The 72,089-nt window shown below is 46.4% G+C and overlaps 2 protein-coding genes across 2 annotated transcripts; one reads left to right on the forward strand and one right to left on the reverse strand.

Annotated features, from left to right (window-relative positions):
* Positions 1–23,928: 23,928 nt before the first annotated feature.
* LOC125505973 (transcription factor-like protein DPB) lies at positions 23,929–34,283 on the reverse strand. Its single transcript, XM_048670871.2, has 9 exons — positions 33,900–34,283; positions 32,915–32,991; positions 32,610–32,653; positions 28,005–28,082; positions 27,785–27,931; positions 27,488–27,556; positions 26,846–26,944; positions 25,583–25,653; positions 23,929–24,533 (listed from the first exon to the last, which is right to left on the reverse strand). The coding sequence occupies exons 1-9, from the start codon at positions 34,127–34,129 to the stop codon at positions 24,302–24,304; spliced, it is 1,047 nt and encodes a 348-aa protein (XP_048526828.1). The 5' UTR covers positions 34,130–34,283; the 3' UTR covers positions 23,929–24,301.
* LOC147990721 (uncharacterized) lies at positions 28,456–31,428 on the forward strand. Its single transcript, XM_087542873.1, has one exon. It carries the CDS (start codon positions 28,456–28,458, stop codon positions 31,426–31,428), a length of 2,973 nt encoding a protein of 990 aa, XP_087398999.1.
* Positions 34,284–72,089: the final 37,806 nt, after the last annotated feature.

Here is a 72,089-nt window from a genome sequence, read left to right on the forward strand (position 1 = left end):
GATCCATCTAGTAGCTTTTTTCCTTCGGTTTTGTTCAGATTAAAAGTTCGCCATAGCTGCAACTTCGCGTACTGCGTTTGTGTTCAACGAGAAGACCAAGACGTCACAGAACCCCACCTTGATCAATAAAGTTTTCCTCTTATATTCGCAATATCTAGATTGCAATCTTAGTTTCTTGCTTGTTCTTCATTTGCCTACAGGAAACAGACCTTCGTGGTGAGGTTGATCGTGCTCCGGTGTGGTCAATAACCTCTCGGAGTTGGTTTAGCGATTGCTAAGGCGCGATGTCCTCGCATGTTCGCAGTCGGATCGTCAAAGTCAACTTCCTCCAAAACGATAGACACAATCTCATCGAAAGACGGGACACCTTTGCCTCTATCAAGTGGTATCGGTTTTCAGGTTGCTCGGTGAGAATTTCCAGTTTTTCCTAGATTAGATTTATTTTCTTACCTATTGTCCAAGAAAAAGCCACACAAAAAAGTTAGATCTCTTGTAGCGACCCAACCACAAACGGTCAAGTCTGTGTGCTTTAGTGTCATCCCTGGATCGGTAATGCTGACACACACAGTACTTGAAGGATTTATAACAGAGTGGCAATCACACACTTATTATATCAAATGTCGAGAGAGAGAACTTATTACAATAAATATGGCTTAAGGCCATCTAATACGATAACAGCGGAAGACTTGGAAGATAAAGTGAGTCCATCAACTCCAATGGCATAGCTGAGTGGATGACAAACGACCTATCGCACCTTACTCCTCGTCTGAAAAGTCTGCAACATGATATGTTGCAGCCTGAAAATGGGTCAGCACATGGAATATGCCGGCAATGTAACACAGGAGAGTAATGAACAGATAAATACTATCACTACATGCATATATGGCTGGTGGAGGCTGTATGGTTCATATGTTTTGCGAAAAGCCAATTTTTCCCTACAACAAAGGAATATATTTTATTTAACTATCATGGTAGTTGAACAATATTGAGAAGGTTCCTCCAACTCAATCCCAATTAAAAGTAATTATCAACCCAACAAATTACTTTTAGAGTGATGAGATCCATATGATAAACCAAGAGCCAGATACTCAAGATGTCCATAACCGGGGACACTGCTAACCATGATTAGTTTATACACTCTGCAGAGGTTTGCGCACTTTTCCCCACAAGACTCGATCTCCTCCGTTGGATTTCTCGCACTACAGGGTGTTTGAGAAACGGATGAACGAGACACAGTCTTTCAGAAGCATTTGCTCTCCACTCCGGGCGGACTGGTACACCTACAATCCCCTACATCTGCTAGTCCACCTCTTCAAGAGCTCACGCAACTTACTCAACTATGCTAGAGCCCATAATGGCTTGTGGATGCACACTGAAGTTTCCAGCATGAATAGTTTTATGATCCCTTTGAGCTTGGGTGGCGGGCCGTAGGATGATCACACGGGTACTCTGGGATATCCTAGGACAACACTGGATTCTCCAGGTGCCCACAAGCAATCCACCCAGATGTGTATTAAAGTTGCCACCTTAAGTTGAACCATTAATTAACAACTCACATCTGTCATGGATACACTCAAACCCAAACCATGTCTACGAGCATAGCATGGCAATAAGCATAACGTAGAAGTAACTCCCAAGGGATTGATAATAAAATAGGTAATAGGTTCTACCTCATTATCTACTTCCCAGACCCACATGTTAAGAGATCCTACTCATGCAATGTGTGAAGGTTGAAACTAATGCATAAAAACTGGGTGATAAAGGGGTATGATCAAAGTGTTACTTGCCTTGCTGACGATCTGCAAATCCTAAAGACTCATAGTAGAACGCTTCACACTCCGAGTGTTCTATCGCAAACAAACAATAGCATACATAAGCAATCAAGCAAAGATGCACGGGTAAATCTTGAATAAGAAGATCTAACCGGAAAGTTCAACTGAAGAACTCCGGTCTGCAAAAAGAATCAAACCAAACGGAGCAACGAAACTCAAACTGCGAAAGAAACAAGATCTGATTACTATTCTGGCCTAAAGTCAAATTTTACAATACCAAAATCTTGTTCAAGTTGAGTAAACATAAAGAGGGCTTCGAGACGAAGATCTAGGCGCTTGAATCGCCTGATTTTGATAAACGAGCGAAAAGATAAACTAAAACGAAAAACAGGGCAGAAAGCGCGATCGAAAATAATCATGGGAAAACCCTGGAAAAAGAAAACTGACGAACAGGCTAATGAACGTTCGCTGTCTGCGGTTAACGGGTGAAAACCGTTCGTTAAAATGAACGTACGAACGGGCGTTCGCTAAATAACTAAACCAGAAGAAAAAAACAATCTAAAAGAAAATAACGGCGGGTTCTAAAAAAACAACCGTACGGTTTTCTGGCAAAAACCGGCGGCGGCGGCTACCTCGGGACGGGACGGCGGAGGCTCCGGCGGAAGTCTGGCGGCGGCGGCGAGCAACTCCGGCGGGTGGCGGAATCGGCGGCGAGGCGGCGGGCGGCGGTGCGGGCGGTGGCGAAGTCCGGCGGCACTGGCGGCGGCGGGTTAGGGTTAGGGTTTCGGCAGCGGGACGGGCTGGTGGGCTGCGGTGGTCGGGGGCGCTGGTTATAAAGGCCGGTCGGGCGAGTCCTAGTCGGGCATGGCCCTGCTAGGTCGGTTAACTTTAAAAAAAATCCACGCAGAAAAACGAAGAAAAGAAATACTAAACGGACTCCAAAAATGCTGAAATAAATTTTACCCGTCCTCTAAAAATCTAGCGGACAAAGTGAACATTTATTTAGGACTCTAATGCAATTTTGAAAAACGCATATTTTTCCTAATTCAAATAAAATAGCGATAAAACCCCAAATAAAAATACGAATTGATTTTAATATTTTTCCTCCAACATTTCATTTATTTTGGAGAAGTCATATTATCTCCTCTCATATATTTCGATGTGAAATATTTTCGGAGAGAAAAATATTTAAAACCCAAAGTGATCCTTGTTTCAATATTTGATAAAATTCAAATATGAGAAGGAGGGAAAATCCCCAACTCTCTCCGAGGGTCCTTGAGTTGCTTAGGATTTCGAGGATCACAAAACGAAATGCAATTTAAAATATGATATGCATGAATGACCTATGTATAACATTCCAAATTGAAAATTTGGGATGTTACAAACCTATCCCTCTTAAGATGAATCTCGCCCTCGAGATTTGGGTTGGCTAGAAAATAGGTGTGGGTGGTCCTTGCGTAGATCATCCTCTCTTTCCCAAGTGGCTTCGACCTCAGTATGGTGGCTCCACTGAACTTTGCAAAACTTGATAACCTTGCTGCGGGTAACTCGACTGGCAAACTCGAGAATCTTGACTGGTTTTTCCTCATGTGTCAAATCATTGTCCAACTATATTGCTTCCAGGGGCACTGTATCTCTTAGAGGAATATCGGCCATCTCCGCATAGCACTTCTTCAACTAGGAAACGTGAAACACATCATGAACTCCTGACAGTCCTTCAGGTAACTCCAACTTGTAGGCAACCTCTCCCATACGCTCCAGAACACGGTACGGTCCTACAAATCTCGGAGATACAAACTCCAAAACGCTTAACTCCTCACAGAGGTGACACTCGCAGATATGCTCTGTCTCCGATTTCATAGACTACCTCTTTGCATTTCGAGTCTGCATAACTCTTTTGTCTGGACTGAGCTACCTTCAGTCTATCTCGAATCAGCTTAACCTTCTCCTCAGACTCCTTAATCAAATCCGGTCCAAACAACTGGCGGTCTCCAACTTCATCCCACATCAACGGGGTTCGGCATCTTCTTCCGTACAGTGCTTCGAAAGGTGCCATCTTCAAACTGGCCTGGTAGCTATTGTTGTACGAGAATTCTGCGTAGGGTAAATTATCATCCCAACTAGACCCGTAGTCTAGTGCACAAGCTCTCAACATGTCCTCCAGAATCTGATTGACTCTCTCAGTCTGTCCACCTGTCCGCGGGTGAAACGTTGTACTGAACTCTAGCCTGGTTCCCAAAGTCTGGTGCAGTTGATGCCAAAACTTTGAAGTAAACTCCGTTCCTCTGTCTGATACGATGGTCCTCGGAACTCCATGCAGACATACGATCCTGGTCATATATATCTTGGCCAACTTTGCACTTGTATATGTGGTTTTCCCTGGGATAAAGTGAGCTACTTTGGTCAAGTGGTCCACTACTACCCAGATAGAATCATATCCCGATCGGGTCCTGGGTAATCCGGTGATAAAATCCATGTCATGTTTATCCCACTTCCATTCGGGTATTGGCATAGGTTGTAGTAATCCTGCTGACTTCTGATGTTCTGCCTTCACTCTCTGGCATACATCACATACGGCTACATACTCGGCAATATCCTTCTTCATTCCAGTCCACCAGAAATGCTCCTTCAAATCCAAGTACATCTTAGTGTTTCCGGGGTGTATCGAGTATGGTGAGTCGTGAGCTTCCTCAAATATCAACTTCCTGATCTCGGCATTATTGGGCACAAAAATACGGTCTTCAAACCACAAGGTGTCATGCTCATCCTCACGAAAACCTTTGGCTTCGCCTTCACTCATGTTCTCCTTTATCTCAACAATTTCTTTGTCATCCTTCTGGGCTTCTCAAATCTTTCCCAACAAGGTCGACTGAACTTCCATAGTTGTAACAAAACCTTTGGGAATAATCTCTAAACGTAGATCCCTGAAATCTTCTGCTAACCCCTTTGGCAATCCTCCTGTTACTAAGGTATTGGCATAACTCTTTCGGCTCAAAGCATCTGCTATGACATTGGCCTTTCCTGGATGATAGTGCAGTTTCATATCATAATCATTTATAATCTCCAACCATCTCCTTTGCCTGAGGTTCAACTCCTTCTGTGTAAAGATGTACTTCAAACTCTTATGATCTGTGTACACATCACAATGGTTTCCAATAAGAAAGTGTCTCCAGGTCTTGAGTGCATGTACAACGGCTGCCAACTCCAAGTCATGTGTGGCATAATTCAACTCATGCGGGCGAAGTTGTCATGAGGCATATGAAACAACTCTTCTGTCTTGCATAAGTACTCCTCCAAGTCCTAGGCGAGAGGCGTCGCAATACACTTGGAAATCCTTGCGTATATTCGGCAGAATCAGCACTGGGGTTGTAGTCAAACGTTTCTTCAACTCCTGGAAACTTGCTTCACATTCCTCAGTCCAATGGAACTTGGTGTCCTTCTTCAACAACGTCGTCATAGGCTTCGCAATCTTAGAGAAATTTTCAATGAATCTCCGATAGTATCCCGTGAGTCCGAGGAAACTGTGGATCTCTCCAACTGAGGTGGGTGCCAACCACTCAGTGACTGACTGAACTTTGGTGGGGTCTACTGTTATACCTTCCCCTGATATAACATGTCCAAGAAATCCAACTTCCTTCAACCAAAACTCACATTTGCTGAACTTGGCATACAACTGGTCCTCCCTAAGTTTCTCGAGAACTGAGCACAAATGCTCCTTGTGTTCCTCTTCATTCTTTGAGTATACTAAAATATCATCAATGAACACCCCGACAAACTTATCCAAGAACTCCATGAACACCTTATTCATCATACTCATGAAATAGGCAGGGGCGTTAATCAATCCAAATGACATAATTGTATACTCATAAAGCCCATACCTTGTGGTAAAATCTGTCTTAGGTATATCCTTTTCTCGAATCTTCAGTTGGTGGTAACCTGACCGCATGTTGATCTTTGAAAACACTTTAGCTCCTTGTAGCTGGTCAAACAAATCATTGATCATCGGCAGTGGGTACTTGATTGTCACTTCATTCAATGCCCGATAATCAACAACCATTCTTAGAGATTTATCCTTCTCAACCAATAGCACTGGGGCTCCCCATGGTGATGAACTCCATCGTATGTAGCCTTTCTCCAATAACTCTTTAATCTGTTTCTCGATCTCCTCCAGATCATTCGCGGGCATCCGGTATGGTCACTTTGATATTGGCCTGGTGCCTGGCAACAGCTCTCTCAAAAACTCTATGTCTCGATCTGGCGGCATGCCTGGTAACTCCTCTAGAAATACATCCGGGTAATCCTTCACAACAGGCACTTCCTCCTGAACAACTCCCGTGAGAGAATGTACTTGGGTTCTCCTTGGCGCATGCCTGGATACATACTTGATCCTTTTTCCCTCCGGGGTAGTAAGCAGAATTGACTTACTGGCGCAATCGATGTTTCCTCCATACATCGACAACAAATCCATTCCTAGTATCACATCCAATCCTTGCAACTCCAGAATTATCAAGTCAGTGGGGAAAACATGACTACCTATGGTTAATGGCAACTGAAAACATCCACTGCTTGCCATATACTCGGCTCCGGGTGAGGTTACTAGCATAGGTGTCTTAAGAGCTCTAGTGGGAAACTTATACTTATCCACAAATCCCCTTGATATGTATGAATGCGATGCACCAGTATCAAAAAGAACGATTGTAGTAATGACTTAACTAAAAACTTACTGATAACTGCATCTGGTTGCTCTTCAATGTCCTACACGTTCACGTGGTTCACTTGTCCTTTGTTAAATGGATTGGGCTTCTTCCCAGAGCTCCCATTACCATTTCCGTTCTTTGCTTCAGGGCACTCCGTGGCATAATTCCAGTTTTCCCGCACTTGAAACAAGTAACGTGGCTTAGGTCCCTCTTGGCGGGTGTGGCTGGATTGGAACGATTCTGATTGCTGCTTGCTCCATTCCCATTCCCATTCCTTGGGCCAGTATGATTATGGGTACTTCCTCCATTGTGAGTGTGCCCTCCATGGTTATGGGTAAGCCCTCCCGAGTTCGGGGTAAAGCGAGGCTTCTGCTGAGCTCCTGAATTGTACTTCCCTTGTCCATATTTCCTCTTGCGGCTCTCTATCTGATGTTGCTTCCCTTCGATCATGAGAGCTTTATCTACCAACTCCTGGTAGTTGTTAAATGTTGCCACCATTAACTGCATATTCATCTCATCATTTAGTCCTTCCATAAACTTCTCCTGCTTCGCGGCATCTGTTGCCACATCATCTGGAGCATAGCGGGATAACTTACTAAACTCCTCCACGCACTGGCCTACAGTCCAGTTCCCTTGGCGTAAGTTGTGAAACTCACGCTTCTTCATGCTCATAGCTCTAGTGGATATGTAGGCTGTGTGGAATGCTTGTTGAAATTGCTCCCAGGTGACATTGGCTATAGGAAAAGTGGTTGTGTAATTCTCCCACCATGCGGTTGTTGGTCCATCCAATTAGTGTGCGGCAAAACGCACCTTCTCAGCATTTGTGCACCTGCGGTGGTCAACTCCCTTCCAATCCTACGCAGCCAATCATCAGTAACTATTGGATCGGTGCTACTAGAAAACATCGGCGGCTGCAGCCTTAGAAAACGAGCTAAGTTGTCAACTGGTGGTGGTGGCGGTGGGTTGTTGTTGTTGTTGTTGTTGCCTTGGTTCTGAACTAACAACTGCATCAAGGCATTCTGCTGCTGGATCAACTGAGTGAGCTCCGGTGGGAAAGCAAAACTGGGGTCATGTCTCGGAGGCATCGGATGGGTTTAGAGGAAAGAGATTAGAATAGAATAAGGTCTAATGAGAAGGCACTACCCATATGCACATGAGACAAACACAATCATATCATATCACTCAATCAATCAAGCAAGGGCATACAATCGGTCTAACCATCGTTACAGTGCTCGGACTACTAATATTTACATGGGGGTACTACTAATAGTATTGGTGGTCTACTAGAAATTTTGATCGGTGAAAGACTCCATGATATCCGCTCCAGCTTCGTCTTCATAGTCATCATCGCTACTATCCGGGTTGGAGTCGGTGTCGTCTACGATGATGTAGTCTTTAGAACGAATCTCCTTAGGTTCGTCGTCTTCCCCTCCTGGCGCGGGGTCTCCCATAAAAACTCCTAGCTTCCTGGTCATGTCGTCATTCCTCTCCACAAGTATCATCATTTCCTCCTCATATCCATCGCGTGTAGACTTAAGCTCCTCTTCTAGCTCCGTGATCCTGATCATCGCCTTCTTCAAATCTATCATGCTTGCGCACATCTGGTTCTCCTGGCGATGAATGTGGTGGTTTAATTTCTGGATGAATGCTGCAATGGACATGTTCTTCCTGGTGTTGATCATCTCCCATTGCTCATCTCGGCGCCCACATATCTGGTAGATAGTGTCCTTCAGCTCATGTTTGTAGACTTCTCCAATATGTCCTATAGCAATGTGGGTTGCCATACTCTTGCCTAGACTCCAGGTGGGTGCATCAAAGGAAAACTCTATGGGTTTAGCGACTGGCGTGAACGTCCTTCCTGGAACTTGAACTCGAATCATCCATTGCTCCTCTTCTGGTAAAGTGGCAGTATAGGTCCCGATGAAGCTTGGTATTCCAATGTTCAGGTACTTAGTGACCTCCTTCAAGTGTCGTCCAAAAGGTGTGTCTTCATCCGGTTGTGCAAACTTGTTCCTCGTATCCGCCATCCTAAAGAGTAGAAAATAGAGAGGAGTCAGAAATGAGTAGAGAAGAGTGGCCTATGGATTTTCTTAGTGGTCGTGTCCTACATTCAGCGTGTGCTTTGATACAATCTTGTAGCGACCCGACCTCAAACGGTCAAGTCTGTGTGCTTTAGTGTCATCCCTGGATCGGTAATGCTGACACACACAGTACTTGAAGGATTTATAACAGAGTGGCAATCACACACTTATTACATCGAATGTCTCGAGAGAGAACTTATTACAATAAATATGGCTTAAGGCCATCTAATACAATAACAGCGGAAGACTTGGAAGATAAAGTGAGTCCATCAACTCCAACGGCATAGCTGAGTGCATGACAAACGACCTATCGCACCTTACTCCTTGTCTGAAAAGTCTACAACATGATATGTTGCAGCCCGAAAACGGGTCAGCACATGGAATATACCGGCAATGTAACACAGGAGAGTAATGAACAGATAAATACTATCACTACATGCATATATGGCTGGTGGAGGCTGTATGGTTAATATGTTTTGCGAAAAGCCAACTTTTCCCTACAACAAAGGAATATATTTTATTTAACTATCATGGTAGTTGAACAATATTGAGAAGGTTCCTCCAACTCAATCCCAATTAAAAGTAATTATCAACCCAACAAATTAATTTTAGAGTGATGAGATCCATATGATAATCCAAGAGCCAGATACTCAAGATGTCCATAACCGGGGACACGGCTAACCATGATTAGTTTATACACTCTGCAGAGGTTAGCGCACTTTTCCCCACAAGACTCGATCTCCTTCGTTGGATTTCTCGCACTACAGGGTGTTTGAGAAACGGATGACCGAGACAGTCTTTCAGAAGCATTTGCTCTCTACTCCGGGCGGACCGGTACACCTACAATCCCCTACATATGCTAGTCCACCTCTTCAAGAGCTCACGCAACTTACTCAACTACGCCAGAGCCCATAATGGCTTGTGGCTGCACACGGAAGTTTCCAGCATGAATAGTCTTATGATCCCTTTGAGCCTAGGTGGCGGACCGTAGGATGATCACACAGGTACTCCGGGATATCCTAGGACAACACTGGATTCTCCAGGTGCCCACAAGCAATCCACCCAGATGTGTATTAAAGTTGCCACCTTAAGTTGAACCATTAATTAACAACTCACATCTGTCATGGATACACTCAAACCCAAACCACGTCTACGATCATAGCATGGCAATAAGCATAACGTAGAAGTAACTCCCAAGGGTTTGGTAATAAAACAGGTAATAGGTTCTACCTCATTATCTACTTGCTAGACCCACATGTTAAGAGATCCTACTCATGCAATGTGTGAAGGTTGAAACTAATGCATAAAAACTAGGTGATAAAGGGGTATGATCAAAGTGTTACTTGCCTTGCTGACGATCTGCAAATCCTAAAGACTCGTAGTAGCACGCTTCGCACTCCGGGTGTTCTGTCGTAAACAAACAATAGCATACATAAGCAATCAAGCAAAGATGCACGGATAAATCTCGAATAAGAAGATCGAACCGGAAAGTTCAACTAAAGAACTCCGGTCTGCAAAAAGAATCAAACCAAACGGAGCAACGAAACTCAAACTGCGAAAAAAAACAAGATCCGATTACTATTCTAGACTAAAGTCAAATTTTACAGTACCAAAATCTTGTTCAAGTTGATTAAACATAAAGAGGGGTTCGAGACGAAGATCTAGGCACTTGAATCACCTGATTCCGATAAACGAGCGAAAAGATAAACTAAAACGAAAAACAGGGCAAAAATCGCGATCGAAAATAATCGCGGGAAAACCCTGGAAAAAGAAAACTAACGAACAAGCTAACGAACGAACGTTCGCTGTCTGCGGTTAACGGGTGAAAACCGTTCGTTAAAATGAACGTACGAACGGGCGTTGCTAAATAACTAAACTGGAAAGAAAAAAATAAATCGATCTAAAAGAAAGTAACCACGGGTTCTAAAAAAACCGTACGATTTTCCAGCAAAAAACAGCGGCAGCGGCGAGCAACTCCGGCGAGCGGCGGAATCGGCGGCAACGGCGTCCGGCGGCAGGGCGGTGGCGAAGTCCCATGGCGGCGGCGTCCGGCGGCGCTGGCGGCGGCGTCCGGCGGCGCTGGCGGCGGCGACGGGTTAGGGTTAGGGATTCGGCGGCGGGATGGGCTGGTCGGCTGCGGGGGTCGGGGGCGCCGATTATAAAGGCCGGCCGGGCAAGTCCTAGTCGGGCAAGGCCCGGCTAGGTCGGTTAATTTTTTTTTCTTTTTTTAAATAATTCCGTGCAGAAAAACAAAGAAAAGAAATACTAAACGGGCTCCAAAAATCCTGAAATAATTTTTTCCCGTCCTCTAAAAATCTACCGAACAAGGTGAACATTTATTTAGGACTCTAATGCAATTTTGAAAAACGCATATTTTTCCTAATTCAAATAATATAGCGATAAAACTCCAAATAAAAATACGAATTGATTTTAATTTTTCCTTCAACATTTCATTTATTTTGGAGAAGTCATATTATCTCCTCTCATATATTTCGATGTGAAATATTTTCGGAGAGAAAAATAATTAAAACCCAAAGTGATTATTGTTTCAATATTTGATAAAACTCAAATATTATATGCTTCTCACAAACCAAAGCTTCTCACAACAAGCATGATGTTTTTGGTACGGAACGTCTCACCTATGGGGACGAAACTATATCCATTGCCTCTTATTGCTTCCAAAAAAATTCTCGTGTCAACATAGAACAATAGGAGTGTTGTGTTATTTTTTGTGATTTTTCGGGGTTTGTTTGGACATTTTTATGCATTAACTGAGTTTTGAATGCATTTATGTGCATGATTCAAATTTGAACTATATGCACATGCTCCGGTGCATATAAATTGGTTGAAAAAACAAATATGTGTCCTTGGGTGCATGCTTAGGTCCCACATAAGAAATGGGAATGAATTTCAAAGACCAGGGCACCGTTGATTGCCGGCAAAACATTGAGATGTCTAGTTTTTAAATTCTAGTAAATCCAAAACCCGTCTGAAATTCATGAAACTTGGCATGCTATCATGGAGCAGCATCAACATGCCATGGTAATTTTTTTGTCCCATTTGGGGCAGGTTTGGGTATATGCTTCTCACAAACCGGAGCTTCTCACAACAAGCATGATGGTTTCGGTATGGAACGTCCCACCTTTGGGGACGAAACTATATCCATTGCCTCTTATTGCTTCCAAAAAAATTCTCGTGTCAACATAGAACAATAGGAGTGTTGTGTTATTTTTTGTGATTTTTCGGGGTTTGTTTTGGACATTTTTATGCATTAACTGAGTTTTCAATGCATTTATGTGCATAATTCAAATTTGAATTACATGCACATGCTCCGGTGCATATAAATTGGTTGAAAAATCAAATATGTGTCCTTGGGTTCATGCTTAGGTCCCATACAAGAAATGGGAATAAATTTCAAACACCAGGGCACCGTTGATTGCCGGCAAAACATTGAGATGCCTGGCTTTTAATTCTAGTAAATCCAAAACCCGTCTGAAATTCATGAAACTTGGCATGCTATGATGGAGCGGCATCAACATACCATGGTAAAAATTTTGTCCCATTTGGGACAGGTTTGGGTATATGCTTCTCACAAACCGGAGCTTCTCACAACAAGCATGATGGTTTTCGGTAGGGAACGTCCAACCTTTGGGGACGAAACAATATCCATTGCCTCTTATTGCTTCCAAAAACTTTCTCGTGTCAACATAGAACAACAGGAGTGTTGTGTGATTTTTTGTGATTTTTCGGGGTTCATTTGGACATTTTTATGCATTAACTGAGTTTTCAATGCATTTATGTGCATAATTCAAATTTGAACTACATGCACATGCTCCAATGCATATAAATTGGTTGAAAAATCAAATCTTTGTCCTTGGGTGCATGCTTAGGGCCCATGCAAGAAATGGGAATGAATTTCAAACACCGGGGCATCGTTGATTGCCGGCAAAACATTGAGATGTCTGGTTTTCAAATTCTAGTAAATCCAAAACCCGTCTGAAATTCATGAAACTTGGCATGCTATCATGGAATGGCACCCAACATGCTGTGGTATTTTTCGTGTCCATTTTGAAAGAAGGCGCACTCGAATAATGACAGCCAACAAAGGCATTTTGAAAAAATAGCTGCCACTTTAATATCTCAAACGTTTGTATAATTCAAACAATGTGCATTCTGTTAACCATTCACGTGACGCCACGTGTCTTGGTTTTAATGGTTGTAGGAGGTGTCGTGCGGACAGCTGCTTGACCTTGACTGAACGGGAGGCGTGCGAGCGCCGTCCAGTGCGCAGGCTAACCGAGAGGCGTGCAAGCTGTCCTCGAATGCGCAGGCTCACCGAGAAGCGTGCGAGCTGTATGCTGCATAGGCTCACTGGGAAGCGAGCCCTTTGACTTCCATGGCCGCCCGCCTTACTCGCATCCTCTCCATTAATGATGCCCAAGCCGCAGTTTAATTCACTTTTTAAATATAAAACAATCATCGCAAACATTTTAGTTAGAACACCCGTATGCAAACCGACACCTTCCCCAGGAAGCGAAATGAAAATGTGCCGAGCAGGATTTCTGCTGCTCCTGATCGCAATAGATAGAACACTCGTACGCAAAGTGAGAGCAGCGCGGGATTTGTGCATCCCTTCAACGCAAACGGTTGTTTTGGATGACCCGTGTGCAACCACGTACAAACAATTTGGTAAGATTTGTCAATCCTTGTAACACTGCGATTTGTCAAAATATGAAGCTAAAAATCACTAGCAGTATCCAATTTTTGCAACTAAAATTCAATAATTAAGCATAGATTTCATTCATAGATTAAGCAGTTGTTCTTAATTTATACAAACAGTTCAACTCGACAGCTGAACCGACCAAACTTTTCCCTAATTGTTGCCAACCACTTACTGAAATAGCTAGTTCGACTATATATACTATCTAATTTTAAGCACGTTGTATAGTTCCACCACATCTATAGTCAGATGAACTGAACAAAATAGCCCCTAAATACTACTACTACTGTGGAGGGGCTTTGTACTACTTCCGGCTGCCTCTCCTCTTCCGAGCGCGCTCAGTAAGAGGCAGAGAAGGAGGAGCCTACCGACGAGCTAGGCAACCGCAATACGGTGCATGCCGCTGTTGCGGCTTCAGCGACGCTCACCTCGAACGCCCTCTGCCGCTCCAGATGACCCCTCTCGAAGCGGTGGTTCTCCTCGTAGATCTCCTGATTCCTTGCCTCTGAGGCGGATTGTGCCGCGGCCACAGCGATGGTAAGGCTCTTTGCGTGCTCGACGAGGCGCTCCTCCTCCTCCCGCAGGAACTCGGTGTAGCGCACAAGGTCGTTGACGCACCTGCGGGCATCCATCTCCACCTCCCGCCTTCGGGCGGCGGTGGCGGAGTGGGTGATTACCCTGGCAGTCGACGGTGGGCTGGCGGCCACGGCGGCCGACGACAGGGTGGCGTCCACGGCCACCACCTCCCGCCTTCGGGCCACGGTGGCGAAGCGGGTGATGGCCACAGTGGCCGGCAGTGGCGTGGAGGCCATGACGGCCACCTCCTGCCTTCGGGCAGTGGCGACGGAGCGCGTGATGGCCCTGGCTTTCGACGGTGGTGTGGCGGCAACAGCGGCCGACAACAACTGCCAACGGGCACCGGCGGCGGAGCATGTGGTGGGTGTTCCACGCACATCCAACAGGGACGCCACGCGCACTACACTACGCCGGGGACTGCGTCGCCGCCGCGGTGTAGCCTCCCGGTTGAAGCTGTCCTCTGATGACGGTGGAGTGGCTGAGCGACGACGACGGACCGGTGCCATTGGCGATTGTGGGAGAAGCAGACGAGATAAGCTACAGGAAGGGATGGGAAAATGCGACACAGGACTCGCCGGCCATGAGGGTTTATATAGCAGGCCAGTAAGCATTGGAATTTTGGGGGATTTCACCGAGTCGGGCGGGAAGCTTGCGCAGGAACCTGCGAGGTTGCGCGGGAACGGGCTCATCGACGATTCATTGGCGCCGCCATTTGGCCAAAAGAATGCCCCTGTGATACGTCTCCAACGTATCTATAATTTTTGATTGTTCCATGCTATTATATTACCCGTTTTGGATGTTTATGGGCTTTATTATACATTTTTATATTATTTTTGGGACTAACCTATTAACCGGAGGCCCAGCCCAAATTGTTGTTTTCTTGCCTATTTTAGTGTTTCGAAGAAAAGGAATATCTAACGGAGTCCAAACGGAATGAAACCTTCGGGAGAGTTATTTTTGGAACGGAAGCAATCCAGGAGACTTGGAGTAGACGTCAGGGAAGCTTCGAGGGGGCCACGAGGCAGGGAGGCGCACCTGCCCCCTGGGCGCGCCCCCCACCCTCGTGGGCCCCTCGTGGCTCCCCTGACCGACTTCTTTCGCCTATATATGTCCATATACCCTAAAAACATCGAGGAACAGAATAGATCGGGAGTTCCGCCGCCAGAAGCCTCTGTAGCCACTGAAAACCAATCTAGACCCGTTTCGGCACCCTGTCGGAGGGGGGAATCCCTCTCCGGTGGCCATCTTCATCATCCCGGCGCTCTCCATGACAAGGAGGGAGCAGTTCCCCCTCGGGGCTGAGGGTATGTACCAGTAGCTATGTGTTTGATCTCTCTCTCTCTCGTGTTCTTGAGTCGGCACAATTTTGATGTATCGTGAGCTTTGCTATTATATTTGGATCTTATGATGTTTCTCCCCCTCTACTCTCTTGTGATGAATTGAGTTTTCCCTCTGAAGTTATCTTATCGGATTGAGTCTTTAAGGATTTGAGAACACTTGATGTATGCCTTGCATGTGCTTATCTGTGGTGACAATGGGATATCACGTGATCCACTTGATGTATGTTTTGGTGATCAACTTGCGAGTTCTGTGACCTCGTGAACTTATGCATAGGGGTTGGCACACGTTTTCGTTTTGACTCTCTGGTAGAAACTTTGGGGCACTCTTTGAAGTTCTTTGTGTTGGTTGAATAGATGAATCTGAGATTGTGTGATGCATATCGTATAATCATACCCACGGATACTTGAGGTGACATTGGAGTATCTAGGTGACATTAGGGTTTTGGTTGATTTGTGTCTTAAGGTGTTATTCTAGTACGAACTCTTGAATATATCGATCAGAAAGAATAACTTTGAGGTGGTTTCGTACCCTACCATAATCTCTTCGTTTGTTCTCCGCTATTAGTGACTTTGGAGTGACTCTTTGTTGCATGTTGAGGGATAGTTATATGATCCAATTATGTTATTGTTGTTGAGAGAACTTGCACTAGTGAAAGTATGAACCCTAGGCCTTGTTTCAAAGCATTTCAATACCGTTTACGCTCACTTTTATTATTAGTTACCTTACTATTTTTATATTTTCAGATTACAAAAACCTATATCTACCATCCATATTACACTTGTATCACCATCTCTTCGCCGAACTAGTGCACCTATACAATTTACCATTGTATTGGGTGTGTTGGGGACACAAGAGACTCTTTGTTATTTGGTTGCAGGGTTTTTTGAGAGAGACCATCTTCATCCTACGCCTCCCACGGATTGATAAACCTTAGGTCATCCATTTGAGGGAAATTTGCTACTGTCCTACAAACCTCTGCACTTGGAAGCCCAACAACGTCTACAAGAAGAAGGTTGTGTAGTAGACATCACCCCGCACGCTGCGGAAGCTTGCGCTGTAAGCCGTCTGCGGCAGCGGGGTGACAAGACGTGCGAGAGGAGGACGAAAGGCCACATACACATACGGTTAATAAAAAAAACATTTGCAATTTAATTACCTACTATACCACCGTACTGGTTTATAAGTATGATTTAACTAATAAAATGCGAATGCATGTCGCCAAAGATTATATAGTTGGATTTGTATTTGAACATAGTTTCCAATTATAGAATTTTTAAAACATGCATTAACATTTTGTTGGTTAAATTTGAGGGAAAAGTATGGTACAGAATATAAAGGAGACTATAGACTAGACGGAGGTGGTAGCACATGGCCGCTCTCTACATAGCGACGCAACTATCGGCCGGCTTGTAGGCGACCATTTCCTACCTGTTCAACTGCTCTATGTGTGTGGTTGCTTGCGGTTCAGGCGGCCGCAGCGCGCTCTATTCTCGTGTCCCTCCGGGTGCTCTGCCCTCGTTCCTCCACGCGCGCTGCCAGTGTTTGGGGCCGACGCACGATCACGGACGTTCGTGTGCAAGCGGTTGCGCCGGGCCCGGCGCAACGATGCAGTTACCCGCTGCAAAAACTGCCATGCAGACGCGCCGAGAATCCACGCCGCCCGGCCCCCTTCTATTCCTGCGGCCATTTACCTTCATCTCTCGTCTCACACGACACAATAAGCACACCCACGAGGACACATATGGAGAGGACATCCAGCGGTTCCAATGGCGCTCCCAGCGGCCGACAACGACAATGGCAGGCAGTTCACCACACATCACGTAGTGGACACCCACGTGAGGGGGGAGGTCATCTCGGTGGTGTACACGAACGATCCTGTCTCGGTGTAGAGCTCCATCCAAACTATGGAGCAGTTCCTTGCCGAGGACAAGTACCGAGTGGTCGACTTCGACCTCGAATACACCAGCGGTCGTGCCGGGCACGATCAGAAGGTTGTCGTTGCCCAGTTGTGTGTGCGACATGACGTCCTCGTCTACCACTACCACCTTGCCACAAGACCTTGTGAGCGTTTCTCCAGGCTTATCAACAGCTCCAACTACAGTTTCGCTACGGTGGACACCACCAACGATCTAAAAGCGCTCAAGGTTTCGGACTTGAAATGTCTGAATCTTGTCCAACATCCAAAGCCACTACAAGGTTTGGGGCAGTGACAAAAACAAACTGAACTCCTTGGTTGACCTCGCCTCGGCCTCATCGACCCCTACTACATGAAGATGAAGAATGAGAGCAATAAGGACAGGAACGCCTGGCACAGTGTGTGGCATAAGAGACTGGATGAACAACATGTCAAGTACGCGGCCATGGACACGTACACAAGCTACGAGATGTACAGGCGGATCGTTGACATGAGGAACTGTCTTCTTCCTGACCCAGACGAGGGATCGAGCCACATAGCAGTGGCGGGAGCGTCACAAGAAGTAGATGACTAGACGATCGTTTCTCCTACTTTAGAATGCACACAATTGTTTATTGAGGTGTGTGCGAATGATCTGTATAGTTACTTATGTAATTGGATGTTTATTTCAGTTATATATACATATACATGTTATTCTACTATAGAAAGAGCAAATCACACGGCTTATTAGTGGCAATCGTCTGTGTTATTATTGGTCTTCGCACACATTTCTGATTACGGACCTGTTTGCCGGGTATCACACACACCTTGATCTGGCTGACCGTTTCTTTTGTGTTGCCTAATCATAAACAGTTCATCCGAGTGAACCGTATGCTCTATATCGAACACGCCTTCATCAGGCTGCCTGTTTCTTTTGTTCCTCCTCATCGCAAATAGTATATTGAGCTGAACCATATGCCCTGCATCGCACACGCAACTAAAATCTGAACCGTGTTTGATAGCTCCGCCATCGCAAACATTTTGCACCTTTTTTGACGGTTCTTTTACACCACCGTTTGTGATTATGGCATCGCACACAATTTCGTCGAAGGGTCTCTGATTGTAGTGTCGCGTTTGGACCATCCTGCAGTAGTGCCAAGAAGCCACTAGGGCCATCGTATTCTCCTCACACCCTCACACAATGCAAGATGTCGTGATTCCACTAGTGGTGCCCTTGAAGGCGGCGACCGAACCTTTACAAACAAGGTTGGGGCAATCTCCACGACCGAATTGGAGGCTCCCAACACCAGCATGAAGCTTCACCATAATGGATTGTAGCTCTGAGTTGACCTCTTCAGTCTAGGGTGCTCAAACACCCAAGAGTAACAAGATCCGCTAGGGATTAGTGGGGGGAATCAAATATATCTTGGTGGAAGTGTGTATCGTGGCCCTCTCAAGCAAACCCTAGAAAATCAACAAGAGTTGTTGGTTAGGGAGAGAGATCGGGTGAAAATGGAGCTTGAGCAACAATGGAGCCTTTTGGAGCAAAAGAGGTGAGTCCACTTGGGGAAGAAGACTCACTTATATACTGGGGGAATGGATCCAACCGTAATGCAATTCTAGCACGTGCATAAGCGGTAGTACCGCTCGGGCGAGCGGTACTTCCGCTAGACTGGAAGTTCCATCTTGTACGAGCGGTACTACCGCATAGTGTTGAGCGAGCAGGCGAAACTGCAGTAGTAGAGACGGACAATACGGTAGTGCCGCATGGTGCGGTACTACCGCTTGCTACTGCCGCTCCACTTCCGCTCGAAGAACAGAGAAGTACAGGAGGCATAAAATAAGCGGTACTTCAAGCAGTAGAGAAACAGCGGTAGTTCCGCCAGAGTGGTACTATCGCTCTGCAGGAGCGGTACTTCCGTTGTACTGTTAGAAGCCCAATAGATCTAAGGTAGTGGGGTGCTAGTCATAGTTGTAGTACAGCGGGAGCGGTACTACCGCGTTGATCTACCGCTCATTTATAAAGCACTAAAAATAAGCAGAAGTGTCGGTAGCACTGAACTACGACAGTACCACTGGAGCGGTACTACCGCAGGGCAGAGCAGCACTATCGCTTATATGTCTCAAGTAAGCCCATGCATAAGATAGGAAAAGCTCCAGTGCTGGGCACGAAAGTGGGTGCAAAAAGATTGTGTACATGTTGATTACACCCTAGCCTTTCCGAAGCGGACCCCCTCTTAATAGTATAGTGATCCTACGACAAAAATCCACCGAAAATGAACGCAAGAAAAACAACCGTCTTCACTATAAATCTCCGAGGGGGCACGAATTGTCTTGTGCCTATGATAGCTTCTCTAAAATGCTCAATGCACACGATTAGTCCGCAAAAGCATTATTATCAATCACCAAAACCACTAAGGGAGAAATATGCCCTAACACTTGCCCTTGTCCCTTTACAGTCAAATTTAGAATATGGAGCGGCGGCAGGGTAAAACGCGTCATGTAGCGGCAAGTTCGCCAATTTCCCAGACATCATGCATTAATCATGCACAAGCATCAAGGGGACAGTTGATTAAATTACTACATATATCGAGGCACGATCACCTATACTCATGGGACGAACGATGGTGGGGCCTCGAGTCGCGCTTGCATGTCATGATGATCATCGAATTGACAGCACATCACTATTGCGTGGGAAGTCAGATCGAGCCAGATAGTGTTGTCACAATGAGACCCGAGCCGTCTTGGTCCAAGCACAGGAACGCTTCGCAACTAAGGCACCATTGCGCGGGAAAAGTTCCGATCCAAGGTGTGGCGTGGGAATAACGAGATAAGGCTGAGAAAACCTAAGAGGGGCTCCTCAGATGCCCAATGTGGATACCCTTTGGCTGGGCAATCTACAAGGTCAAAGATGGGAAGATTCGTTGAACCAGCTTTCAAGACCAATGACCGAAGATGAAGAGCGGCTCAAAAGACCCAAGGAGCATCCTCGACTTGAAGACCGGTTCAGGGGCTACTGATGGTATCCTGGATTAGGGGTCACTCACCATGTTGTCTCCCAGTCAGGTGGGTCGGGTTGAGAACCCCCATGGCGCTTTACCAACATGCCATGTCAAGAGGGCCCATGGCGCATAGAAGGAACATCCCCCAAGACTTGGCTTATATTCCAAGACTTAGAGATCGTCTACAGGATGATTTGCCTTCTACATAGCCGACCTAGTTGTAACCCTAGACCCCCTGATACCTATATAAACCGAAGGGTAGGGCTCGTAGACAACACATGATGATCTCGTGGTAGATAAACATGTACTTTGTACTCCATCCAAATCAATACAACAAAAGCAGTATGTAGGGTTTATCTCTTCAGAGAGCCTGAACCTGGGTAAACCTTGTGTCCTTGTTACCATCTCATCTAAGCTACTAGCTCGGGACCCCCTACCCAAGATCTCATGAATTCGACTCCGTCGAGCCCCAGCCCCCCCCCCCTCCCCCGTGCAAGCGTGCACCCTCCCCTCCCTTGATTTGATCTATACACCGGTAGGCTACTCTTCCCCTAGTTCTTCGGTAGTCCTTTGTCCTAGATGATGAAGTGTTGTTGAATCGCTAATATGGTATGCATGGATACTGCAAAGGGGTCATACGTTCGCCTCTTGACCGGGGGGAGTTCTCGCGACTAGGAGGTAATACCTAGCTGCGGGAATCGTGCTTGACCAACTCTCCCTCAACTACTTCCATTGCACGGGAATTCCGTTGGTAGTAATATGATCACTATCCTTGCATCTACATAGTGTTCATGGGTGTGTTCGTATGTACGGTAAAAAACATAGTGTGTTCCCCAACATGTTCGATACTTGATGTAAGTGCATCTAGTGCCACCCCTAGTTGGTTTTGGAGTATTGACGACAAACATGGTTGAGGGACTAATGTGTTTGTGAGAATTGCAGGATTACACAGGTAGTAGTCACTCATTTATTCGGTTTACCTACCAAAGATGACCCCCAAAATGTATGAAGACATTGAAGACAATGGTGGTTCGTGAAGACATCCACGTTGAACATAATGACTCGTGAAGACATTCACTTGAAGACTATGGAGTGCAAAGACATAGTTTCTTTCATCATTTTCTTTTTCTTCCTTATTGAGTCATAGGAACCACCGTACTGTTAACTGGGTCCAAGTGAACAAAGTCAGATGACTGAAGTGATGCTCAACCAAAATCCTATGTCTTCGAGCGAAGACAATGAGAGCAAACCTTATCCAGAGTTGGATGAATCAGCTTTGCTTGTAGCCCAAGCCAAGCTGCCGCGTGTGTTTGAAATCCGACCGTTGGACACGTGTTAGTTCCTTAGTGACCCAAGGTCATTTCGGGCATATCATGTCGGGTTGCCTCCTGGCTATAAATAGCCCACCCCCTACACCATAAATTAGTGGCTGCTCATAGTTAGCGCGCTTCTTTTGTCATTTGAGAGCAACCCACCTCTGAAACCTTTGAGAGAGAGTTCCTTGCGAGGACAAAGCCCAAAACACCTAGAGCCAAAGAGTGTTAGGCATCACTAAAGTCTTTCTGTCCGCGTGACCTGAAGACTTGTTACACTTGAGGACTGTGCATCCTCCAGCCGGTTAGGCGTCACGTTCTGAGCATCCAAGAGTTATTGTGGATCGCCAGTGAACGGAGTCTGTGAAGGTTTGGAAGTCTACCTTGAAGACTTACCAGAGTGATTCAGCGAGGAATGGGTGTCCTTAGCTCAAGGGGAATAAGGTGAAGACATAGTCTTCTGAGTTCAATCTCAGCCTCTCTAACTAGACGTACAGTTGTCACAGCAACTGGAATTGGTCTATCAAATCTTTGTCTTCACCAAGCAACTGGTTCTATCCCTTACTTCCTTTACTTTTTAGTTTGTCTTCGTGAAGTCATTGCCTGCCTGCCTGGTCTATTTGACTTTACTGTGCAAAGACTATTACTTGTTTGGCTTCATACTCTCTTCCATTCTGATCCATACTACCTAGCTGCTGTTAGTCTTCGTGATTTCAGTGTATTACTTACTTGACTATGGCATGTCTAGTGCAGTTCATCTTTCGCTGCATATTATATAGGTTCATTCCAACAGTTTGTCTTCAAAGACCTCGTGTTTTGAAGACTTTCATAAAAATTGCCTATTCACCCCCCCCCCCTCTAGTCGATAACTAGCACTTTCACTTGATGCTGAATTTGGGACTCATCCTTCACAAATATGGCGTGTTATCCTTGATGGTGGGGATGTATTGAAGCAATGTTGAATTTGAAGCATTGATAATGGAGATAACACTAAAATTTGGGCGCATAGCTAGATTCCAATGGAGTCCTTACCAAGGTCGATTACTTATCTAGTCACAAATCCCCCACGACTAGTTTCTGAGTTCATGATCTTGACCTCGGCAGCATGGAATGAGGAACTAATCAGATCCATTTTTATGTGTCTGACATGGAGGCCATTATGTCGATCCCTTTGTGTACACGCAATTTGGAGGATTTGGGGGCTTGGCTTCCAGGCCGAAAAGGTTTTTTTTTTCTGCTTGCTCCACTTATTTGGATGTTGGTCACCACCAAGTTGAATCGTGAAAATTTTCTAGACAACAGAGCGGGCTCTCTGAATGCCCAACCTGATACTAATGGATTTACTTCACTTTGGACGATATTGGTCCCTTCGAAGCTATTTTTTCTGTAGAGTCTTGCAAGACAATCATTGTCAACCGAGGATGTCTGAGACCACCGTAACATGATTCTGATGAGCAATTGCACACTTTGTGGAGCTGAAGATTCATGGCGCAATTCTTTGGTTAGTTGTACAATGTCGCGGTGTGTAATGGGCGCTTTTTGATTACGATATTGATGCACGTGTGAGAGCCAATCATGAACCCTGCGCTAAACAGTGGCTATTCAAGATGCATGACATCGTTTCCCATGATAAGTTTGCAAGGATGATGGTCGTGCTATTTGTGATTTGGACAACTCGAAGGAGAGCGATTCATGAGCCTATTTTATAGAGCTCTCAAGCCACTAATCAATTTGTCTTGTCATGTATATCAAATCTTCAGGTTCTCGCTAAACCACAAGCCCTGGTAACTAGAACTTTGTGCAACACTATTACACAATGGAAGGCCCTTCAGAATGGTTTGTCAAAGATCAATGTTGATGGTGTTGTGTAGGGTAATCAATTTGGAGCGGTTGGTGCAGTACGTAGAGATGTAGAGATTAGAACGGGGGTATATCTTGGAGCTTCTGCAGTTATGACCAACTTAGCTCGTGATAACGAGCTACCCGATGCTTGGGCTCCAAAGTGTTTTTATACCACAGATCCATATTATTGACTCAAGTTCATTCACGAGACCTAGTTTGTTAGATTGTACTCCCTCCGTCCGGAAATACTTGTCCTCGAAATGGTTGTATCTAGACTTATTTTAGTTATAGATACATTAATTTTATGCATTTCTAGGACAAGTATTTCGGGGCAAAGGGGGTACTACTTTGTATTCTCTCATTCATCAATATATCTACAAGTAGGACATAGAGCTATTATCATCGAAGAGCCTGAACCTACATAAAACCAAGGTGTGACAAGATCTCTTCATGCGCCACTCATCTCTCTATAGTCCTTCATGACCTTTCACTCGATCATAAAAGCGACTACGAATAGATCGTCGACAATACTGCACAAGATTAACAATATCCAATGCAAACTATGGTTATAGAAACACTTCTAACATCTGCAATCCTGTCAAATTTTCTCACACGGGGAGAGGGCGTGTGGCCACATATGTGTATCTATCACGGAACTACAAACATATAACACACCAGTACGCCAAAGAGGAGTCTTTTCGTATCTTCTGACAAATTTAACTTCCCCAGATACATAACAGTATGATATACATGCAATTTACTCGAGTGAACATCCTAACTAAGATGCTGACTAGTTTTGATAAGATAAAATGCTACAGTTACATTGGACCAAACCAAGTCTGTTTCTCTAAATCAAAAAAGGAACAAAAAGAATTGAGCTAAAAGTTAAAATCAGGCCTGGAGCTTCACATGCCGATCAGCCTACCATCGGCTGCAAAGCTAAATTAGAACATCACATTTCCCCATGGACATAATTTACAAGCCTTTTTACATCTTAAGTTACAGAAGCCAAGGGAGTATAAATCCAAGTAGCTCTCAAAACATTAACAACCCATTTTAGTGCCTAGTGTTCATGCTTGACACGCCCTTTCAGTATCCCTGGAATAGGAGGTGAGGTTCGTAGCCTAATTCCATTTGGCCTTGCAGGTTGTGGTGATCGACGCCCATAAACATTTGATGCACTTGAGCATTCAACCGCATTTGCAACCAGAGCCACTGTACCGTCAGTTTCTTCTTTACCAGAGAACCCCATTGCTTTCAATACAAAGGAATCATCGTGCAACTCAAACGGAGTGCTACATTTTCAGAAACATACATGTCAGACATGGTTGCCGAAGGGTTTTCTTGTGCACTTATGACTCACAAGACATGATCTCAAATGATTCTGCATAATTCATAGAGCTGAGACAAGATTTCCATTGCCAATAAAGTAGTGGGTGTGGGCTCACCATGTCAAGTACGCAAAACACTTGCTTAAGAAATACTAACAAGCTACCATCTCAGAAAAAAGAAATAACAAGCTAAGGCCTATTCAAGGATTTTCATAGGAATCCTAACGAATTTTTCTATGTCACTTGTCTGATTAGTAGGATTGAATCCTATAGGAATTTTTCTTAAAGATTACTGTACAATACATTTCATAATAACTATGCATCCACTCAAACCTTTTGAAAAAAATACTTTGTTTTAACTGTGATCCAATCAAACAAGACAAAAATGCTGTAAGATTTAAATGAGCATGACAATGCAATCCGTGTTTTTCCTATTCCTGCATTTTTAGAATCCTGCAAATCAAAGAGACCAGTGGTACTGCTGAGTGTTTCGTTTGCGACCAGATTGGACACCACAGGTTCCTCAAGTGGTCAAGGGAATCAACAGACATTGATTCCCAACTAATGGATCATTATTTAGAATGGATGATCATACAACTGAAAAGTTACATTTCCCTTTAGAAAAAAGAGGGACCCTTATTTAGAGTTTTTATCCAAGCTATTATACAGAAATAATTAGAGATGCGTGTCCAGCAGAAAAGGTATGCCAAGAAATTTATGAAATCTCCGTACAGAAAGAATGCAAAATAAGATCAGATTTGTGCTTAGCAACAGACACCCCATTTAATTGGGAAACTGGACAAGTTAAATCTAAGAAAACTTAGGGCAGAAAATTATAAGAAATGTCACTTATTACTAAATTGTTACTCCGTCCGTCCCATAATGTAAGACGTTTTTTGACAGTACACTAGTGTCAATAAACGTCTTAAATTATGGGACGGAGGGAGTAGATAATTAGATCACTTAGCAAGATTCATCATGCCAAGGAACACATTGTAGCGTTAGTCTTTTACCTATTGAAATCAAAATGCACCAACTGCATATCTTCTGATATCTCCACTTCGACAGTTGCATGAGGACGTGTCTGTTTGCACAACAAAAAGAGGTCCTTGTCACTCACCGCCATGAAAATAAATGCTGGTAGCATATACATACTGGAGTTGGGAAAGCATTTTGTGGGGCATATAAGCGGTGAAAAAAAAGGCAAATGCAGAACCACAAGGGTTGGTACGATGGTTCATATGTTTAAATTAATAACTCAATAAAAAAGAATCAATTCATAGCCATCTAAGAATGTACACTTACAATGCAATACTGCTCCTACAATTATGAATATGTAGTTCTGTTGGCCACAGGTCCATTTTGGCCACGCCCAAATATAGGATCAGGATTATGAGAACAGAACCCGGAGCTGTTGTCCAAATGGTCGTGTAATAAAAGCCCTAAAACCTGGCTGGGTGAAAGTTACAGACCACGACCGGAAGCTAGGAACTTAATATAAAATCTTGTGGATTTCGTTTTCTTTCTATTTGTTTGTTCTCAAGGTTAGAACTTTGCTCCACCTTGCATTATTAATACCTATGCAGTCCATGCAAAACAACAGCAAAAATTCCATTGCAAGAATTTACTATAGCACCCACGACCCATTGATAATCCATGAATCAAATGGTATTGACTGGTTAACACTTAACCCTGCTCAGAATTCGCCTCCTTTGCTGTAGGTTCCTCAATTATGATAATCCAAGTCCAAACCTCGAAAAAAGGATGCTCCTTTGAATGTTCGTGGTGGAGAAAAAACTATGACTAAAAAGAGTTATAACTTACATGGGTGCATTGTTGACAACCTCACTTTGCCAAATCTAATTTAGTAAAATGTGGCAAGCCACATCTTGTGTGGTAAAGAAATTGTATACCGCAGTTTAGGCAGACTATGGCCAGAAAAAAAAACATATGTCAACTGCCTAGAGGTACGAAAGTGTAACATGCCACCATTGTGGTAGAGAACCAAACAGATGCCATGGAAGTCAAATGCGCACAACTTGAGGTAGCAATGTGAATGAATAAAGCATGCCCACAGCTCCAAAGGGGAAGCAGAAACTTTCTTGTTCGAGTTCACAGAAAATCAAAATTCTACTTAGCACGATAAGCTCCAAAGTGACTTAAAATGTACAATAGCAACACAAGTTAGCTAGATCATCAGCTTTAGCATTTGAATATAATGCATGATTAACTTCATTTAAGCCCACATATCAATTACAGGATACAATTTTGCTTACCTGAACCAATATGAATGGCAGGGCCACTCCGCCAGATGGAGCATCTCCCGAACCATATAGCTGCTCATTTCGCTCTACCAAATTTTGGAGGCCCACATACTTAAATACAGAAAAGTAGAAGAAAAAACATGGTTAACACCTAGATATTAATGATACCTTTCCGTACAATATACTCCAATCTTCTTCTGATATCAGACAAGAAATAACAAACTTCTGGCATACCACAACTTTAAAATAAGCCAGCTTAGTTATAGTACTATGATAACTTTAAAACAGATATATGCTTGCTAAGCATTCAGCCCTACAATAAATCTAGCAGACATACAGCAGTTGAACATTGCATCGATCAATTAAGCATGCACCATAAAGGCTGAATCGTAGATTAGCTGTTCTCCTAATTCTGCACCCATGCTGTGGCACAGAAGTGTACACGAAGGGATTCCCTATTGATATGGATGAATATTTCACTATATAGGGTGAAAAAACTGAAACATTCACCATCACAGAAAATCAATATGTATACAAAAATAGCAAGTGATCTAGAAGATGTATGAAACCAAGTTCCTTGTCATAATTTTAAAGACTGGGGATTACAGAATAATTCAAATTATCGGTCCGCGTAAAAATGCCATATGTCCTTACTTGGTCTTGCAATTCCTGCAGATATGCACTTTTCTTGTCAATTCTACCTTTCAGCCCAATGACCTCAGTCTGTAAAATGCACATGAAATTATGAAGGAAACAACCAAAAGGTAGAACGGTTACATGATTAGGGAACTTATGAAGGAAACAACCAGAAGAAAGGTAGAACAGTTGTTAAGTACTCCCTCCGTCTCAAAATAAGTGACTCAACTTTATACTAACTTTAGTAGAAAGTTGTACTAAAGTTAAGTCACTTATTTTGGGATGGAGGGAGTACATGATTAGGGACAAACTTACCTTCAATTTATCAATATCACTCAAACTTGTTCGGGGTAAGCCCTTCCACTGAATTTCCTTTTTATCTTTAGATATAATATCCATAGCCATCAGGACGTTTAGTGCATCGTAAACCCTTCTTCGTATATTTTTCTCATCATATTGTTGCTGAATTTTACATACAATCAGTACATTGCACATAACAAATAACTGACCAGAAGGAGTAGCCATATTTCTTAACTGTGTTGGGATTATCAGGATCTGGTGACCCAATATTACTATTTGGATCTGCAAACTCAGCTACAAGTTCGTCTGCCACCTGAAAAAGACAGGCCTTACATCGTATAAGCAATAGCTAAATTGCAATGCAAACAGGAAAACATGTGTTATGACCGGCCAGGTCTATGGCCGCCGGGGGCCCACTGGGCAGGCTTAAGGCCCAAGTTATCTTAGTTTATTTTCAGATTATGATTATATATACAAGTTGTAAGACTATTTTGAGGATTAAGCAATAAGACTATTCTATTGCCCGGCTCCCAGAGGAGCCGGAACCCTAAACCCTAGCCCCTCTCTCTCTTGCGCCGCCGCCACCCAGCCGCAAGGACGGCGCCTCGCCGCCGGCCGCCGCGTTCCAGCCCACGCCCCGAACCCTAGGTCCTAACACCTTGGTATCAGCCAGCTCTGGTTCGACCATGTCATCCTCACCATCATCGCCGTCGCTGCCCGTGACCACCACCGCCGCATCAGCGCCCCTCGCCACGGGGTCGCTGGTCCTCCCGTCCGCGTCGCTGGACCTCATCCCCGGCGCGTCACCCGGCCATCCGCCGGCCCCCATCACCACTACGCCGCCGTCGCCATCAACTCTACCGGCCCACTACACCCCGGAGGCCATGGCGGGGGTCCTCAACAACTTGGTCGTCGCGGTCCAGGGCATCCGGCTCTTCCTGGCCAGCCCGTACGGACCGCCACAGCCGCCCCCGCCGCCTGCGCCCTCCGAGCCGCCGACGCTTCCGTGGCACTCGGTGCCTGCCGCGCTCGCCGGCGGCTACCCGGCGCTACAACAGCCGGCCGCTCCAGCGCCGGCCTGGCCACACTGGCCCGCGCCAGCACCCGCGGCATCGGCCGCGTCCGCCCCAACCCCGTGGCCGGTCTGGTCTGCCCCGGCCCCCTCCGCGCCGGCTGCGCCGGCCCCCACGCCGTCTCCACCGCCTACCGCCGGCCTGAGTCAGGGCCCTTCCGGGGGGCTTCCGATCCAGCAGGTGCGGTTTCCACCGTCGCCCTCTCCGATTCCGGCTTGGCTCACCGGATCGTCGCCACCGCCGGTCTACACGGAGGCCGGCGAACCGTCGGTGCCCACGCTACAGTTCGGCGCGCCGTCCTCGGCCCTTCGCATCGACGAACCGGTGGGCACTGGCGCATCGACCCCGACACCACCTCGCTTTGCCCGGATCGACTTTGCCACGCATGATGGCTCGGAGGACCCTCTTAACTGGTTAAACCAGTGTGATCAGTTCTTCCGGGGACAACGCACACCCGCGTCCGAGCGCACTTGGCTCGCGTCATACCACCTCCGGGGTGCCGCCCAGACATGGTACTACGCCCTCGAGCAGGACGAGGGCGGCATGCCCCCCTGGGATCGTTTCCGCGAATTGTGTCTCCTTCGCTTCGGTCCGCCACGGCGCGGCAGCCGCTTGTCCGAGCTGGGCCGCCTACCCTTCACCTCCACGGTCCAGGATTTCGCCGACCGCTTCCAGGCTCTGGCGTGTCACGCACCGGGGGTGACAGCACTACAGCGGGCTGAGCTTTTCGTCGGCGGCCTTCCCGACCACATCCGCGTGGACGTCGAGATGAAGGGACCCCAGGACCTGCAGACGGCCATGTACTACGCTCGGGCGTTCGAGCAGCGCGCCCAGGCCTTAACACGGCCCGCACCACCTCGGGGGAGCCGAGTGCCTCCACGACCACCGCCGGCCGCACCAGCTTCTGCAGCCGCCTCATCGACGGCCACTCCGGCCGCGACGCGGCCCTTCCGGCGCCTCTCGCAGGCCGAGCAGCTCGAGCGCCGCCGCCTGGGGCTGTGCTTTAACTGTGATGCGCCCTATGCCCCGGGCCATGTCTGCCCGTGCCTCTTCTACTTGGAGACAGTCGACGAGACCGAGGACGCTGCCACCGACGAGGGACTCGGCGACCCAGCCGCCGCCGAGGTCGCGCCGGCACCCGCGCCCACGCCGGCTACGGCCCTTGTCGTCTCCCTCCACGCGTTGGCCGGCATCCGCAATGAGCGGACTATGCTTATTCCGGTCACGATCCACGGCGAGACTCTGGTGGCTCTCTTAGACACGGGCTCTACACATAACTTCCTTCCGGAGGCTACTATGCGGCGCCTTGCCCTACAGCCGACGGGAGGGGAGCAGCTGCGGGTCACCGTCGCTAATGGCGACCGCCTCCGATGCCATGGGCTTGCTCGGGACGTTCCCATTACTATCGGCGACGAGCACTTTACCATCACATGTGCCGGCATCGACTTGGGCTGCTTCGACTTCATCCTCGGCGTCGACTTTTTGCGGACTCTCGGTCCCATCCTTTGGGACTTCGACGCCCTGACGATGACCTTCTGGCGCCTCGGCCGCCGCATCCGGTGGGAGGGCGTTGGCGGCACCCCGGCGTCGCCCCCACTCCAGCTAGCCGCGGCCACCACGGAGGCCGAGCATCCGCTGCTGGATCACCTCCTGCAGCAGCACGATGATCTTTTTGCGGAACCCCAGGGCCTTCCGCCAGCCCGGGTCTACGACCACCGTATTCATCTCCTGCCGGGCTCGGCTCCGGTGGCAGTACGGCCCTACCGGTACCCTCAGTTGCAGAAGGACGAGTTGGAGCGGCAGTGCGCCATCATGCTTGCCGCGGGCATTATCCGTATCTCTACATCACCCTTTACGGCGCCGGTCCTCCTCGTCCGTAAGTCGGACGGCACTTGGCGCTTCTGCATCGACTACCGCGCCCTTAATGCTCTCACACTTAAGGATAAGTTTCCTATTCCGGTGGTCGATGAACTCCTGGATGAGCTACATGGTGCGCGCTTCTTCACCAAACTGGACCTCCGGTCGGGGTATCATCAGGTGCGCATGCATCCCGACGACATCGCCAAGACGGCGTTCCGGACCCATCACGGCCACTTCGAGTTCTTGGTGATGCCCTTTGGCCTCGCCAACGCCCCGGCAACATTTCAGGCCTTGATGAACGATGTCCTCTGGCCCTACTTACGTCGGTTTGTGCTCGTTTTCTTTGATGACATTCTTATCTACAGCGCCTCTTGGGCAGAGCACCTCCAGCATGTGGCCATCGTCTTCAACGAGCTTCGGGCGCATCATCTTCATCTTAAGCGCTCGAAGTGCTCGTTCGGGACACCTTCGGTCGCTTACCTCGGCCACGTCATCTCGGCCGAGGGTGTGGCCATGGACGCCGACAAGGTGGCGGCCATCGCCGCCTGGCCCATTCCGCAGTCTCCGCGGGCTCTTCGCGGCTTCCTTGGTCTTGCCGGGTACTACCGGAAGTTCATTCGGGAGTTTGGCCTTATCGCGGCCCCGCTCACGCGTCTCCTCCGCCGCGACGCCTTCTCTTGGGATACGGAGGCCACTTCAGATTATGATTATATATACAAGTTGTAAGACTATTTTGAGGATTAAGCAATAAGACTATTCTATTGCCCGGCTCCCAGAGGAGCCGGAACCCTAAACCCTAGCCCCTCTCTCTCTTGCGCCGCCGCCACCCAGCCGCAAGGACGGCGCCTCGCCGCCGGCCGCCGCGTTCCAGCCCACGCCCCGAACCCTAGGTCCTAACAACATGGCAGTGATAGAACCATACTACATTAGCAAAGAGTATTTTCTTCTAAAAATGGTAATTGAAGTTTGCAGTTAACACACATTGAGAATACACGTCAAGGAAACAGGGCTGCCTCTTCTCCTGAGCCTGATGTTCAGGATTCTAACACACTGTAGTCTCGATTTTTGCTTTACTGAATTATTGAGGCACACATAACACAATTGGTTCTTCAGTTTCTTTCCTTTCTCGAGAAACCGGCAGGAGCTCTGCCTCTTACTAACTAAGACAAAACCGATTTGTTACAGACGCTTCGTTTTATGAACAAACAGGGAAAAAATGTTGCAAGGCATGTTGGACTGAACTTTATATGTTAGCAAAACAATATGAATAAAATGGATAGATTCAATCCCATCAATCAAAGATGAACAGAGGAATGTCCTTTGAAATAGCCTTTGTCTTATACAAAGTAAAAGGAACAGATCGGCATAACGCGGATTTTCCACATTTTGTGACAAATCAACATAGTATGCTCAACTCAAATGAGCAAAACCAGTAAGATTCATGTGTACAAAGCTTTAATCATGTTGACACAATAAATTTGAGTCAGAACAGATTCACTTTTTTCCTTTTACTAGACAAACAGAAATGTTAACTCAGAGATTAAACATCTAGCAATGCTTCTTCCTGCATTGGTAGTTCAGCAGACTCTGCTGTATCCTTTTACTGTGTACATCTGTGTGATACACAAGCTAAGGGTGCCTCCGAACCGTATCATGTAACCCATAACCGAAAAAGGAATTGGTTAGAATAATAAGATGCAGTGACAATTGATGTCTCTAGACTTTGGTGAACAAACTAACACAAGCTTATAGCATGACGAGGATCCATAATCACATAATAGTGGTTCAGATATCTGTGGTTACCTTTTTAAAAGTGTGGATGTACATTTGTATATTATATATATCCACACATCAATTATGCTAAAACAAGATAAGTTGCTGCATAGAAAGAAACAAAAAACAAACACCTCATTGTAGGTTGTTCTCCCTTTGCCTTCAACTTTCTCACAGACTGAAAAAGACCAAATGAAACACTTCATGAGAACTTTTAACACTATATTTGGTCAGATATGACCCAATAAACTGGTTTTCTTAATAACAAATTAACAATGAACCAAACAGAGAAAATATCAATTATGCTTTTACATCAGAAAATGGAGTGAGCAGTATGTCATATGTATTCTGCGTGCGCCCTATGAATCAGTATGCTTACATGATGATGAGAAGATGACTATCACAGAGGTACTAGAGGAAAGAAGAGTATTCAACTCACCTTTCATACTGAATTGGCGCAATCCACGGTTACCTTTGTCGGGACCTACTACGCGTGTTCCTTTCTTTTTCTTCTTGCTGCATTGCAAATACCATACAGCTATCTGTCAAAAGTGCACAGCTACTTGTAGATTTTAAGATAAAATAAGTAAAATACTAAAATTACGTAGAAAATAATGTATTGCAATGACAAAGCAGAACCACTGTAAAATCTTTTAATGCTGCTAATTTTTAATCAATTAAGAATAAGTGAAAAAGTCCAATCTCAAGAAAGAAAATAGAGAAGATGTCTAATTTAAGGAAGCCAACAGGGAACAGCTTAGATTATAGACAAATCCAAAGCACAAAACCTGCCACCAACTCTGATAGTCTGAGTGACGTTCCACTTTTGTCCTAAGGAGCACTCTATGCAATTACACATAGACGATATCGATACCTCGCAACATTTCGATGGTCAGCAAGTGTACCCGTGTAAAGGATAAGCGGCACAGCTTGATATCACACTACTTATCTACTCCTTGACAGGAAACACATCTAACACTAAGATACATCCAATAGCTTGAAGCATGGAAGTCCCAAGCAAAATATGAACTCACCCATAAAAGTTCTAAGGCAATGGACTTCAGAGCATGCTGTTACTCAAACAACAGTTAGCAATCGCCTGTTTTTTAACAATCAAATGTAAAGCAATCATAACAATCCGATGAAGTCCAGTAGTTCACCGTCGCATCTTCCTAACACCCTCTTCAGTAGCCAATGCGCACCAATTCAAACCAACACATGCTGCAGGAAGTATGCATCGACTGAATTTCGTGGACAGCGAAATGCAGCTCTACATAGTACAGCTCACGAGACCAAAATCCGCATCTCAGATCGCAAAATTACTCTATACCGCCCAGTGCTAAGGTTGCGGTACACAGTCCCCGGGCAAAGAAGGTGGTGAGCAACTCAGCTTAAACAGCAACACGACAGCAGATTTCACGAACCTAGCAGCGGGCTGCGACGATGGCGGGTCATCTCCCTGAATTTCGAGATCATTGAGGCGGCGGGCAACGGTGCTCCCGCTGGCCGGCGTGGACGCTGACGCCGAGGTCGTGGCGGCCGCCGCCGCAACCCCCTTGCCGGGCCCGATGCCGCCGGAGGGGGAACCGGCGCTTCCGGCGCTGTTGGAAGCCGAGTGAGCCATGCCGCCGGAACTACGGGCGCTGGAGACCATCGCGGAGGGGATCGCGCGAGCGGGGGCGCAGAATTGGGAGGAGGAGGAGGGGGGAGAAAACCCTAGGAACGAAGCGGAAAATGGAGGGAGAGACAGGAACCGACGGGAGAGCGCGGAGAAACGGGCATGAGAAAGTTTAAGATTTGTTTTACAATTCTTCCGGGGCTAGGTTGATGTGAGTATCAAGTTCCACACAACCAAAACCGTCACGTTCTCTAAAGTTTATAGCATTGGCGCAGATTTTTGGCAATCTCGAGCAAACGATTTATTGATCGTCAGATAATAAGCACATATCTTGAAGCATTGGAGGATGCCACCACGGCCAGTCGAACAAACATAAAGTTGTAAGGCTTAGCCCACTACCTCCATCGCCACTTCACCCACTTCTCATTTCAATCTCTCTCCCTCTCCCAGCTATCCATGGTGCTGACGGATCAAGCATCGCTCGGCGGTGAGGGCAGGAGGCCGTGGATACAGGATTGGAGGCGACGCATGATAGAGGCAAAGGTGTCCCAATGTTTCAATGAGATAGCTATCGTTTTCTGTGGGAGCCGACTTTGACGATCTGACTACAAAGGTGCGAAAATATCGCGCCTTAGCAATCGCTAAACCAATCTCTGAGGGTTATTGACCATGTCGGAGCATGATCAATCCGACCACGAAGGTCTATTTTCTACGAGCAAACGAAGAACAATCAAGAATCTGATATTGCAATCTGAATTTTGCGAATATAAGATGAAAGTTTTATTGATCAAGATAGGGTTCTGTGACGTCTTAGTCTGGTCGTTGAAAACAAACGAAATACGCAAAGTTGCAGCTATGACAAACTTTTAATCTAAACAAAGCCCAAAGTCTAACGACGCCATAAGGGTTGTATATATGAAGAAAGAGGGGGGAATTTCGTGGTCCTTGGGGGAGAGGTCCGAAACCAAGCCTATCTTTTGTTTCCCTACACATAAGGACTTTAAAAACAGGCTATACTTAAGTATTTCGAAATTACATGGGCCTTGTGACGCCCGGATAATCAGACTACAGTAACCCTCTACTAATGATGCCACGTCAACGCGATGACTGTTATCAATCTCGCGATGATTAAAATCCCAATTGAATTCACATTTAAAATAAAGTTAAACGATAAAAGTTTTCAAACCGTAAATCTAAAATGTTCACAATACGCTACAGATTGCCCTGATCATTGCCATGTTGAAACCAACTTCACTTGACCCACAAGTAAATTCCTAGAAATTAATAAGTGGCCCAACAATGAATAAAATGGCCTTTTCACAATTAACGATTATTTATTTAACTCCAATTGCCCCCAAACTTTTTCTGCTAGCTCAAAATAATCCCTATTATTTATGTGCCAAATTTCATGTTCACAAAAAATCGTTTGGTACAAAAGGAAAATAGAAAACGGTGTCAAAAATATAAAACATAAAAGGATAAAAATAATATGGGCCTAGAGATCTACTGTGCACATGGGCCCTAGTGGCCTCGGTGCACACACGGCCTAGCCCACCTCGATCTGTCCCCTCCTCTCGCTATAGAGGACGGGGGAGGGCGTGGCGGCCATCCGCCAGCCATGGTTGCGCCAGGCCGTGCGTGGCGCCATCCCCGAGCTCCTCGACGCCTTCAAGGCATCCCCGCGCCCCCCAAACCCTAGCAAACCCTGGCCCTCTCCCTTCTCCTCCCTCGCGCCGTTCTCTCCTCCGCAACATACAACCGAACGGCGCCCTCCATGGCCGCCGTCGTCGTCATGGCCACCGGCCTCCCTGTCGCCTGAGAAGATGTCCAGGAGGACCACCACCCTCGACTCCGTCTATCCCGAGCATGGAATCGAGCCGGGACGTCTCATACGCTAGCCATCAACTTGGTCATCTCCGCGTACATCGTCTCCGTCCGCCGTCGATTGCCGCTACTCCAATCCATCCCCGACGCACCCCCAAGCACACTGACTTGCCCTACAGCCCCGTTGTGAGCTCCCTTCGATTTACCCTTTGTTTTCCCGTCGATTTCGTGCCGTACTACTGAAGCCTACAAGCACCGAGCTCCATCCCCGACCTCCTCGACGCCTTCAAGGCATCCCCGCAAAAAAAAGAGCTCCGTCGTCCGCCATGGCCGGACCTCACCGTGGCCGCACCCGCGCTCTTGCATGCACCTACCCGAACCCATCACGCGCACCCTGGCCGCGACAGGCCGTGCACCGGCCGTCCCCTGGCCGCACCCCGCCGCTCCCGTCGTCGTGCGTTGCGCCCGCAACTGCTAATTTTCGTCGCTGCATGCTGCGCTGAACTGCTTGTGCCGCTGCTCTCTGCTGCTGTTTATTACTGCTGTATCTGCTAATTGTTGTTACTGCTGCTTCGTGCTTAGGCCGCTGCTATGCTGCTCTGTTGCTGGTACTACTGTTGCCCACTACCACCGGCTGCTGCTACTGGCCATGGCCACGGCCATGGCCAAGTGTGTTGTGTGGTGTGTGCAGCGTATGTGTGTTCTGAGTGTGGCCGGCCCTTTGCTAGCTTAGGGGCTAATCCCTAGTTAAACAAGCCCCTTTGTTAAACTAATTTATATTAGACTTAGCTTTAGTTGTACCCTATGACATGTGGGACAGCCCCTGTAAAACAGAAAAAAGGAATGAAAAAGTAAATAAAAAGTAATTAATTAATTAGTAATATGATTAATTAACTTAATTAACATGCTTAATAACCTGATTAACTAGATTAGTTAGTCTTATACTGTTTAACTACACTGTGTCTATGACAGTGGGATCCACACGTCAGTTTGACCAGTCAACGCCCTGTTGACTGCTGACATCACTCTGACCTCATGCTGACGTCATTATTCCTTTTCTGTCGAATTTAATAATTAGAAATAATTTCAGAATATTGTTTAGACTTCAAAAATTCATAGAAAATAAACCGTAGCTTGGATGGAAAAACTTTGTACATGAAAGTTGCTCAGAACGACGAGACGATTCCGGATACGCAGCCCGTTCGTCCGCCACACATCCCTAGCTTAGCGAACAAACAACTTTCCCCACCGGTTCATCTATCTGAAAACGCGAAACGCCGGGGTTACTTTCCCGGATGTTTCCCCCTTTGTCGGTGTCACTTAGTACCGCGTTAGGTCACCTCTAGCACTGCATATTGTCTTGTTATGCTTTGTGATACCTTGATTGCTTTATTATTTATTGTATTCCCCCTCCGTTACTTCTTTCCGGTAGACCCCGAGACTGCCGGCGACCCCCAGTTCGACTACGGTGTTGACGACCCCTCCTTCTTGCCAGAGCAAACAGGCAAGCCCCCCCTTTGATCACCAGATATCGCCTACTCTTCTCTATACTACTTGCATTAGAGTAGTGTAGCATGTTACTGCTTTCCGTTAATCCTATTCTGATGCATAGACTGTCCTTGCTACTACTGTTGTTACCTTTACCTGCTATCCTAATGCTTAGTATAGGATGCTAGTGTTCCATCAGTGGCCCTACACTCTTGTCCGTCTGGCATGCTATACTACTGGGCCGTGATCACTTCGGGAGGTGATCACGGGCATATGCTGTATACTTATACTGTTACATTACTTATGATACTGTTCGGAGATGGGGGCTGAAGGGGCAGGTGGCTCCATCTAGGTAGTGGTGGGCCTGAGTTCCCGACGGCCCCCGACTGTTACTTTGAGGCAGAGCGACAGGGCAGGTTGAGACCACCTAGGAGAGAGGTGGGCCTGTCCCTGGTCGGCGTTCGCGGATACTTAACACGCTTAACGAGATCTTGGTATTTGATCTGAGTCTGGTCATTGGCCTATACGCACTAACCATCTACGCGGGGACAATTATGGGCACTCAACGTCGTGGTATCAGCCGAAGCCTTCGTGACGTCAGCGACTGAGCGGCGCGCGCCGGGTTGGACCGCGTAATGCAACTTCCTTTGTAATGGAGGTTGCTAGGTCTGCTTTCCGGCCGCGTACGCAACGTGCATGTGTGCAATGGGCGATGGGCCCAGACCCCTGCGCCATAGGATTTAGACCGGCGTGCTGACCTCTCTGTTGTGCCTAGGTAGGGCTGTGACGTGTTGATCTTCCGAGGCCGGGCATGACCCAGGAAAGTGTGTCTGGCCAAATGGGATCGAGCGTGTTGGGTTATGTGGTGCACCCCTGCAGGGAAGTTAATCTATTCGAATAGCCGTGATCTTCGGTAACAGGACGACTTGGAGTTGTACCTTGACCTTATGACAACTAGAACCAGATACTTAATAAAACACACACCCTTCCAAGTGCCAGATACAACCGGTGATCACTCTCTCACAGGGCGACGAGGGGAGGATCATCGGTTAGGATTATGCTACACGATGCTACTTGGTGAGCTTACCATCTACTCTCTTCTCCTGCTGCAAGATGGAGGTTACCAGAAGCGTAGTGTTCGAAAGGACTAGCTATCCCCCTCTAATTCCGGCATTCTGCAGTTCAGTCCACATATGATACCCTTAATCCATTTGATACCAATGCATACATATGTAGTGTAGCTCCTTGCTTGCGAGTACTTTGGATGAGTACTCACGGTTGCTTTTCTCCCCCCTTTCCCCTTTCCTATACCCGTTTGCTGTGACCAGACATTGGAGTCCAAGAGCCAGACGCCACTGTCGATGACGACTACTACTACTCGGGAGGTGCCTACTACTACGTGCAGGCCGCTGACGACGACCGGGAGTAGTTTAGGAGGATCCCAGGCAGGAGGCCTGCGCCTCTTTTGATTTGTATCCCAGTTTGTGCTAGCCTTCTTAAGGCAAACTTGTTTAACTTATGTCTGTACTCAGATATTGTTGCTTCCGCTGACTCATCTATGATTGAGCTCTTGTATTCGAGCCCTCGAGGCCCCCGGCTTGTAATATGATGCTTGTATGACTTATTTTATTTGTAGAGTTGTGTTGTGATATCTTCCCGTGAGTCTCTGATCTTGATTGTACACGTTTGCGTGTATGATTAGTGTATGGTCAAATCGGGGGCGTCACAGGCCTGGCCCAATAATAAAGTGACGCGGCACCTAGAATAGCCTCTCGACGACATTTATGAAGTGGCATCTTGTATATTTCATTCAAGGTTTCATGCACTTATTATGGTGGCTTCAAAGTCCTGAAATCATCACTTGAAACTGCAGTCTTGTTTCCCTTGCGCATCCCATCATCTTCATGCTTGAACTTGCTTCAAGGTTCATCTTTCTTGTCCAAACTAGGCCCTTCATTTGTAAGAAAAACAAATGTATCCAATTTAGGCAACATCATATTCTCATGAACATTAGAGCTGTTACCAAGAAACGAAAGTACCTGGTAATTCAATTGGCGTGCGCGAGCTCTAGTGATTGGTTCAGTATGTATAGCAGCAGGGGCTGTGGGTGTAACAATGGTATTGATGTCCTCATCATCCTCCCCTTCTTAAAATGAAGTCGTCCTCGATGGAAGCTCATCTTCCTCACCCAAATAAGACTTCAAATATGCAATGTTAAAAGTGGGACTAACCCCCAAATCTGCAGGCAGCTCAAGTTTATATGCATTATCATTTATTTTCTCTAACACCTTAAAAGTACCATCAGCACGTGGCATTAGTTTTGATTTGCGTAAATTCGGAAATCTATCCTTACGCAAATGTAACCAAACAAGATCTCCAGGTGCAAACACAACATGTTTTCTACCTTTATCTCCAACAAGTTTATATTTAGCATTCATACGCTCAATGTTTTCCTTAGTTAACTCATGCATTTTAAGATTAATTCAACACGTTGTTTAGCATCAACCTTCTCCGAAGATGAAAGTGGCAACAAATCAATAGGTGCACAAAGTAGAAAACCATACACAATTTCAAAATGGCACATCTTAGTAGTAGAATGCAGCGAACGATTATAAGCAAATTCAATATGAGGCAAGCATTCTTCCCACATTTTCTTGTTATTTTTCAAAACAAGCTTAAGCATAGTAGACAATGTTCTATTGACTACTTCAGTGTGTCCATCAGTTTGGAGGTGACATGTAATACTAAAAAGCAGTTTAGTCTCCAGCTTATCCCATAAACATCTTCAAAAGTGGCTAAGAAAATTAGTATCACGATCTGAAACAAATAGTATTTGGCACACCATGCAAGCGAATAATTTCACAAAAAAACAAATCAACAACATTAGCAGCATCATCGCTTTTATGACATGGTATAAAGTGTGCCATTTTCGAGAATCTATCTGTCGTGGATCTAAGACTGACAGTAGAATGGGGGGTAGGTATGAGGAGGCAAGATCCTAGCTATGGTGAAGTTGTACACACGAGTTTTACGAGTTCGGGCCCTTCGCGGAGGAAGTAACAGCTCTACGTCTCGGTGCCCGGAGGCGGTCGACTGAATTATGTATGTGTGTGTTTACAGGGGGTGTGAACCCTTGTCTCAGTGGAGGGGGTGGCTTATATAGAGTGCGCCAGGACCCCAGCCAGCCCACGTTACAAGGAGTTTAAGGTACATAAAGAGATGGAGTTACTGGTAATGGTAGCCTTAAATGCCTCAATGGCCTTAAACGTTACAGAGTGGACGCTTGCCCGTTGCTGTTCTCGACGACTCTTGGTCTTCAAATAGGTCGAATGGATTCTTGTATGGTCGAATGATCGTGTGGTCGAGTGACCCAAAGAAGGAGGAGTCTCCGAGTGACTGGTAGGTCGAGTGGATTGTACTCGACACCTTTGTTGGGCCCTCCCTGTCGTCTCTTGAGCTTCTTTGCTTCTAGGACAGTGACCTTGGATAGGACATATAGGTCAGGCCTATTACCCTACCCCAGGTCTATGTCCTCATCATTAGCCCCCGAATGGATTGAGGTCCGAGTGAAAAGAAGGTTGAAGTTGATCTTGTCTTGACTCTTGTGTTTCCCAACTATTCACTTCTAAACAGAGGTCAGTGTTGGAATTTCGGCTTCGTTTCAGTCGCCTTGATCGATTCAGAAATTGCCGATCGGTTTTATAACGTCACCTGTCGAGTGTTGCCTTTGACGGGAAATCTTTGGCGTGACTGGTCGCGGCGGATCCCGGATTTCGCGGGATTTGAAATTTCAGGGGAAGCGCGCCGGATGGAGCGCGCCGTGGTAAGCGAAGTGGATAAACATGAATGTTTCGATTTCCGCGCCACCTTTTTCGCCACGTAACTCACGTGCGACTGTTGAGGGATTTGATAGGATCACCCGGGCCCGCGCGTCAGCCACTCGGAAGTGGGCCTTTAAAAGCGACGAGGCCGAGGCGCCTGCACTGTGTGCGTCCATTCTCCTTCTTCTTCCTCTTGCTCCACCGCCGCATCCAGCTTCTCCACTCTCGACGCCGCCGCTCCGCCGCCATGGGAAAGGAAAAAAACGGCGGCACTGGAATGCGCGAAGAAGGCGACGGGGGCGGCGAAGGGCAAGAAGACAAATCGGGGATCTTCATCGCGCTCGGGGCTGCCGCCAGGTTGGATCCAGGGTGATTGGATCCGATCTTCAATTCGGCAAGAGGATTTGGATGAGCTGGCCGAGTGAGGGCTGATCGTCCACAAGGCTGCCCGGTTGCCGGAGGGGGAGACGGAGCCGCAGCCGCGGCCGGGTGAGTGTGTTTTGCTTGCTACTCATGTCGACCGTGGTTTCTCGCTTTCTCCGCATCTTTTTTTCCGGGGTTTCTTGAATTTCTTTGGGGCCCAACTCCATCATTTCACTCCCAACACCATCACGTATCTTGCTGCGTTCATGTCCATGTGCGAGAATTTCTTGGGGTGTCGACCGCACTAGGGTCTTTTCAAGCACATTTTCACCATCCGATCCCAGACAGTGAAGAAAGCAAACTCGAAGGACGAGAAAACCCATGTTATCTAGATGTGTGGGGTTTGGGTATCCATAAGAGGAAAAGGAGTTCCTTTCCTCCGACGACCCTTCCTGAGTCGGTCAGAGGCTGGCGGTCAACCTGGTTCTGCTGCAAGGATATCGCGACTCCAGGCCAGTCGACTGGACTTCCTCCTTTTTCTTTCGACCGCGTTCAGACTCCTTCCTCGTTGAAAGTGACCGCTGCGGAGAAGGCGGAGACAGGCATGCTGGTCGAGAGGGTTGTCCAACTGATCAACCAAGGCGTCACTGGCATGGATTTGTTGGAGGTGTTCCTCAGTCGGCGCATCCAACCGCTCTAGGCCCGTGACCATTCCATGTGGATGTACTCCGGCGCTGGCGACACCGCTCGGGTTCATCCAGAGGAGGTGCCGGCCGAAACAGTGGCTCAATGGCTGACGAGCATCACCGGGAATAAGGACAACCCCAGGGGCGCCAGGAGAGTCAACCCTTTCAGCAACAGCAACCAACCAGACAAGGTTTGACCAATATGACCGATTGCATTTGAATGCGTTTTCCTACTATTTGTTAATCCGACTAATTTCCACTCGACTTCTTGTCTTGTAGATTTACACAAAGATGTACTCAATGCCCAATGGTGAACAAGCTCTGGAGCAGGACCATGAGGGCGAGGACAGCGCAGAGGAGAGCGGTGAATGGGAGTCGCCAGACGATGATGATGAAGATGAGGGCGACGAGTTAGACGACGAGGAAGTAGTCAACTCACCGCCTCGTTCGGAACATCGATCCAAGCAACGCCACGATCCCATGGGCAGGCACGGTAAGACTGTGGCCTCGAGCGTTCCATCCCAAAAGCGCGCTTGGTCTCTGACTCCAGAGCTGGCTGAGAAAGTCATCAAGCAGCCCAAGATCAATCACTCGAAGGCCCGGAAGACTTTGCCTAAGATCAAGATGGATGTTCCTGTTGCTTCTGGGTAAACATTCTTCCTGTGTTTCTTTGCTTCGACTGAGTCTCATGTCCTGCCCGAGTGGATGATGAACTTTCCAGCCCGGCCTCCGCCGCGACTGATATGGATATTGACAAGGTCCTAGATGACGAGGAAACCGACGACGCAGCTACCTCCAAAGTCAGTAAGTCTGCCTGACTCGAATTTAGTCGGTCGACTAGACTGTTCGTCAGTCGTCTCTCTGATTTTTCTAGTTTGCTGCAGCTCCACGAGATGTTGTTGTGCTTTCGGACGATGAAGAAGAAGAAGTGCCTCTGAGGGAAAGGAGGAGGAGGGACCACGGACTGACCAGGAAAGCGCCTGAGGTTCAGGTTCCTCAATCGACACTGATGCCTGGGACGGCGGTGGAGCGATCCGTAGATCCGGCTCACACCAACGTCACTTTCGCTATCCCGCTGTCGACTGACTGTCCATCGGGGTCAGCTGCTCAGACCCCTGTTGCTCCAGTACAACTCCATGCATCAGACCCAGCGGGTGCTTTGACTGTTCTGCCATCATCTCTTTTCATTGCGTACCAAACTCCGGACGACCCACCGAGTGCCGCCAAGGAAGCTCTTCTTCAGTTGAATCTTGTGATGGGACAGATGTAAGTGATGCACTAGGCCAGTCAGGTGGCCTTCAACGCCGGCGCTGCTCTGTAGACCAATGTCCAAGTTAGTTGGTTTTCTGACTGATCTTACTTCTCATCCACCCACTAGGGTTTGTCTGTCCTAAAGTCGTATAGGTCTTCCACTTCAGTCGACTTGGATTTTTGAAATAGTGGGGGCACGCTGAGTGCACCCACTGGGTGTAGTCCCCGAGATCATAGTTGACTACGGGCAGTCGACTGTGGTCTAAAACTCTGAATTTTCTCACTCGATCTGGGCGGGTCATGTCGAGTGACAATCTGAACCAGTGGGGGCACGCTAAGTGCACCCACTGGGTATAGTCCCCGAGACCGTGGTGGACTGCGGGTGACGGTGTCCTGGACTAGGGGGTACTCACCAAGTCGTCTCCCGGTCAGTTAGATTGGGCCGAGGACCCCCATGGCCGTATACTCATGGGCCAGTTCGGACAGCTGCCGCATACAAGGAAGATTCCACAAGACTTGGTGGTCAAGACAAGGACTCCTCTCCACCGGCGTATTCGACTAGGACTCTTGTTATCCTGGGCCTCTGGTATGTTATATAAGCCGAGGCTAGGCTAGTCAATAGATTATTATGACATTACTCATCATACCTGTAGGGTTTAGACCACAACATACGATCTCGAGGTAGATCAACTCTTGTAACCCCTATACTCATCAAAGTCAATCAAGCAGGAAGTAGGGTATTACCTCCATCAAGAGGGCCCGAACCTGGGTAAACATCGTGTCCCCTATCTCCGGTTACCATCGATCCTTAGACGCATAGTTCGGGACCCCCTACCCGAGATCTGCCGGTTTTGACACCGACAGCGGGCAGTCGACTATGGTCTGAGAACAACTGTCTTCGCTTTCTTTTTTTTCGACTCGAGCTGGGAAGACCATGTCAAGTGTTGAATCCAACCAGTGGGGGCACACTAAGTGCACCCACTGGGTGTAGTCCCCGAGACTGCCGTTGAATGTTTGATTCGGCGGTAGTCTTAGAGTAACTTTCACTGTGATGCTTTTTTGTTTCTGTCGACTGATATGTCTTATATATTGACTGTAGAAATCTTGTAATCTTGGGGCTCAACTTTCTACACTGAACAAGCAGCAAATCAGCCTCAACCTTGATCTGGAATTGGCCAATAAGAATCTCAAGACTGCTCGTGACGAAGTAGCTGCCATGGGAGGTAACCAATTGACAATTGTCCATCTTATGACTGGCACTTTTCCTTTCCATTTTTTTTAACCGAGTGATTTCACTCGAGCAGATGTACGTAGTGAAAACCGTCAACTCCAAGCTCGTCTGAAGAATGTTATTTCTTTAGAGAAAATGAAGCAGGCTCTGGAGAAGAAGGATCTGGATCTTGCTGCCGCGCAGAAGGAAGCGCGAGAGAAAACAACACTTGCTGACAAGAAGCTTGCTTCAGTTGGCAAGTTAGAAGAAGAGAACTCCAAACTGAAGGCTGTTGTCTCTGACGCCAATCGGGAGGTCGAGCGACTGAAGAAGGACAAGGACAAGCTGTCTGACGAGATTGGGAGCCTCAAAGCCAAGAAGGGCGAGTTGGAGTCTTATCTGGGCCAGATTGCTGCTCAACTGGTCTTAAAACTTGAAGGTACTGATGTTCGACTGACTTGTTATGGTTGATTGACAGGTCTTATTATATTGTCAACTCACCGTTCATCCGACTGTGCAGAGCTTTGCCAGGACTTTGAAGCGGAAACTGGGCGGGTCGAGACGGGTCTCGACCCCATAAATTGCCCAGTCAAAGATGACGTTGCAATGAATGTGATGCGGTTGGAATCCTGGATGGACAACACAGTTGCTTATCTTGCCCGCCTGAAGGCGGCGATGACTCGGGTTGATGCCGAACTCTGGCCTCAAGCAGAACTGTCTCAAGACCTCGAGTCTCTGATGGCCCGACTGAATCAAATACCTGAGCGAGTGCAAGAATGGAAGAAGTCATCTGCTCGCTGCGGCGCTGATGTCGCCCTGTCCCTGGTCCGAGTGCACTGCAAGGATGTCAAAGAGGACAAGCTGGCGGAGCTCAAGGTTGCTAACACAAAAAGGCACACTTTCCAGTCCTTTATGGACACTTTCCTTGATGCCGCCACTCGCATCACAGACATCATAGACCTTGACAATTTCTGCGATCCAGCCAGCCCTCCTCCTGACGAGTGACCAAAAACATTATGCTTCACCTTTATTTGCCTCGGAATGCCGAGTGATTGTGTAATTGTTAAACTTCTTCGGGCTTGATGCTCGATTACTTTGGATCCGTGGTTCAGAACTTTGGGATTTATCTGAACTTGGTTTATCTCCGAATATGCTTGTGTTTGCCTTCGAGTGGAACTTGTTCTTCAGTCGAAATAATCTTTGTATATGTGACGCAGCTCCGAAGAAAAGGTTGTAGTTGACCTGCACCTCGTCGTCCTTGCGGATAGGGATGGAGCGCACGTTGTACTTGTGGCGCAGCTCCGAGGAGAGGATTGCAGTCGACCTGCACCTCGTCGTCCTTGCAGATAGGGATGGAGCGCACGTTGTACTTGCGGCGCAGCTCTGAGGAGAGGATTGCAGTCGACCTGCACCTCGTCGTCCTTGCGGATAGGGATGGAGTGCACGTTGTACTTGTGGCGCAGCTCCGAGGAGAGGATTGCAGTCGACCTGCACCTCGTCGTCCTTGCGGATAGGGATGGAGCGCACGTTGTACTTGTGGCACAGCTCTGAGGAGAGGATTGCAGTCGACCTGCACCTCGTCGTCCTTGTAGATAGGGGTGTTTTTCAAACTTAGGTGAGTACTGGACTGCAGCTAAGCCCCGAGTGTGAGGTTTGCTCATCACTTGGTAGGATTTTTTAAACTTAGGCGAGTACTAGACTGCAGCTAAGCCCCCGAGTGTGAGATTTGCTCATCACTCGGTAGGATGTTTCAAACTTAGGCGAGTACTGGACTGCAGCTAAGCCCCAAGTGTGAGGTTTGCTCATCACTCGGTAGGATTTTTTTAAACTTAGGCGAGTACCGGATTGCAGCTAAGCCCCCGATGTGAGGTTTGCTCATCACTCTGTAGGATTTTTTTAAAACTTAGGCGAGTACTGGACTGCAGCTAAGCCCCCGAGTGTGAGGTTTGCTCATCACTCGATAGGATTTCTTAAACTTAGGCGAGTACTGGACTGCAGCTAAGCCCCCGAGTGTGAGGTTTGCTCATCACTCGGCAGGATTTCTTAAACTTAGGCGAGTAATGGACTGCAGCTAAGCCCCCGAGTGTGAGGTTTGCTCATCACTCGGTAGGATTTTTTAAACTTAGGCGAGTACTGGACTGCAGCTAAGCCTCCGAGTGAGAGGTTTGCTGACCACTCGGTAGGATTTTTTAAACATAGGCGAGTACTGGACTGCAACTAAGCCTCCAAGTGAGAGGTTTGCTCATCACTCGGTAGGATTTTTTAAACTTAGGCGAGTACTGGACTGCAGCTAAGCCTCCGAGTGAGAGGTTTGCTCACCACTCGGTAGGATTTTTCAAACTTAGGCGAGTACTGGACTGCAGCTAAGCCTCCGATTGAGAGGCTTGCTCACCACTCGGTAGGATTTTTCAAACTTAGGCGAGTACTGGACTGCAGCTAAGCCTCCAAGTGAGAGGCTTGCTCACCACTCGGTAGGATTTTTTTTAAACTTAGGCGAGTACTGGACTGCAGCTAAGCCTCCGAGTGAGAGGCTTGCTCACCACTCGATAGGATTTTTTTAAACTTAGGCGAGTACTGGACTATAGCTAAGCCTCCGAGTGAGAGGTTTGCTCATCACTCGGTAGGATTTTTTAGGCGAAATGGATTCGCAGCTAAGCCTCCGAGTGAGAGGCTTGCTCATCACTCGGCAGGATTTGTTAAACTTAGGCGAAACGGATTCGCATCTAAGGCACCCACTGGGGGATTTAGAACATAAAAAAAGAAAAACAATCATTTACGAGACTGTAAAACCGTGTCTTTGATAATCAAACTAAGGGATATTTCTTATTACATCTCAACCATCTGAATGCTTAAGTGTAAAAGGGGCGGAGCAACTCCGCATTCCAAGCGCGTGGCTCGTCTTTCTTATGCTTGACGTTATAGAGGTGGTACGCTCTGTTGTGGAGCACTCTGGTGATGATGAAACCGTCCCAGGTAGGGGCGAGCTTGTGTGGTTTTTGCTGATCCACTCGAAGAACAAAGTCTCCTTCCTGAAATGCTCGACCCCTCACGTTTCTGGCGTGGAATCGACGCATGTCTTGCTGATAAATGGTCAATCGGATCAGAGCCATCTCTCTTTCCTCTTCCAAGAGATCAACTGTGTCTTGTCGAGCCTGTTCTGCTTCATCCTCTGAGAAAAGCTCGACTCTGGGTGCATTGTGAAGCAAGTCACTCGAAAGCATAACTTCAGCTCCATAGACCAAGAAGAATGGAGTTCGACCAGTCGACCGATTCGAAGTCATCCTCAAACCCCAAAGTACTGACGGAAGTTCATCAACCCAGGCGCCTGCCGCATGCTTGAGATCATGCATCAGTCGGGGTTTCAGTCCTTTGAGGATCAACCCGTTTGCTCTTTCAGCTTGTCCATTCGACTGGGGATGGGCGACTGAAGCATAGTCGACTCGAGTGCCTTGGGAAGCACGGGAGGCTCTGAACTCATCCAAATCGAAGTTCAAGCTGTTGTCAGTGATGATGTTGTGCAGAACACCATATCTGAATGTTAACTCTCTGATGAAACTGATCACAGTACTGGCTTCAAGACTTTTGATAGGTTTGGCTTCAATCCATTTGGTGAATTTGTCGACTGCCACGAGTACATGAGTGAAGCTGCTCCTACCCGTTCTCAGAGGTCCAACCATGTCCAAACCCCTAACAGCGAAAGGCCAGACGAGTGGAATGGTCTTCAGGGCTGACGCAGGCTTGTGAGACATGTTGGAGTAAAACTGGCAACCTTCACATTTGTCGACTATTTCTTGTGCCATCTCATTTGCCCATGGCCAATAAAATCCTGCTCGGTATGCTTTGGCCACAATGGTCCGAGAGGACGCATGGTGACCACAGGTCCCCGAGTGGATGTCGTTGAGGATCACTCGACCTTCCTCTGGTGTTATGCATTTCTGGCTGACTCCAGTTACACTTTCTCTAAACAGCTGCCCTCTTATCACATTAAAAGCTTTGGATCAGCGGACGATCTGCCGGGCCTCTTCTTCGTCCTCTGGGAGTTCCTTCCTGAGGATGTACGCGATGTACGACACTGTCCAGTCGGGAGTGATGACCAAAACCTCCATGATCAAGTCGACCACGGTCGGGACTTCAACTTCAGTCGGATCAACGGTGCTCTTTGGCTGCGGGGCCTCTTCAGTGAAAGGATCTTCCTGGACTGAAGGTGTATGAATATGCTCCAAAAACACATTACTGGGAATGGCTTCTCTCTTGGAACTTATATTTGCCAAATCATCCGCTGCTTGATTTTTTAGTCGGGGTATATGGTGGAGTTCTAAACCCTCAAACTTCTTTTCTAACTTTCCCACCGCATTGCAGTAGCCAGTCATAGCTGGGCTTCTGACGTCCCACTCCTTCATTACTTGATTCACCACCAAATCTGAGTCGCCGTAGACCATGAGGCGACGGACGCCGAGTGAAATGGCCATACGCAGCCCATACAAAAGTGCCTCATATTCAGCTTCGTTGTTGGAGGAATCGAAATGGATTTGGAGAACATAGCGGAGCTTGTCACCTCGGGGGGATACCAATACCACCCCAGCACCAGAACCATTCAACATCTTGGATCCATCAAAGAACATGGTCTAGTGGTCCGAGTAAATCTGAGTCGGCAGTTGCTGTTCGATCCACTCGGCGAGGAAATCCGCTATTGCCTGGGCCTTGATAGCTTTCTTTGCCTCAAACTTGATATCCAAGGGAAGGAGTTCAATCACCCATTTTGCCACTCGACCAGTGCATCTCTGTTGTTCAGAATTTATGAGAATGGTGCGTCGTTGATGACTCTAATGGTGTGATCAGAGAAATAATGTGCAACCTTCTTCGTGGTCATGTAAATCCCATAAACAAGCTTCTGATAATGTGGATATCTTTGCTTGGATGGAGTTCAAACTTCAGAAACATAGTATAATGGGCGCTGAACTTTATATGCTTTTCCTTCTTCTTCCCGCTCGACGTGAGTACTGTACTGACAACTTGTCTAGTGGCTGCAATGTAAAGCAATAAAGGCTCTTTGCTGATTGGGACAGCGAGCACCGGCTGGGTGGAAAGCAGGACTTTGAGATCTGCAAACGCTGCATCAGCTTCAGGAGTCCACTCGAACTTGTCGGATTTCTTCATCAGTCGGTAAAGAGGCAATGCCTTTTCACCGAGGCGAGAAATGAATCGACTCAAGGAGACCAAACAACCAGTAAGCTTCTGGACATCATGCACACGCACAGGGCGCTTCATCTGGATTATGGCACCAACTTTCTCTGGGCTCACATCGATCCCTCGTTCGAAAACGAGGAAGACGAGTAACTTTCCGTTAGGAACTCCGAAAGTACACTTTGATGGGTTAAGATTGATATCATATCTTCTCAGGTTGGCAAAGGTTTCAACAAGGTCAGTCAGCAAGTCGGAACCTTTGCGCGACTTGACCACAATGTCATCCATGTATGTTCCACATTCCGACTGATTTGAGTGAGCAGACACTTCTGAATCATCCTCATGAATGTGGCCCCAGCGTTCTTGAGACCAAATGGCATGGTGACATAACAAAATCACCTAAATGGAGTGATGAAAGCTGTTTTTATCTCATCGGGTCCATATAGTCGGATCTGATGGTACCCGGAATAGGCGTCTAGGAAAGACAAACGCTCACACCCCGCAGTCGAATCGACAATTGTTGGAAATATGCCCTAGAGGCAATAATAAAATGATTATTATATTTCCTTGTTCATGATAATTGTCTATTATTCATGCTATAATTGTATTATCCGTAAATCGTAATACATGTGTGAATACATAGACCACAATGTGTCCCTAGTGAGCCTCTAGTTGACTAGCTCGTTGATCAACAGATAGTCAAGGTTTCCTGGCTATGGACATGGGGATGTCATTCATAACGGGATCACATCATTAGGAGAATGATGTGATGGACAAGACCCAATCTTAAGCTTAGCTCAACGATCGTGTAGTTCGTTTGCTGTAGCTTTTCTGAACGTCAAGTATCATTTCCTTAGACCATGAGATTGTGCAACTCCCGGATACCGTAGGAGTGCTTTGGGTGTACCAAACGTCACAACGTAACTGGGTGTCTATAAAGGTACATTACAGGTGTCTCCGAAAGTGTCTGTTGGGTTGGCACGAATCGAGACTGGGATTTGTCACTCCGTATGACGGAGAGGTATCTCTAGGCCCACTCGATAATGCATCATCACAATGAGCTCAATGTGATCAAGTGGTTGATCACGGGATCATGCATTACGATACGAGTAAAGTGACTTGCTGGTAACGAGACTGAACAAGGTATTGGGATACCGACGATCGAGTCTTGGGCAAGTAACGTACCGATTGACAAAGGGAATTGTATACGGGGTTGCTTGAATCCTCGATATCGTGGTTCATCCAATGAGATCATCGAGGAGCATGTGGGAGCCAACATGGGTATCCAGATCCCGCTGTTGGTTATTGGCCGGAGAGTTGTCTCGGTCATGCCTACGTGTCTCCCGAACCCGTAGGGTCTACACACTTAAGGTTCGGTGACGCTAGGGTTGTAGAGATATGAGTATGCAGTAATCCGAAAGTTGTTCGGAGTCCCGTATGAGATCCTGGACGTCACGAGGAGTTCCGGAATGGTCCGGAGGTGAAGAATTATATATAGGAAGTGTATTTTCGGCCATCGGGAAAGATTCGGGGTCACCGGTATTGTACCGGGACCACCGGATGGGTCCCGGGGGTCCACCGGGTAGGGCCACCCATCCCGGAGGGCCCCATGGGCTGAAGTAGGGAGGGGAACCAGCCCATAGTAGGCTGGTGCGCCCCCTCCTTGGGCCCCCCCGCGCCTAGGGTTTGAAACCCTAGGGTGGGGGCGCCTCCACTTGCCTTGGGGGGCACTCCACCCCCTTGGCCGCCGCCCCCTTGAGAGATCCCATCTCCAGGGCCGGTGCCCCGCCCTAGGGGGCCTATATAAAGGGGGGAGGGAGGGCAGCGGCACCTGAAGCCTTGGCGCCTCCCTCTCCCCTGCTACACCTCTCCCTCTCGCAGAAGCTCGGCGAAGCCCTGCTGCGATCATTGTTGCATCCACCACCATGTCGTCGTGCTGCTGGATCTTCATCAACCTCTCCTTCCCCCTTGCTGGATCAAGAAGGAGACGTCATCCGCTCCGTACGTGTGTTGAACGCGGAGGTGCCGTCCGTTCGGCACTTGGTCATCGGTGATTTGGATCACGGCGAGTACGACTCCATCATCCCCGTTCTCTTGAACGCTTCCTCTCGCGATCTACAAGGGTATGTAGATGCACTCTCCTCTTGTTGCTAGTTGACTCCATAGATTGATCTTGGTGAAACGTAGGATTTTCTTTTGTTTTCTGCAACGTTCTCCAACAGTGGCATCATGAGCTAGGTCTATGCGTAGTTACTATGCACGAGTAGAACACAAAGTAGTTGTGGGCGTCGATATTGTCAATTTGCTTACCGCTACTAGTCTTGTATTGATTCGGCGGCATCGTGGGATGAAGCGGCCCGGACTAACCTTACACGTACGCTTACGTGAGACCGGTTCCACCGACTGACATGCACTAGTTGCATAAGGTGGCTGGCGGGTGTCTGTCTCTCCCACTTTAGTCGGATCGGATTCGATGAACAGGGTCCTTATGAAGGGTAAATAGAAATTGGCAATTCACGTTGTGGTTTTGGCGTAGGTAAGAAACGTTCTTGCTAGAAACCTATAGCAGCCACGTAAAAAACTTGCAACAACAATTAGAGGACGTCTAACTTGTTTTTGCAGCAAGTGTCTTGTGATGTGATATGGCCAAAGGTTGTGATGAATGATGAATGATATATGTGATGTACGAGATTGATCATGTTCTTGTAATAGGAATCACGACTTGCATGTCGATGAGTATGACAACCGGCAGGAGCCATAGGAGTTGTCTTTATTTTTTGTATGACCCGCGTGTCATTGAGAAACGCCATGTAAATTACTTTACTTTATTGCTAAACATGTTAGCCCTAGTAGTAGAAGTAATAGTTGGCGAGCAACTTCATGGAGACACGATGATGGAGATCATGGTGTCATGCCGGTGACAAGATGATCATGGAGCCCCAAGATGGAGATCAAAGGAGCTATATGATATTGGCCATATCATGTCACTATTATTTGATTGCATGTGATGTTTATCATGTTTTTGCATCTTGTTTACTTAGAACGACAGTAGTAAATAAGATGATCCCTCATAATAATTTCAAGAAAGTGTTCCCCCTAACTGTGCGCCGTTGCGACAGTTCGTTGTTTCGAAGCACCACGTGATGATCGGGTGTGATAGATTCCAACGTTCACATACAATGGGTGTAAGACAGATTTACACACGCAATACACTTAGGTTGACTTGATGAGCCTAGCATGTACAGACATGGCCTCGGAACACAGAAGACCAAAAGGTTGAGCATGAGTCGTATAGAAGATACGATCAACATGAAGATGTTCACCGATGTCGACTAGTCCGTCTCACGTGATGATCGGACATGGCCTAGTCAACTCGGATCATGTTATACTTAGATGACTGGAGGGATGTCTATCTAAGTGGGAGTTCATTGAATAATTTGATTAGATGAACTTAATTATCATGAACTTAGTCTAAAATCTTTACAATATGTCTTGTAGATCAAATGGCCAACGTTGTCCTCAACTTCAACACGTTCCTAGAGAAAACCAAGCTGAAAGACGATGGCAGCAACTATACGGACTGGGTCCGGAACCTGAGGATCATCCTCATAGCTGCCAAGAAAGATTATGTCCTACAAGCACCGCTAGGTGACGCACCCGTCCCACAGAACCAAGATGTTATGAACGCTTGGCAGACACGTGCTGATGATTACTCCCTCGTTCAGTGCGGCATGCTTTACATCTTAGAACCGGGGCTCCAAAAGCGTTTTGAGCGACACGGAGCATATGAGATGTTCGAAGAGCTGAAAATGGTTTTCCAAGCTCATGCCCGGGTCGAGAGATATGAAGTTTCTGACAAGTTCTTCAGCTGTAAGATGGAGGAAAATAGTTCTGTCAGTGAGCACATACTCACAATGTCTGGGTTGCATAACCGCTTGACTCAGCTGGGAGTTAATCTCCCGGATGACGCAGTCATTGACAGAATCCTTCAGTCGCTTCCACCAAGCTACAAGAGCTTTGTGATGAAGTTCAATATGCAGGGGATGGAAAAGACCATTCCTGAAGTATTTGCAATTCTGAAATCAGCAGAGGTAGAAGTCAAAAAGGAACATCAAGTGTTGATGGTGAATAAAACCACTAAGTTCAAGAAAGGCAAGGGTAAGAAGAACTTCAAGAAGGACGGCAAGGGAGTTGCCGCGCCCGGTAAGCAAGCTGCCGGGAAGAAGCCAAAGAATGGACCCAAGCCTGAGACTGAGTGTTTTTATTGCAAGGGAAGTGGTCACTGGAAGCGGAACTGCCCCAAATACTTAGCGGACAAGAAGGCCGGCATCACGAAAGGTATATGTGATATACATGTAATTGATGTGTACCTTACCAGTACTCGTAGTAGCTCCTGGGTATTTGATACCGGTGCGGTTGCTCACATTTGTAACTCAAAGCAGGAGCTGCGGAATAAGCGGAGACTGGCGAAGGACGAGGTGACGATGCGCGTCGGGAATGGTTCCAAGGTCGATGTGATCGCCGTCGGCACGCTACCTCTACATTTACCTATGGGATTAGTTTTAAACCTCAATAATTGTTATTTAGTGCCAGCTTTGAGCTTGAACATTGTATCAGGATCTCGTTTAATTCGAGATGGCTACTCATTTAAATCCGAGAATAATGGTTGTTCTATTTATATGAGAGATATGTTTTATGGTCATGCTTCGATGGTGAATGGTTTATTCTTAATGAATCTCGAGCGTAATGCTACACATATTCATAGTGTGAATACCAAAAGATGTAAGGTTGATAATGATAGTCCCACATACTTGTGGCACTGCCGCCTTGGTCACATAGGTGTCAAACGCATGAAGAAGCTCCATGCAGATGGACTTTTAGAGTCTCTTGATTACGAATCATTTGGCACGTGCGAACCATGCCTCATGGGTAAAATGACCAAGACTCCGTTCTCAGGAACAATGGAGCGAGCAACCAACTTATTGGAAATCATACATACTGATGTGTGTGGTCCAATGAGTGTTGAGGCTCGCGGTGGCTATCGTTATGTTCTCACCCTCACTGATGACTTGAGTAGATATGGGTATGCCTACTTAATGAAACACAAGTCTGAGACCTTTGAAAAGTTCAAGGAATTTCAGAGTGAGGTTGAGAATCAACGTGACAGGAAAATCAAGTTCTTGCGATCAGATCGTGGGGGAGAATACTTGAGTCACGAATTTGGCACACACTTAAGAAAATGTGGAATAGTTTCACAACTCACGCTGCCTGGAACACCTCAGCGTAATGGTGTGTCCGAACGTCGTAATCGCACTCTATTAGATATGGTGCAATCTATGATGTCTCTTACCGATTTACCGCTGTCATTTTGGGGCTATGCTTTAGAGACTGCCGCATTCACTTTAAATAGGGCTCCGTCGAAATCCGTTGAGACGACACCATATGAATTATGGTTTGGGAAGAAACCTAAGCTGTCATTTCTAAAAGTTTGGGGATGTGATGCTTATGTCAAGAAACTTCAACCTGAAAAGCTCGAACCCAAGTCGGAAAAATGCGTCTTCATAGGATACCCTAAGGAAACCATTGGGTATACTTTCTACCTCAGATCCGAAGGCAAGATCTTCGTTGCCAAGAATGGATCCTTTCTAGAGAAGGAGTTTCTCTCGAAAGAAGTAAGTGGGAGGAAAGTAGAGCTTGATGAAGTACTGCCTCTTGAAGCAGAGAGTAGCGCAGCTCAGGAAAATGTTCCTGTGGTGCCTGCACCGATTAGAGAGGAAGTTAATGATGATGATCAAGATACTTCGGATCAAGCTCCTACTGAACTTCATAGGTCCACAAGGACACGTTCTGCACCAGAGTGGTACGGCAACCCTGTCTTGGAAATCATGTTGTTAGACAACGGTGAACCTTCGAACTATGAAGAAGTGATGGCGGGCCCAGATTCCGACAAATGGCTGGAAGCCATGAAATCCGAGATAGGACCCATGTATGAAAACGAAGTATGGACTTTGACTGACTTTCCCATTGATCGGCGAGCCATAGAAAATAAATGGATCTTTTAGAAGAAGACAGACGCGGATGGTAATGTGACCATCTATAAAGCTCGGCTTGTCGCTAAGGGTTATCGACAAGTTCAAGGGGTTGACTACGATGAGACTTTCTCACCCGTAGCGAAGCTGAAGTCCGTCCGAATCATGTTAGCAATTACCGCATTCTATGATTATGAAATATGGCAAATGGACGTCAAAACAACATTCCTTAATGGTTTCCTTAAGGAAGAATTGTATATGATGCAGCCGGAAGGTTTTGTCGATCCTAAGAATGCTGACAAGGTGTGCAAGCTCCAACGCTCGATTTATGGGCTGGTGCAAGCATCTCGGAGTTGGAACATTCGCTTTGATGAGATGATCAAAGCGTTTGGGTTTATGCAGACTTATGGAGAAGCCTGCGTTTACAAGAAAGTGAGTGGGAGCTCTGTAGCATTTCTCATATTATATGTAGATGACATACTTTTGATGGGAAATGATATAGAACTTTTGGACAACATTAAGGCCTACTTGAATAAGAGTTTTTCAATGAAGGACCTTGGAGAAGCTTCTTATATATTAGGCATCAAGATCTATAGAGATAGATCAAGACGCCTCATAGGTCTTTCACAAAGCACATACCTTGATAAGATATTGAAGAAGTTCAATATGGATCAGTCTAAGAAGGGGTTCTTGCCTGTGTTGCAAGGTGTGAAATGGAGCTCAGCTCAATGTCCGACCACGGCAGAAGATATAGAAGAGATGAGTGTCATCCCCTATGCATCAGCCATAGGGTCTATTATGTATGCCATGCTGTGTACCAGACCTGATGTAAACCTTGCCGTAAGTTTGGTAGGAAGGTACCAAAGCAATCCCGGCAAGGAACACTGGACAGCGGTCAAGAATATCCTGAAGTACCTGAAAAGGACTAAGGACATGTTTTTCGTTTATGGAGGTGACGAAGAGCTCATCGTAAAGGGTTACGTCGATGCTAGCTTCGACACAGATCTGGATGACTCTAAGTCACAAACCGGATACGTGTATATGTTGAATGGTGGAGCGGTAAGCTGGTGCAGCTGCAAGCAGAGCGTCGTGGCGGGATCTACATGTGAAGCGGAGTACATGGCAGCCTCGGAGGCAGCGCATGAAGCAATTTGGGTGAAGGAGTTCATCACCGACCTAGGAGTCATACCCAATGCGTCGGGGCCGATCAAACTCTTCTGTGATAACACTGGAGCTATTGCACTTGCCAAGGAGCCTAGGTTTCACAAGAAGACCAGGCACATCAAGCGTCGCTTCAACTCCATTCGTGAAAATGTTCAAGATGGAGACATAGATATTTGTAAAGTACATACGGATCTGAATGTCGCAGATCCGTTGACTAAACCTCTCCCTAGAGCAAAACATGATCAACACCAGAATTCCATGGGTGTTCGATTCATCACAATGTAACTAGATGATTGACTCTAGTGCAAGTGGGAGACTGTTGGAAATATGCCCTAGAGGCAATAATAAAATGATTATTATATTTCCTTGTTCATGATAATTGTCTATTATTCATGCTATAATTGTATTATCCGGAAATCGTAATACATGTGTGAATACATAAACCACAATGTGTCCCTAGTGAGCCCATAATTGACTAGCTCGTTGATCAACAGATAGTCAAGGTTTCCTGGCTATGGACATGGGGATGTCATTGATAAAAGGATCACATCATTAGGAGAATGATGTGATGGACAAGACCCAATCTTAAGCTTAGCTCAAAGATCGTGTAGTTCGTTTGCTGTAGCTTTTCTGAATGTCAAGTATCATTTCCTTAGACCATGAGATTGTGCAACTCCCGGATACTGTAGGAGTGCTTTGGGTGTACCAAACGTCACAACGTAACTGGGTGTCTATAAAGGTACATTACAGGTGTCTCCGAAAGTGTCTGTTGGGTTGGCACGAATCGAGACTGGGATTTGTCACTCCGTATGACGGAGAGGTATCTCTGGGCCCACTCGGTAATGCATCATCACAATGAGCTCAATGTGATCAAGTGGTTGATCACGGGATCATGCATTACGGTACGAGTAAAGTGACTTGCTGGTAACGAGACTGAACAAGGTATTGGGATACCGACGATCGAGTCTCGGGAAAGTAACGTACCGATTGACAAAGGGAATTGTATACGGGGTTGCTTGAATCCTCGACATCGTGGTTCATCCGATGAGATCATTGAGGAGCATGTGGGAGCCAACATGGGTATCCATATCCCGCTGTTGGTTATTGGCCGGAGAGCCGTCTCGGTCATGTCTACGTGTCTCCCGAACCCGTAGGGTCTACACACTTAAGGTTCGGTGATGCTAGGGTTGTAGAGATATGAGTATGCAGTAATCCGAAAGTTGTTCGGAGTCCCGGATGAGATCCTGGACGTCACGAGGAGTTCCGGAATGGTCTAGAGGTGAAGAATTATATATAGGAAGTGTATTTTCGGCCATCGGGAAAGATTTGGGGTCACCGGTATTGTACCGGGACCACCGGATGGGTCCCGGGGGTCCACCGGGTAGGGCCACCCATCCCGAAGGGCCCCATGGGCTAAAGTGGGGAGGGGAACCAGCCCATAGTGGGCTGGTGCACCCCCTCCTTGGGCCCCCTGCGCCTAGGGTTTGAAACCCTAGGGTGGGGGCGCCTCCAGTTGCCTTGGGGGGCACTCCACCCCCTTGGCCGCCGCCCCCCTTGAGAGATCCCATCTCTAGGGCGGGCGCCCCACCCTAGGGGGCCTATATAAAGGGGGCGAGGGAGGGAAGCGGCACCTGAAGCCTTGGCGCCTCCCTCTCCCCTGCTACACCTCTCCCTCTCGCAGAAGCTCGGCGAAGCCCTGCTGCGATCATTGCTGCATCCACCACCACGCCGTCGTGCTGCTGGATCTTCATCAACCTCTCCTCCCCCCTTGCTGGATCAAGAAGGAGGAGATGTCATCCGCTCCGTACATGTGTTGAACACGGAGGTGCCGTCCATTCGGCACTTGGTCATCGGTGATTTGGATCACGGCGAGTACGACTCCATCATCCCCGTTCTCTTGAACGCTTCCGCTCGCGATCTACAAGGGTATGTAGATGCACTCTCCTCTCGTTGCTAGTTGACTCCATAGATTGATCTTGGTGAAATGTAGGAATTTTTGTTTTGTTTTCTGCAACGTTCTCCAACAACAATTTGGTCGATGTGAGGGAGAGGAAAATGATCTTTCGGGCAGGCCCGATTGATATGCTTGAAGTCAATGCACATGCGAAGTGAGTCGTCCTTCTTGGGGACCATAACAACATTGGCGAGACACTCGGAGTGGTAAATCTCGCGGATGAACTCAGCCGCCAGGAGCTGAGCCACTTCCTCAACAATTTCTTTTCTCTTCTGTACGGCAGACCGTCGAAGATGTTCTTTGACTGGTTTCACTTTCGGGTCGACTCGCAAACGATGCTCAGCCAGTCCCCTGGGTACACCTGGCATGTCAGAAGGTTTCCATGCTAAGATGTCCCAGTTCTCACGGAGGAACTGGATGAGCGCTTCTTCCTATTTGCTGTCGAGTGAAGTTGAAATATGAGTAGGAGCAGCATTAGGATTGGTCAGGTGAATATGAATCGGCTTGGTTTCACCGGACGACTGAAATGCAGAATTAGTGGCAGGCTTCTTGGAGTGCAGCAAATCACTCGGATATTCATTTTTCTGGTATTCTTGCATTTCGACTACCGCCATTTGTGCATCAGCAATTTTTGTGCCCTTCTGGAAGCACTCTTCTGCTTTCTGCCGATTGCCAGTGATAGTGATCACTCCTCTGAGACCAGGCATTTTCAATTTGAGGTATATGTAACATGGTCGAGCCATGAAACGTGCATAGGCAGGCCTACCCAGAATGGCATGATAAGCACTCTTGAAATCCACTACTTCAAATGTCAACTTTCCTTTGCGGTAATTCTTGGAATCACCGAAAACCACATCAAGGGCGATCTGGCCGAGTGATTCGGCCTTCTTGCCGGGTATAACGCCATGGAAACTCATATTACTTTCGCTGAGCTTGGACATAGGAATCCACATCCCCTTCAAGGTTTCAACATAAAGGATATTCAGGCCGCTACCACCATCCATCAGCACTTTAGTCAGTCGAGTGCCTTTAACAGCTGGGTCGACCACCAACGCTTGCCTCCCAGGGGTGGCTATACGTGCTGGATGGTCAGACTGGTCGAATGTGATGGAAGTCTGGGTCCACTTCAAATAACTTGGTGTTGCCGGAGCAACCATGTTCACTTCTCTGTTGATAACTTTCAATCGACTTTTGCTCTCAACATCAGCAAAAATCATCAGAGTGGAGTTGACATTGGGAAAACCGTCATCATCCTCTTCCTTGTCCTCATCCTTGTCCGACTCCTTTTCCTTCTCCTTGGGTTGCTTCTCTCGGAATTGCTGGGTCAGGAGTCGACACTGTCGAGTGGTGTGCTTGTGATAAATCAAATTACCCTCTTCATCTTTCTTGGTGTGAATGTGACATGGAAAATCAACACACATCACTTCCGTCTTGATCTTTCACTTTCTTGGGATTCCAGGGCCCTTTGGGCTTCCCCTTGAACTTTCCTTGAGCCACAACTAAGGCCTCACCAGGAGCAACTGGCTCGGCCTTACGCTTCTGTTTCCGATTGGAAGTACCTCCACCGGTGTCCTGGGCGACTGTTTTGTGCTTGCCACTCGGGAGTCGGTCTTCCTCTTCGCCGTTAGCGTATTTGGTGGCAACCTCCATCATCCAAGTCAGAGTCATATCTCCTGTCCGACCGAATTTCAGATTCAACTCTCGATACTTAACGCCTTCCTTGAAGGCACACATTGCTTGGTGATCTAACACATTCTCCACTGTATGGTGTAACGTGATCCATCTCTGGATATAGTCTCTCAAGGTTTCATTCGGTTTCTGTACACAACACTGCAATTCTGTCAACCCTGTCGGTCGCTTGCAAGTACCCTCAAAAGTTCTAACAAACACTCTGGTGAGTTCTTCCCAACTGTATATGCTACCAGGTGCTAATTGGTTCAGCCACGCCCTGGCCGAGCCTTCCAACATGAGAGGGAGGTGCTTCATTGCCACTTCATCATTGCCACCACCAATTTGCACAGCCACTCGGTAATCTTCAAGCCAAGTGTCAGGCTTAGACTCACTAGTGAACTTGCTGACTCCAGTAGCCAACCTGAAGTTGGGAGGAATCACTGCGGCCCTGATGGCTCTGCTGAAACACTCGGGACCGGAAACGTGCACTTTGCTGCCAGCCGGATATTCTCTGTCATGACCTTCTCTATGCGCTCTGTTCCTGTCAACCAGACCTTGAACGAGAATAGATCTCGCATCAAAGCCTGGCTCTCTTGAGTCGACTGGTACTCTTCGCTCTCCGCTGTGGGGGCGCCTGTCATCCTGCCGCCGAGGCACGTATGACCCACTCCTCGGAGGAGGCGTGGGCACTCAACGACGGTCATCGTGGTCGAGTCGGTGATCATACTGCTCGCGGTTTCTGTACTGATCCTGCCGGCTCCCATGTCCCTCACGCCGCGGAGGCGATCTTGGGCTGTGAGCCGACTGGACTGTGTCCGGCACCACAGACCTGCTATGAATCCTATTCCGCGACTGAGATACTGCTGTATTCTGTTCTCCAGCTGCTCGAAGCAAGGCTCGGATCTGCATCAAACCCCTGCCTACCTCCGACTGGGAAGGCTGGATTGACTCTGCTATTCGGGCTGTGGCTGTGAGATTTTGGATCGGAGTGTAGTATACCTGAGTTTGAGGTGGAAAAAGCTGTCGTCGACTGGATTCAGGGATCCGCTGCCGAGCACGCTCATCGAGTGCATGCTGCAGGTTCTCCAGTCAAGTGCGCTCAGCCAAGTTGGCCAGGCGCGCTTCCTCCAAGGCCCGGGCCTCGGGGGTTTCTCCAACGATAGGAGTGTGAAGTGCATCCATGTTGCGGCGGCGAAGCTCTTCCCTCCGCTGCGAAGAAAGGGGCTCAGGGCGGTACTCCTCATGAACGCGCGATGGATCGCCGCCGCCATCGCCACCGTCGTTGTGGGGGAAGCCACGAGGACTGGGTGGTTCGTTGACCATCAAGACTTCCGCCGCGGGATCGCTGCTGTCGCATTCGGATGCGGTCTCGGCGGAGCCAGTCGACAGGTCGAACAGGCCATAGAGAGTTTTGTCGGGCTCGATTGCTGCGACATGTGAGGTGGCTGACTGGCAGGCCACCGCATGCCTCACCCACCACTGGAGCCGTGACCGACCAGAACGCTTGTGCCGGCGAGTGGCGGGGGATGAGGACACCATAGGAACCGACTGATACTGGGTCGACGATTGCCGGAGGACGCCGCGGATGCATGCGCGAAAGTGCGTCACCCCGCGGACGGGGAGTGCATCAACGTCGAGCGGAGCTTCCTGGAGCCAGGCGGAGTCGTCGGCGATGAACACGAGCGCGCCGAGACGGATCTCGCGACCCTCAACCAGTCCGCCGGCGGAAACCATGACGATGAGAATCGGAAAAAAATTGCAACTCCACTAGAAAGTCGCTAAGACACCTGCCCCACGGTGGGCGCCAGCTGTCGTGGATCTAAGACTGACAGTAGAATGGGGGTAGGTATGAGGAGGCAAGATCCTAGCTATGGTGAAGTTATACACACAAGTTTTACGAGTTTAGGCCCTTCACGGAGGAAGTAACAACCCTACGTCTCTGTGCCCGGAGGTGGTCGACTGGATTATGTATGTGTGTGTTTACAGGGGGTGCGAACCCTTGTCTTAGTGGAGGGGGGTGGCTTATATAGAGTGCGCCAGGACCCCAGCCAGCCCACGTTAGAAGGAGTTTAAGGTACATAAAGAGATGGCGTTACTGGTAACGGTAGCCTTAAATGCCTTAATGGCCTTAAAGGTTATAGAGTGGAAGCTTGCCCGTTGCTATTCTCGACAACTCTTGGTCTTTAAACAGGTCGAATGGATTCTTGTATGGTCGAATGATCGTGTGGTCGAGTGACCAAAGAAGGAGGAGTCTCCGAGTGACTGGTAGGTCGAGTGGATTGTACTCGACACCTTTGTTGGGCCCTCCCTGTCGTCTCTTGAGCTTCTTTGCTTCTAAGACAGTGACCTTGGATAGGACATATAGGTCAGGCCTATTACCCTACCCCAGGTCTATGTCCTCATCACTATCCACGGCAACAAATATGCTATCCCTCCCCTTCTTTGTTCGAGGTAAACCCAAAACAAAGTCCATAGTTATATCCTCCCATGGAACACTAGGTACATGCAAAGGCATATATAAACCATGAGGATTGAGTCGTGACTTAGCTTTTTGACATGTAGTGCAGCGAGCAACAAAACGCTCAACATCCCATCTCATCTTTGGCTAAAATAAATGAGTAGGAAGTATATCCTCCGTCTTCTTCATGCCAAAGTGTCCCATTAATCCTCCTCCGTGCGCCTCCTGCAACAACAAAAGACGAACGGAGCTAGTTGGAATGCATAGCTTGTTAGCACGGAACACAAATTCATCATTAACGATGAACTTGTTCCACGTTCTTCCTTATTTACAATTCTGCATTACATCTTTAAAATCAGCATCATGCACATATTGATCTTTGATGGTCTCCAAACAAAATATTTTGAAATCAAGTTGTGAAAGCATAGTATAGCGACGAGACAATGCATCAGCGATAACATTTTCTTTACCCTTCTTGTGTTTAATGACATAAGGGAACGTCTCAATGAATTCAACCCATTTAGCATGTCTACGATTCAGTTTAGCTTGACTTTTAATATGTTTCAAAGATTCATGATCAAAATGTATAACAAATCCTTTGGGCCATAAATAATGTTGGCATGTTTCTAAAGTCCGAACAAGAGCATATAATTCTTTATCATAAGTAGAATAATTCAGACTAGGCCCACTCAATTTTTTAGAAAATTATGCCATAGGTTTGCCATCTTGTTATAACACACCTCCTAATCAAATTTCACTAGCATCACATTCAAGCTCAAAAGTCTTAATTAAATCAGGAAGTTGGAGTAAAGGAGCATGTGTCAACTTATCTTTCAATATCGGGAAGGCTTCTTCATGTGTGGTACCCCAAACAAAAGGCACATCCTTCTTTATAAGCTCATTGAGAGGTGCAGCAATGGTGCTGAAATCTCTCATGAAACGCAAGTGGGAGACTGAAGGAAATATGCCCTAGAGGCAATAATAAAGTTGTTATTTATATTTCCTTATATCATGATAAATGTTTATTATCCATGCTAGAATTGTATTAACCGGAAACTTAGTACATGTGTGAATACATAGACAAAACAGAGTGTCCCTAGTATGCCTCTACTTTACTAGCTCGTTAATCAATGATGGTTAAGTTTCCTGACCATAGACATGTGTTGTCATTTGATGAACGGGGTCGCATCATTAGAGAATGATGTGACAGACAAAACCATCTGTTAGCTTAGCATTATGATCGTTTAGTTTTATTGCTATTGCTTTCTTCAAGACTGATACATATTCCTCCGACTATGTGATTGTGCAACTCCCGACACCTTGTGTGCTATTAAACTGTTGGGGAACGTAGCATGTAATTTCAAAAAAAAATCCTACGATCATGCAAGATCTATCTAGGATATGCATAGCAACGAGAGGGGAGAGTGTGTCCATGTACCCTTGTAGACCGAAAGCGGAAGCGTTAGATTAACACGGTTGATGTAGTCAAACATATTCACGATCCAACCGATCTTATTACCGAACGTATGGCACCTCCAATTTCTACACACGTTCAGCTCGACGACGTCCCTCAAAATCTTGATCCAGCAGAGGGTCGAGGGAGAGTTTTGTCAGCACAACGGCGTGGTGACGGTGATGGTGATGTGATTCGCGCACGGCTTCGCCTAAGCACTACGACGCTATGACCGGAGGAGCAAACTGTGGAGAGAGACGCCGCACACAGCTTGGAACAATCGTTGTGTCTCCAAGGGGTGCCCTGCCCATGTATATAAAGGAAGGAGAGGGAGGAGGCCAGCCCTAGGGGGCGCGCCATAAGGGGGGCCCCTACTAGGACAGCTAGTCCTAGTAGGATTCGCCCCCCTTCTTTTCCTTCTCATGGAGGGGGAAAGGGGGAAAGGAGAGGGAGTAGGAGAAGGAAAAGGGGGTGGTGCCCCCTTCCCTAATCCAATTCGGCATCCTCCCTTGTGGGGGTCACACCAGCCCCTTGTGGGCTGGTTAGCCTCCCTCCTATGGCCCATATGGCCCATATCTTTCCCTGGGGAGTTCCGGTAACCCCTCCGGTACTCCGGTATGTACCCGATACACTCCGGAACCCTTTCGGTGTCCAATACTACCTTCCAATATATCAATCTTTACCTCTCGACCTTTTTGAGACTCCTCGTCATGTCCGTGATATCATCCGGGACTCCGAACAAACTTCAGTCACCAAAACACATAACTCATAATACAAATCATCATCGAACATTAAGCGTGCGGACCCTACGGGTTCGAGAACTATGTAGACATGACCGAGACACGTCTCCTGTCAATAACCAATAGCAGAACCTGGATGCTCATATTGGTTCCTACATATTCTGTGAAGATCTTTATCAGTCAAACCGTAATGACAACATACGTCATTCCCTTTGTCATCGGTATGTTACTTGCCCGAGATTCGATCATCGGTATCATCATACCTAGTTCAATCTCATTACCGGCAAGTCTCTTTACTCATTCCATAATGCATCATTCTGCAACTAACTCATTAGTCACATTGCTTGCAAGGCTTATAGTGATGTGTATTACCGAGAGGGCCCAGGGATACCTCTCCGATACACGGAGTGACAAATCCTAATATCGATCTATGCCAACCCAACAAACACCTTTGGAGACACCTATAGAGCATCATTATAATCACCCAGTTACATTGTGACATTTGATAGCACACAAGGTGTTCCTCCGGTATTCGGGAGTTGCATAATCTCATAGTCAAAGGAATATGTATAAGTCATGAAGAATGCAATAGCAATAAAACTGAACGATCAACATGCTAAGCTAACGGATGTGTCTTGTCCATCGCATCATTCTCCTGATGATGTGACCCCGTTCATCAAATGACAACACATGTCTGTGGTCAGGAAACTTAACCATCTTTGATTAGCGAGCTAGTCAAGTAGAGGCATACTAGGGACACTTTGTTTTGTCTATGTATTCACACATGTATCAAGTTTCTGGTTAATACAATTCTAGCATGAATAATAAACATTTATCATGATATAAGGAAATATAAATAACATCTTTATTATTGCCTCTAGGGCATATTTCCTTCAGTCTCCCACTTGCACTAGAGTCAATAATCTAGTTCGCATCGCCATGTGATTTAACACCAATAGTTCACATCATCATGTGATTTAACACTCTATAGTTCACATCGCCATGTGACCAATACCCAAAGGGTTTACTAGAGTAAATAATCTAGTTCACATCGCCATGTGATTAACACCCAAAGAGTACTAAGGTGTGATCATGTTTTGCTTGTGAGAGAATTTTAGTCAACGGGTCTGCCACATTCAGATCCATATGTATTTTTACAAATTTCTATGTCTACAATGCTCTGCACGGAGCTACTCTAGCTAATTGCTCCCACTTTCAATATGTATCTAGATTGATACTTAGAGTCATCCGGATCAGTGTCAAAACTTGCATCGACGTAACCCTTTACGACGGACTTTTTGTCACCTCCATAACCGAGAAACACATCCTTATTCCACTAAGGATAATTTTGACCGTTGTCTAGTGATCCACTCTTGGATCACTATTGTACCCTCTTGCCAAACGCATGGTGAGGTACACAATAGGTCTGTTACACAACATAACATACTTTATAGAACCTATGACTGAGGCATATGGAATGACTTTTCATTCTCTTTCTATTTTCTGTCGTGGTTGGGTTTTGAGTCTTTACTCAACTTCACACCTTGCAACACAGGCAAGAACTCCTTCTTTGACTGTTCCATTTTGAACTACTTCAAAATCTTGTCAAGGTATGTACTCATTGAAAAAACTTATCAAGCGTCTTGATCTATCTCTATAGATCTTGATGCTCAATATGTAAGCAGCTTCACTGAGGTCTTTCTTTCAAAAACTCCTTTCAAACACTCCTTTATGCTTTCCAGAAAGTTCTACATCATTTTCGATCAACAATATGTCATTCACATATACTTATCAGAAAGGCTGTAGTGCTCCCACTCACTTTCTTGTAAATACAGGCTTCACCGCAAATCTGTATAAAATTATATGCTTTGATCAACTCATCAAAGCGTATATTCCAACTCCGAGATGCTTGCACCAGTCCATGGATGGATCACTGGAGCTTGCGCATTTTGTTAGCACTTTTAGGATTGACAAAACCTTCTTGTTGCATCATATACAACTCTTCTTTAAGAAATCCATTAAGCAATGCAGTTTTGACATCCATTTGCCAGATTTCATAAAATGTGGCAATTGCTAACATGATTCGAACAGACTTAAGCATCGCTATGAGTGAGAAAATCTCATAGTAGTCAACACCTTTTAACTTGTCGAAAACCTTTTATGATAAGTCGAGCTTTGTAGATAGTAACACTACCATCAGCGTCTGTCTTCCTATTGAAGATCCATTTATTCTTTATGGCTTGCCGATCATCGGGCAAGTCAACCAAAGTCCATACTTTGTTTTCATACATGGATCACATCTCAGATTTCATGGCCTCAAGCCATTTCGTGGAATCTGGGCTCATCATCGCTTCCTCATAGTTCGTAGGTTCGTCATGGTCTATTAACATGACTTCCAGAACATGATTACTGTACCACTCTGGTGCGGAACATACTCTGGTTGACCTACAAGGTTCAGTAGTAACTTGATATGAAGTTTCATGATCATCATCATTAACTTCCTCACTAATTGGTGTAGGCATCACTGGAACTGATTTCTGTGATGAACTACTCTCCAACTCGACAGAAGGTACAACTACCTCATCAAGTTCTACTTTCCTCCCACTCACTTCTTTCAAGAGAAACTCCTTCTCTAGAAAGGATTCACTCTCAGCAGCAAATATCTTGCTTTTGGATCTGTGATAGAAGGTGTACCCAACAGTTTTTTTAGGTATCCTATGAAGACACACTTCTCCGAGTTAGGTTCAAGCTTATCGGTTTGAAACTTTTTCACATAAGCATCGCAGCCCCAAACTTTTAAGAAACGACAACTTAGGTTTCTTGCCAAACCATAGTTCATATGGTGTCATCTCAAAGGATTTAGATGGTGCCCTATTTAACGTGAATGCAGCTGTCTCTAATGCATAACCCCAAAATGATAGTGGTAAATCGGTAAGAGACATCATAGATCGTACCATATCTAATAAAGTATGGTTATGACGTTCGGACACACCATTACGATGTGGTGTTCCAGGTGGCGTGAGTTGTGAAACTATTCCACATTGTTTTAAATGAAGGCCAAACTCGTAACTCAAGTATTCGCCTCTACGATCAGATCGTAGAAACTTTATTTTCTTGTTAAGATGATTTTCTACTTCACTCTGAAATTCTTTGAACTTTTCAAATGTTTTAGACTTATGTTTCATTAAGTAGATATACCCATATCTGCTCAAATCATCTGTGAAGGTCAGAAAATAATGATACCCGCTGCGAGCCTCAATACTCATCGGACCGCATACATCGATATGTATTATTTCCAACAAGTCAGTGGCTTGCTCCATTGTTCCAGAGAACGAAGTCTTAGTCATCTTGCCGATGAGGCATGGTTCGCAAGCATCAAGTGATTCATAATCAAGTGATTCCAAAAGCCCATCAGCATGGAGTTTCTTCATGCGCTTTACGCCAATATGACCTAAACGGTAGTGCCACAAATATGTTGCACTATCATTATCAACTTTGCATCTTTTGGCATTAATATTATGAATATGTGTATCACTATGATCGAGATTCAATAAACCATTCACATTGGGTGTATGACCATAGAAGGTTTTATTCATATAAACAGAACAACAATTATTCTCTGACTTAAATGAATAACCGTATTGCAATAAACATGATCTAATCATATTAATGCTCAACGCAAACACCAAATAACATTTATTTAGGTTCAATTCTAATGCCGAAGGTAGAGGGAGTGTGCGATGGTGATTGTATCAACCTTTGATACTTCCAACACACATCGCCACCTCATCCTTAACTAGTCTATATTTATCTTGCAAATCCTATTTCAAGTTACTACTCTTAGCAACTGAACCGGTATTAAATACCGAGAGGTTGCTATAAACACTAGTAAAGTACACATCAATAATATCAAATATATCTTTGTTCACTTTTCCATCCTTCTTATCTGTCAAGTATCTAGGGCAGTTCCACTTCAAGTGACCATTTCTTTTGCAGTAGAAGCACTCAGTTTCGGGCTTGGGTCTGACTTTGGGCTTCTTCATGGGAGTGGCAACTTGCTTGCCATTCTTCTTGAAGTTCCCTTTCTTTTCTTTGCCCTTTTTCTTGAAACTAGCGGTCTTGTTAACCATCAACACGTGATACTCTTTTCTTGATTCCTACCTTCGCCGATTTCAGCATCGCGGAGATGTTGGGAATCGTTTTCGTTATCCCTTGCATATTATTGTTCATCACAAAGTTCCAGTAACTTGGTGATAGTGACTAGAGAACTCTATCAATCACTATCTTATCTGGAAGATTAACTCCCACTTGATTCAAGCGATTGTAGTACTAAGACATTCTGAGCACATGCTCACTGGTTGAGCTATTCCCCTCCATCTTGTAGGCAAAGTACTTGTCAGAGGTCTCATACCTCTTGACTCGGGCATGAGTCTGAAATACCAATTTCAGCTCTTGGAACATCTTATATGCTCCATGGCGTTCAAAACATTTTTGAATTCCCAGTTCTAAGCCGTAAAGCATAGCACACTAAATATCAAGTAGTCATCATACCGAGCTTGCCAAACATTCATAATGTCTGCATCTGCTCCTGCAATTGGTTCGTCACCTAGCGGTGCATCAAGGACATAATTCTTCTGTGTAGCAATGAGGATAATCCTCAGATCACGGACCCAGTCCGCATCATTGCTACTATCATCTTTCAACTTATTTTTCTCTAGGAACATATCAAAAATAAACGAGGAGCTACATCGCAAGCTATTGATATACAACATAGATATGCAAATACTACCAGGACTAAGTTCATGATAAATTTTAGTTCAATTAATCATATTACTTAAGAACTCCCACTTAGATAGACATCCCTCTAGTCATCTAAATGATCACGTGATGCATATCAACTAAACCATGTCCGATCATCACGTGAGATGGAGTAGTTTTCAAAGGTGAACATCTCTATGTTGATCATATCTACTATATGATTCACGTTTGATCTTTCAATCTTAGTGTTCCGAGGCCATATCTTCATATGCTAGGCTCGTCAAGTTTAACCCGAGTATTCTGCATGTGCAAAACTGGCTTGCGCCCGTTGTATGTGAACATAGAGCTTATCACACTGGTGCACGTCGGTCCTAAACAAACGGTTTTTACCCCTTTCCGCGACGGCATTTGGAACCGTCGCCAAGTGAGTGTGGCGATAGGGGGGTCCTTTCCACACGACCCAGAAATCGTTGGGGATATGCCCTCCTGGCACACACGCTCGGCAAAATGAGGTCGTGTGTGACCGGCGAGCACTCAAATGCAGAAATACGTACAGTAGTGCTCAAAAATACAATTATACAAGCATAGTCATTTCTGGTCGTAAGTACGTCCCACACAGTCAGTCACCACTAAACGTTTCCGTTCGTATATACATCCAACACAGTCACTACAAGGAAAACATTTGCGCAAGGTGGCATAACGCAAATAGTTTTGAAGAGAATGTCATGTGTGATTGTTCATTGATCCAACATGGCTTATTCCTAGAAACCGTGTGTGTTGCCTTAGGTCATCGCCCACGGTGTTTTTTCATTAACCGTTTGCAATAAGAAAACCCAATTAGCAAGCTAATTGTCCAATTAGCAGGCTAATTGGCCTATTATTAATAATCCATTTACTAATCTAATTGACATTCATATTAAGCACATAATAAATATATCCAATTTCCATATTAAGGAAGCTGGATTTCATAATTAAGATACATCGGAGTACAACATGATATAGCTTCAGCACTCAGCTACCCCATTACACAACTGCACCAACAGCAAGTTTCCCATGCAACATCTAGAACCTTTTGAAATTAGCATCATAGATGGTACATAGAGAGATGCATCTCATCTGGAAAACTGCTGAAGCGAAAGGCGAATATTGAGCCTTCATTCATGCTGAAGGTCTTTGCAACTTTAGGCTAGTGCCTATGGATGATTGACCGTCCATCCTTCGACCTCTTCAGGAACACTTCAATATTGAACCGTGGGTGTTGTATGAAAACTTTCCTCACGTCCTGACCACAGAGGTGGTTTGAGAGGTAATCATCAGTGAACCCTGAAAACAAGGATGTGCATAAATATCTTCTCTATATTGGAAACGGGGCAAAGGAATAAAAAAAAGGCAAGGTATAATAGTTAGTACCATCTTGTAAACCTCAGTGCTTCCCATTGTTTCCTTGCAACACATATAAGGTAGTTAGTCATCAGGTTAAGTAAGGGTTTGCATGCTATCAGTAAAATATGTTGATGAAAAATAAGCACATTGCAAATTCATCAGATTAATTCAAGCCACATGGAAAACCCATTTATCCAAACCAAGCATGATTAAGAACTAGGAAATATAGCACTTGTATATGTTTCTCATGTATTAAGTGCAGCCAAATTCGATTTATTACTCACATGGTATACAATAAGAGAATGCAGCCACAACAATTGAACATCGCATTGCAGAATTGAACCAAGCAGTTAACTAAACACCACAACAAATGAACCAAACGTTAACTGAGCACCACATTGCACAATATAACATACTCCTAATAGAAGATCAGACATTTAAGCAAACAAAGCATGCTTAACAACTTGGAAATATAGCAATTGTATTTTTTCTCATGTATTTAGTACAACAAAATTCGATTTATTCCTCACATGGTATACAATAAGAGAATGCATCCACA

The sequence above is a fragment of the Triticum urartu genome, chromosome 1A, assembly GCF_056163025.1.
Source record: "Triticum urartu cultivar PI428250 chromosome 1A, HENAU_Tu73, whole genome shotgun sequence".
Taxonomy (NCBI): Eukaryota; Viridiplantae; Streptophyta; class Magnoliopsida; order Poales; family Poaceae; genus Triticum; species Triticum urartu.

Excerpts from the sequence above, each read along its gene's own strand:
- LOC147990721 (XM_087542873.1), top strand. The coding sequence starts at position 28,456 with ATGTCATCCTCACCATCATCGCCGTCGCTGCCCGTGACCACCACCGCC.
- LOC125505973 (XM_048670871.2), bottom strand. The coding sequence starts at position 34,129 with ATGGTCTCCAGCGCCCGTAGTTCCGGCGGCATGGCTCACTCGGCTTCC. Across the intron at positions 26,945-27,487 it reads TGCAGGAATTGCAAGACCAA|TATGTGGGCCTCCAAAATTT; the intron begins GTAAGGACATAT and ends TCTGTATTTAAG. Across the intron at positions 25,654-26,845 it reads TGCCATTCATATTGGTTCAG|ACACGTCCTCATGCAACTGT; the intron begins GTAAGCAAAATT and ends TTGTGCAAACAG.